This window comes from Oryzias latipes, chromosome 7 (genome assembly GCF_053564925.1).
Source record: "Oryzias latipes strain Hd-rR chromosome 7, Olatipes_Hd-rR_3.1".
NCBI classification, from domain to species: domain Eukaryota; kingdom Metazoa; phylum Chordata; class Actinopteri; order Beloniformes; family Adrianichthyidae; genus Oryzias; species Oryzias latipes.
Window position 1 is genome coordinate 6679123 of NC_136243.1, and position 72089 is coordinate 6751211.

General features: G+C 41.3%; 2 protein-coding genes across 2 annotated transcripts; both read right to left on the reverse strand.

The window, feature by feature from the left end:
- Positions 1–12948: 12948 nt before the first annotated feature.
- Positions 12949–22785, reverse strand: edem2 (ER degradation enhancer, mannosidase alpha-like 2). The gene is made up of 11 exons (XM_004086300.5): positions 22557–22785; positions 20676–20786; positions 20385–20424; positions 20122–20227; positions 19409–19534; positions 15779–15990; positions 15546–15687; positions 15348–15472; positions 15118–15262; positions 14865–14986; positions 12949–13666 (listed from the first exon to the last, which is right to left on the reverse strand). The coding sequence occupies exons 1-11, from the start codon at positions 22646–22648 to the stop codon at positions 13184–13186; spliced, it is 1704 nt and encodes a 567-aa protein (XP_004086348.1). The 5' UTR covers positions 22649–22785; the 3' UTR covers positions 12949–13183.
- Positions 22786–25814: 3029 nt separating this feature from the next.
- On the reverse strand, positions 25815–40778 carry LOC111947629 (macrophage mannose receptor 1-like). The gene is made up of 5 exons (XM_078949796.1): positions 40592–40778; positions 35989–36208; positions 33405–33737; positions 31772–31869; positions 25815–26079 (listed from the first exon to the last, which is right to left on the reverse strand). Exons 1-5 carry the CDS (start codon positions 40727–40729, stop codon positions 25960–25962), a joined length of 909 nt encoding a protein of 302 aa, XP_078805922.1. The 5' UTR covers positions 40730–40778; the 3' UTR covers positions 25815–25959.
- Positions 40779–72089: the final 31311 nt, after the last annotated feature.

Below are 72089 nucleotides of genomic sequence, written 5' to 3' on the forward strand. Positions count from 1 at the left end.
CTAGACCTGAGTGCTGCCTTTGATACTGTTGATCATGGGATCCTTTTGCACAGACTCCAAGACTGGGTTGGCATCTCTGGATCTGCCCTAAGTTGGCTCAAGTCTTATCTGGAAGACAGGAAATATTTTGTTGAAATTGGGAGTTGTGTCTCAGACTACATGGCCTTGACTTGTGGTGTGCCCCAGGGATCGATCCTGGGACCCCTTCTGTTCAACCTCTACATGCTGCCACTAGGGCAGTTAATACGCAGTAATAACATATCTTATCACAACTATGCAGATGATACTCAGATCTATGTGTCACTGACAACAGGTGAATATGGGCCGGTGGATTCACTCAGCCACTGCCTCCAACAGTGCGTGGATGCAGAACAACTTTCTCCAGCTAAACTCAAACAAGACCGAAGTTATTATTTTTGGCCCACAGAAACAAAGAGAAAGTGTCAGCAGCTACCTTCATTCTCTGTCTCTAAAACCCTCAAATAAAGTCAGAAATCTAGGGGTAATCATGGACTCTGACCTGAACTTTAACAGCCATATCAAGTCAGTAACATCAGCGGCATTTTACCATCTGAAAAACATTGCCAAAATCAAAAACATAGTGTCAAAGCCAGACCTGGAGATACTTATTCATGCATTTGTCTCCAGTAGGTTAGACTACTGTAACGGCCTGCTCACCGGCCTCTCCAAACGAGCTGTAAAACAGCTTCAGTACATCCAGAATGCTGCTGCTCGAGTCCTGACCAGAACCAGGAAGTATGATCACATTAGTCCTGTGCTCAGGTCTCTGCAAAGAATAGACTTCAAAGCAGCTCTGCTTGTGTACAAGTCTCTCCATGGCCGAGCACCAAAATACATCTCTGACATGTTAGTGCCATATGAACCATCTCGTACTCTGAGGACCACAGGGGCCAGCCTCCTGTTGATTCCCAGAGTCAGAACTAAACAAGGGGAATCAGCATTTCAATATTCTGCAGCTAAAATCTGGAACAGCCTCCCTGAAGTCGTAAGACAGGCCTCTTCTGTGTTCATGTTCAAATCTAGACTTAAAACATTTCTGTTTAGCCGTGTATATGACTGAAAGGTCCTATCTGCACTTTTCTTTCCTTTCCTTCCTTTATTTTTAAATCAATTTTCAATTATCATTATTTTTTTCTTTTCTTTTCTTTTAAAGTAAATTTTACGTTGATTATTTCTATGATGTATTGTGATTTTAATGCATTTTTCTGTTTTGTGAAGCACCTTGAATTACTTTGTGTACGAATTGTGCTATACAAATAAACTTGCCTTGCCTGCCTTGCCTATTTGTTGGTGTAAGGGTCATTAACCCTTGTGCTATCTTAGATGACCCCGCCCTTGCATTGACGTGTTCTCCCTACCATGACAAAAGTGGATAAAGGTGGATAGATTTCACGTAATCCATGGACACCAGTGAAGATCACAAATCATTGAAGAAAAAAGGTTCAGAGCACTGTCTAGTGGGTCTTGATGACCCAACTCCCAATGGTAAAGTGCCTAGGATAGCACAAGGGTTAATTGTGTGTTTGTGTATGTACGACGGATTTTTAAGATGCACATTCTTATTTTTTTGGTTATTTATCTTTGCTGGCCTGTGATCTACCGTCATGTCCTCGAAGATCGACCGGTCGATCGCGACCAATGTAATGAGTACCCCTGCACTGCACTGCTTGGATCTTAACCGCTACATTCCCCTATAATAGTAAGAAGTCACTGGACAAAATCAAAGAAAGGAGAATTTGCTTTGGAGACAAAATACTTTAACAAGGTGTAGGATCACACTGCTGGTTCTGAAGTGCGTCCACATGCAGGACTTCCCTGCTTTCCACTTAGTGCACTATGTGGGGTGTGAGCAATTTTCACAATTTTCAGCCAGGTGCATGTCCACAGAGATTGGGTTTCATGATCTGTTATCGACAGTGCAACAGAGTTCTTATATACGTGTTCTTTTCACTGACACGCTATGGACACAGAAACAACACGTGTTCCTGATGGGGGTTGGAGTATATTCAGTATGAGTCTTCCTGCCATCAATCCTCTCCTGTTTCCGAGACAGCACAGTCTGCAGCTGGAACCTAAAGTGTTGGGGAGTTCTTCTTTGTGGGAGTGTGGAAGACACATTTTAAAGGAATTACATATAAGCAGGTGAGATAATTCAGCAGGGGTTTCTCTGGAATTCCTTCCCTCCCATCATTGAACTGGACTGGTGGTAAAGCCTCCATGCGTTGCATCTGCTTTTGGACAGAGTGACTCCTTTGAACATGCTGGTCACTGCCCATGTGAGAGCACAGCTACTGGCAAAGAAGAATTAGAGTTAGTTTCATAAATATGACTAACAGAACCACTTGGATGAGTGAAGAAACATTCCAAGAAAGAAAACTAGATGCCATGACCCAACTTACAGGCAACTTCAGCTGATGAATGAGAACCTTATACACATTTTGCTACACAATCTGGGGGAGAAACCCTGATGACGTAATGTAAGAAAACAGCTGGATAACTTTAATAAAGTATTCAAGTATGTGTGCTTGCTGTGTGTATGTGTGTTTTCTTTGCTAATAAAGTTACATTCAGATTTATGGTTAGTTGCTTGGCTTTCTGCTGTGTCTCCAGCTGTGTCTGACAGCAGATTTCAGTTTTCAGTTCACTCTGCTGTTTGTTGTTTCTTAGCCCTGAACAACAGTTGCATTTATTAACCCTTTAGCTTAAGCTAAGCTCGGGTGTTAACATTCACTCAACTATCATAACTCTTCAACCATTTACGCAATTGTATACGTATATCCAATTCAATTCAATTCCCTTCAATTCAATTCAATTTTATTTAACCTGACCAAAAATATAAACGCAACACTTTTGTTATTGCTCCCATTTTTTATGGTATGAACTCAAAGATGTGAAACCTTTTCCACATACACAAAATAACCAGTTCTCTGAAATATTGTTCACAAATCTGTCTAAATCTATGATAGTGAGCACTTCTTCTTTGCCAAGACAATCCATCCCACCTCGCAGGTGTGCCATATCAAGATGCTGATTAGACAGCATGATTATTGCACAGGTGTGCCTTAGACTGGCCACAAGAAAAGGCCCCTCTGAAATCTTCAGTTGTATCACCCAGCACAATGCCACAGATGTCGCAAGTTTTGAGAGAGCGTGCAATTGGCATGCTGATGTCCACCAGAGCTGTTGCTAGGGAATTGAATGTCCATTTCTCCACCATAAGCCGTCTCCAAAGGCGTTTCCGAGAATTTGGCAGCACATCCAACTGGCCTCACAACCGCAGACCAAGACCTCCACATCCAGCATGTCCACTTTCAAGATCATCTGAGACCACAGAATTTCTGCACAAATTGTCAGAAACCGCCTCAGGGAAGCTCATCTGCATGCTCGTCGTCCTCATCGAGGTCTCGACCTCACTCCAGTTCGTCGCCGTAACCGACTTGAGTGGGCAAATGCTCGCATGCGATGGCGTTTGGCACGTTGGAGAGGTGTTCTCTTCACGGATGAATTCCGGTTTACACTGTTCAGGGCAGATGGCAGACAGCGTGTGTGGCGTCGTGTGGGTGAGCGGTTTTCTGATGTCAATGTTGTTGATCGAGTAGCCCATGGTTATGGTATGGGCAGGCATATGTTATGGGCGAAGAACACAGGTACATTTCATTGATGGCATTTTGAATGCACAGAGATACCGTGACAAGATCCTGGGGCCAATTATTGTGCGGTACATCCAACAACATCACCTCATGTTGCAGCATGATAATGCACAGCCCCATGTTGCAAGGATCTGTACACAATTCTTGGAAGCTGAAAACATCCCAGTTCTTGCATGGCCAGCATACTCACGGGACATGTCACCCATTGAGCATGTTTGGGATGCTCTGGATCGGCGTATACGACAGCGTCTTCCAGTTCCTGCCAATTTCCAGCAACTTCGCACAGCCATTGAATAAGAGTGGACCAACATTCCACAGGCCACAATAGACAACCCAACCTGATCAACTCTATGCGAAGGAGATGTGTCGCACTTCATGAGGCAAATGGTGGTCACACCAGATACTGACTGGTTGTCTGAGTCCCCTGACCCCCTCAATAAAACAAAACTGAAGATTTCAGAGTGGCCTTTTCTTGTGGCCAGTCTAAGGCACACCTGTGCAATAATCATGCTGTCTAATCAGCATCTTGATATGGCACACCTGCGAGGTGGGATGGATTTTCTTGGCAAACGAGAAGTGCTCACCATCACAGATTTAGACAGATTTGTGAACAATATTTCAGAGAAATGGTTATTTTGTGTATGTGGAAAATGTTTCACATCTTCGAGTTCATACCATAAAAAATGGGAGCAATAACAAAAGTGTTGCGTTTATATTTTTGGTCAGTGTATATAGTCCGATATTACATCAATAGTCGTCTCAATGGGCTTTAAACTGGTAGTTGTGTAATAAACATGAATCATAAAGAACATAAATTCATAGAATTCAATAGAAGAATACTAAACTTTAACTAAACAGGCTAAACTAAACTGGGCATCTCTGCCCTTAGACCAGGGGTGTCAAACTCATTTTCACCAAGGCCACTTCAGCAAAGTGGCTGTCCTCAAAGGCCCAGATATAACTTATACGTGTAACTAAATGTAATAAAAAATAAATGTAACTACTCCCTAATGTTAAATAACTCATTATTTATGTATTATAACTTTTTTAAGTGACAACTGCAGTTGCATAGAAAACATATGTTTGATTGTTATTCTAGCATAACGCCATTAATGAAGGTTCAAACTGTCCAAGTGGATAAAGAAAAATAACATAAAACTGAGCGAGAAAGAACATGTGTAACGTGTAACATTTTACCAAAAAAGGCTGGACACAGCATTGCATCCAACTAGTGGTTTGATGACAACAATATCTCTGTATACACACATAAGACCTGCAAACATTGAATAATTACAGCTACACATAAATAAAATGTAATCAACTAAAGAAAATTTTTATTTTAAGAAATTAAAAACTTTTATGCTCTCGCGGGCCACATAAAATGACATGGCGGGCCACATTTGGCCCCTGGGCCTTGACTTTGACACATGTGCCTCAGACCCTCCTTCGCTGTAAGGAAAAACTCCTATAAAAAAATGATTCCGGAAAAAAGAAGAAACCTCAGGGGTGCCCACATGAAGGAGGGATCCTCCCCCAGGACAGACAGGCAATGTACCAGAACTCTTAGAGAAGAATTACCCTATCAAACACTACAACTACATGTTTGAAGTCCAGCAGAGGAGCTTCATCCAGATGAAGTTGGGGGACGGCTGGGGTCCCGAGACGATCCACAGCCAAGTGTAGGAAGAGTACGACTTTTACGTCGTAACTTTACGAGAAAGAAAGTCATTACTGTTAAATTACGAGATTTTAAGTCGTAAATTTTACTTAAAATCTCGTAAATTTACGATAATTTACGATAAATTTAATCTAAGACTTTCACTAAAAGTCATAGATTAACGAGGAAAAAACAGCAAAGTTTTCAGTTAATCTGAGCCTAGTTTGAAGATGAAATATGTGGAGCCTTTTGTGAAGCTTTATTTCTGGATAGGTTTAAAAAACAAAGAGATTCTGAACCTTTTTGCGATTCAAAATCAAACTATTGTCAGTGTAGTCGCCTTTCTGGGGTTCAGTGTCAGTAAAGCTGAGTTTCATTTGTAAAATAAGGAGTTCAGATACACGTTTTGGGTGTGGCCTTTATTCTCCTTTTCATTCACACATCCTGAAGTTCATTTGTCACCTTACGACATGAACCTGTCATCGGATCACCATTGCGGAATTAAACAGTGTTACATACGCCCCCTCCTGCAGATGAAATGTCCCATTTCAACATAAAACAATAAAGAGGAATGAAAATAGTCTGTTATATTAGCATTAGAACGTTAATAATCCCAAAAAGTGCTGCTACTCAGACGGAAGCGTCACACAAACGTAAAGATCTGGTGGAGGAAGAAAGGATTCAAGTGGACAGCTGCAGGGACTGATTTCTTCATCAAGGCACTGCAGAGATTTCTGCAAACCACCCATCAATGAATAAAACATTAATAAATCGTAAATCAAAAAAATGAGGGTCCAAACATTTGGAACATTATCAATGAACATTCAGTTCACCTGTTGCACTAAGTTTGGTCGGTCTGCTCTGCTGCTGCGCGGCGTTCACTTGCTGCTGCTCTGTATGCTCACTTCCACCTTAATCTCATAAATTTACAAGATTTTTTCTCGTAAATTTACGACTTAAAATCTCGTAATTTTACTTCTTTTTTTTTTGGTGGCCCTAAAACTCCGTCGTAGTCTGTGGGTATGGCCATAGATGGATTGTAGTGCAGGCGGGATCTGGAGGTCCCTTGAAAATATTTGTATGATCATCCCTTGAAGTGTGTGTAGTGCAAGGGTCAGCTCGGGTCGGGTCATACATGGGTTGGGATGCAGACAGGATCTGGAGCAGCCTACTAGCAAATTATTGTCATAGTTATTGTTATTAGGTTTAATTCAAAGATGTTAATAGTACCGGTAGGTTAAATATTCTCTGATTTGTAGCTAGTCTGGCAATAAGTCTGTCTGTTTTAAGCCTAACTTTGAATGTAGAAACTGTGTCGGCCTGTCTTACATGAGCTGGGAGCTTATTCCATAAAAGTGGGTCTTGATGACTAAAGGCTCTACTTCCAACTGTACTTTTAGAAATTCTGGGAAGGAGGATTTTAACGTAATTCTAGAATCAACTGGGAGCCATTGAAGTGAAACTAACACAGGAGTGATGTGATCTCTTCTGTTAGTTCCTGCTAACAATCTAGCTGCTGTGTTCTGAACAAGCTGGAGACTTCTTAAGGAACCTTTAAGACACGCTGCTAACAAAGAGTTACAGTAATCCAACCTAGACGTAACAAACGCATGGAGGAGTTTTTCGACATCACTTTTAGATAGTACAATTCTGATCTTAGCCATATTGCGCAGGAGAAGAAAATTCTATATGCATAAAGGTCTAAAGCTGATATGAAAAGTTGCTTTTCTCTGCGTCAGAATTACCGGATTCACGTTGACTGTGTTAACAGTTGGAAATTGACGCTATGTCAAAGAGCGTGTATTATTGAGGTGTCACCATCAACAGCTCTGGTGTTAAAAAGCTAACTAAATGTACTTTAGGTACAAATATTTTTCACCAAATTCTTTTAATTAGAACAGAGGGATAATTGCTGCAGTTTTTTAAATCCAAAATAAATAGAAGTAACATAGAAACATATTTTATTTCTAAAAATTGTGTTCCCAAACATAAAAAACCTGATAGGCCAATAGTTTTGTGTTTCACAGCTAAAGACACTGGCAAAAAGTTAGAGTTATGTCAAAACTGGCACAAATTCTTTAAGGTTTTGAAACTTAATATGCATTCCACCGGATTCATTATCCTCATCACTGACAGATTTCTCTGTTTTTACATTTCATTTTTAAGCTCCAATATTGTTCATAAAAATAAAATCACCACATGTAAATATGGAATTTACAATATTTTTCCATGATTTAAACACTTTGAGATTTCTTGGTCCTTTGGGTATGTACTCTTTGAAACAAAAAAAAGCTCGTCTGTACATTAACCAAGACCAGAGTTCAACTGTGTACATTTCACTGAGATTGTTGAAAGGGTTGACCAGAAAAAGTCCCTTTGGCCCAGCTGCTGCAGTTTTTGTGCTTTCTCCACCTCCACTAAGCTGTTCCAGGTCAGACTTCTGGCTTGTTGCCTTTTTCTTTTGTAAAATTTAAATTTTACCTTTCAGTATTTTGTAATATGTATACCAAATTGTTTAGTACATTAGTGTTTGTTTGTTTGTTTGTTTGTTTGTTTGTTTTGCTAAGTCTACCTCAGGTCTTCCATGACAGATCCTTGACTCTTTCTCTGAAAGTTTGAATCTTCAATAATTGTGACAACACTTGATCTAAAAAGATCTACAAAACTAGACAGAAATCTCTCATTTCCAACAACTGGATCGTAGGCTGTTCTCACACAGACAGACAGACACAGATCCATACACCATGTGAATAGTATTTGTACAGAACCCAGCCCATGTGACCCTCCGTCACTGACTGGCTGCTAATGGCTAACAGACCATGGTGTGTCTTTGGGTGGGTGTGGATGTGTGTGTGTGTTAGCGGTGGGTGTGGGCCTGCATATTCCATATGCTTATGATTACTTCGAGAAATCTGAGCCAAATCCCATGCATGCAATATGTGAACTTTTACATGAATGCCATCATCGCCACCATCATCTGTTCATGGAGCTGTCTGCTTTGCACATGCACAGTAGTGTTGTCACAGGAGGTTGACCACTCCTTAGATACAATGTCAAACTCTGAAGTTCACTGGTCTGAACGCCAGACCTCACCCAGAAACCAAATGCTCTGATTTACAACATGGAGTCATGGTTTTGAGAGCTTTCATAGATTAGTTTGGTGTACTTAGCTCAGGAGTGAACAAACTTTTAGTCTCGTGGGCCACAAAGGGTTCTAAAATTTGACAAGAGAGCCGGACCAGGGCCAGATATGTGGAGTGTTTTGGTAGCTCAACTCATAAGAAATAACATGGAATCTAGACAAAAACATGCTTCAATTTTGATTTAAACTTGATATTTGTATATTAGAACATAACATTTTGGGGGGTTTATTTCAAAACTGCAGCTTTTGTTCTCATTTTAGTGCTAACTGCACCAATGAGTTGATGTCCCTAAGGGAAAAACGCAAATTAGAGGAATGCAGCGCTTATGTGATGTTGGAATGCTCAGAAAAATGACTGTCCGACTCAGAAAACACTCATGAACGTCAGAAAGACAACAAATCCTCCAATACCACATGAATGCAGCTTAACTTTCTGCACCTACACAGAGGTCAATTTATTTATCCCTCGTGCTATCTTAGATGACCCCACCCTTACATTGGGTAATGTAATCCATGGACACCAGTGAAGATCACAAATCATTAAAGAAAAAAGGTTCAGAGCACTGTCTAGTGGGTCTAGATGACCCAACTCCCAACGTTAAAGTGCCTAGGATAGCACAAGGGTTACAGAGCAGCATGTATGGGGAGACACCAGAGTCACTGAGAAAAGAAATAATAGTCAAGGATTATTAATATCATTTATTCCAGTTTGACGGGCCACATATGGCCCCTGGACCTTAGTTCCCCCACCACTTACTTAGAAAAAAAAGTCGAGAATTTCTAAAAAGAAAAAGAATAAAATAATATCAGATTGTGTTATTTGTGATTAAATAATGTGATCAAACATTGCCTGAACAACAAACTACATACGACACCTCTAATGGTGCCAGAAGCTTGTGCTAGATTCTCAGAATTATTGGAAGCACAAGCTTATTTTTTTTTAACACTTTATTGGATTTTACCGATACAAAAAAAGTCAGTATATATCAATCAATGTTTTCTCACAATATAACATTAATAGCAGGTTTAAGCTAAGTCCTTACTTTTTTTTCCTGGATTTGAAGGAAACTTGTGATAAATGTTGCAGTTCCTCAAATGACCACTAGAGTTGTGTTAGTTTCATTAGTCATTTCATTATGTGTCTATGCTTTTAACCAAGAAGGGTTGTGCTTTTAGATTTGTTGCAGGATTTTGGGTATTCAGCTCTTCATACTCTTCCTCAACACTTTGGTTTTGTCACTATTACTTTGGGAAAATAAGATCTTATCTCCAATTTACCTGCACAATTAGCAACCTCCTCCTTTCTTTTCAAGTTCAAAAGAAAGCAAATCTGTGTGTGGGTGTGTATGTGTCTGTGTATATATCATTGTTTTACATGAACCTATCATTAGGATAATAGTCTGTCAATTTATTTTAAGCTGGCAAACATAAAACAGGAAAACAATCATAGATTTTGTTTCTCTCCTGCACTTACTTAGTGTGTCCGGAACTTAAGGACACAAACAGAACATTTTTAAACATTTGAGATGCTTTCTAAGGTACTTTGTGACTCCATGTGGATCAGTGCTAGTCAATTGAATTTTCCTTGCACATTTTTATTTACCTTTAGTCGTCATGCACAACTGTTTTCTGTCTGCTAAACATCCCCCAGTCTGGTTTCAGCTCATCTTTAACAGATGATGTCTTTGGCCCCTCCAACCTTGCTTCATGGTTTGGTTTTGTCATGTTTGAGTTTGTGTGAAGTTAATGTTCATTCATTAGAGCCGAGTTCTTGCCACAAGCCCAGGCCCATGCATTTTTGGATCCTCCATTCATGAGAGTCAAAGGTTTTATGATCTTTCCTGAATATCAGCCTGAGTCTTTGGGGTAATTGAAGGAACTTCAGAGGCAGCGTGACTCTCCATGGACATTCCAGAACATGATCCCAGCTGCTAGAAAACCCTTCTTGATGTCAGTGGGTTTGGCTCAGGCGGAACAGCACCAAAGAGCAAAGACAAGAACCGCCAACAGCATGATGGATGAGGTTTACTTATTTTTGATATTCATAAAAATGGAATCCACTTGGTATTTTCTGAAACAAACTGTTGCTGTTGGCATAACAATCCACTTTTTATGAGACAAGAACTAATGGCAGACGACCCATTCTGGTCCCACTGCTGAGAGAGGCGACCTCTGCTGCCAGCAACCTCCTAATGTCTGCACACTTGATTCAAGAAAGACAATAAGAAGTATTATTCTTAGTTTGAACATGTCTGATGCTGTCTGTACAGAATATGGACAGAGTGACATGACTCTGATCTAACATCTAGGAAAAAGCAAAACAGTAAAAATGTCCCGAATGGAGGAGACATGTGTTGGGCCAAACTCAAGAAAGTTGTTGCTGATGAGTCATGTATACCGACAGATCCAGAACCACACCCTGAGTCAAGGGAGGATGGGGAGGGTAGTGATTGAAGAGTGACAGAGAAAACAGGAAACCACTGTCACAGAAAAGACAAGGATTTGAAAAGAATAAATAGAAAGTTGGGGAAGAAGAAGAGAAAAATTCGTCAAAGAGGAAAAACAGCAGGAGGAAAAATCCAACAGGATGTGAAAAGGAGAAAAACTAGAAACACAACAACCAAAGGAGGGAGTGATGGAGGAGACATGGCAGCCAAAGTGAGGCACCCCACCCTTACAGGGAGGGGAGGGAGAAGGGTGATGCAAACACAAAGAGGGGATGAGGAGGAAACAGCAGAAAAGAGGAGGGAGAGGCGCGGCCTAAATGACCAACAGGGGGATTTCTTTAGAGCAGAACCAGAGATGGAGCTGGTTTCAGTCACAACACTTTTTGTTGAGATTTCCCTTTTCTTCAAAAACCCAAATTCTGCTGCTTCACAAGTTGACTGCAAACCTTTTCAGCACAGCACTGCCACCTACTGGTGTGAAAAACCTCTTTCTCTACATTAACAAAAGAAAAGCACACAAAAAAAGAGTAAAAACTGCAGAAAAACAAAACAAAATAGAGAGATCTGAGGGTTTTTGGTTCTCAACTAATCTTAAAACTAGATGTATTTTTAATTATTCAGTACTTGATTAATAATTTTCTTAAGATTCATGCATCAACTATTCATCCATCTATTTGGTTCCGTTACCCAGGGCTGGGACGTGGGGCAGCAGTTTAAGTAAAGATGCCCAGACTTCCCTCTCCCGCCCACTTCCTCCAGCTCCTCCAGGGGGACCAACAGGCGTTCCCAGGCCAGCTGAGAGACGTAGTCTCTCCAGTGTGTCCTGGGTCTTCCCCGGGACCTCTCTCCAGTGGGAAATGCCTGGAACACCTCCCCAGGGTGGCGTCCAGGAGGCATATGGACCAGATGCCCGAGCCACCTCAACCTGCTCCTCTTGATGAGGAGGAGCAGCGGTTCTACTCCGAGGCCTCTCACCCTATCTCTAAGGGAGCGGAATGCCACCCTACAGAGGAAAATCGCAGCCGCTTGTTTTTGGGACCTAGTTCTTTCGGTCATGACCCAGAGCTCAACACCATAAGTGAGAATTGTAACAAAGATCGACCAGTAATTGAGAGCTTTGCTTTTTGGCTCAGCTCTCTCTTCACCATAACGGACCGGAACAGCGACCGCATAACTCAAACGCCGCTCCGATCCGCCTGTCAGTCTCAATCTTCTGTCACTTGTGAACAAGACCCAAAGACGCCTAAAGTCCTCCAGTTGGAGCAGGAGGACTCCACCCACCAAGAGAGGGAAAACCTTTCTCCAGTCAAGAACCATGGCCTCAGAGTTGGCGGTTCTGATCCTCATCCCAGCCGCTTCACACTTGGCCGCAAACCGCCCCAATGCATTATGGAGGTCCCAGCTCGTTGAAGTCAACAGGACATCATCTGCAAAGAGCAGAGAGGAAATCCTGTGGTCTTCAAACCAGACCCCTTCCTGTTCCTAGTTGGAGAAAATCTGTCCATAAAAATAAAAACAGAACCGGTGGTAGAGGGCAGCCCAGCCAGAGTCCAAAATGCACTGGTCATACAGAGATCGGACAGCCCTCAGTGAGACTGGACCCCATACTCCCAGAGCACCCTCCATAGGACACCACGGGGGACGTAGTTGAACGCCTTACTTCATATCACTTAAACACATTTTGTCTGGATGAGCGAACTGCCACGAACCGTCCAGCACCCTAAATAGGGTGTAGAGCTGGTCTACTGTTCCACGACCAGGAAGGAAACCGTTCCTGGATCTGAGGTTCAACTATTTTTGTCAGAATTAGTCAAACTGAAATGTAAATTGATGGTAAAACCAGGGATGAAAATAAAAGATATGGTCCCGCAGACGCAGAGGCAGAGCTCATGATGTTTATGAGGCCCGTCAGCATTTATCCTGGAAACAGACTCCCCTTAAGTAATGCTTACTTTCCTTCAAAGTTTCTTTAACAAAATAATATGGCTGAAAAAAACAGGAAACAGAGCAAGCACAAATAGTCAGAAAATGTTTCATGAATAAAAAATATATTTCAAGTTTAGTTCCAGTTAAAGCAGAAAACAGAAGCTGTGAGTTCTGGCTCTTTGGTCTCAAAAACCAAGTTGATTTTCCATCACCTTTCATTAATCAATGTTTTAGAAAAACAGTGGGACATTACTTTCTTCATGAGGTAATGAAAAAATCCAGTCCAATGCAGCGACTGCCCTGTTTGAGAGGGTGACCCTGTGGCCTCGTTCTTTCAGGATCACGAGTTGTCAGAGAAGACCTGACCCAGAACCGAGAGCCGAGCGCTGAACGGCTGAACGGGGCAGGACAGCGTCGGCAGTGTCTTCTTCTCTCCGGGCTTCAGAGCGATGCTCTCTGATTGGCTCTGGGGGGGCTCCTCTGTCCGTTCATCGGCTGGTTTTGATTGGCTGCCTGCCTTCTTTTTGGGGTGGGATAGGCTGAGCAGGGCGTCCCGCAGCTCCTGCCTCTCCTTGGAGTGCCGGCTGCAGCAGTAGAGAGCCGCCGGGTCCAGAGGATGAGCCTCCGTGTTGAAGATGAACCCTCCTGCTCCCAACACACACTGCCCCCCCTCACCGCCCTCCTCCCAGGACCCGTCTCCCTCCATACCCCCACCATGGAGGAAATGGGTGGGGTCAAAGAGCAGGTAGAGGTACTTGATGGTTTCAGCGAGGAAAAACGACTCCATCCTGTTGTCGAGCTGGTGATCACGAAGATCTTTAACCTGTGAGGGAGGGGGGCGGCTGTGAGACTGTTTAATCATTCAGGTTGACAATTTGGAGCTAAAACAACAGAGAGCCTGGCATTACAGATGTCCGTCCATGGACACGTTTGGATGAAGCAAAACCACAAGGGAAAACTCTGAACCTGTACAAGGCGGTGTAGGTACCAAGAGTATTCGGCCTGCAATAACTGTTCAGGGTCCATCAGGGTCCTGCGACTAATGATGACATCATATTATTTGATTGGCTATATTTTGGTCTGATGATGTTAGTGATTGGTCCGTAAGTTTACACGGTAACACCGTTCTTCTTGAGAGCGAATACAGCTCTTCGTGAGAAACATGGATGACTTGTACTTCGAAATTTCCCACTTTATGTCACAAGGGATTTATTTTAACTTCCCTTCCAGCATATCATCTGTGGCCAGCTGTGGAGACGAGCAGAAAATTGCTTTCAAGACATTCAGCATTTGGTTTAGTGCTAATTCTTTAGTTTTTTGGTTGGTTGTTTGTTTCAATGACTTGAATAATAGACACAAAATTAACACACAACAAAAAGGTGTGTGTGCTGTTTTTTTTGTTGGAAATTAGTACATGAATGCTTTCAACATGTTTTAAAAAATAAATATAAACTATGCAATCATAACTGTTAGAAACTGACATTTGGGCCAATTAAACCAGACTGCACACCTTAAATAAATATTGTTTCTCATACAGTCATTCATTTACTCATGTTGGAAAAATACGTTATATTGCCAATGTGTCTCCCTATTATACATTTGGTGTAACAAACAATTACTCCTTAAAAATTTAAAATGGCGTTATTAGTTATGAGGGGAAAAGAACTTTAGGTTACAAAATGAAACGTGAAATGAAAATATAGAGCCCTAGCTCGACGCTATGTGGCTATAGTAGTTTGTCCAAGCCGTGTTACCGTTGTGTGACGTTATCATTGGTGGCAGGACCACAAACACTTATTGCAGGCTGAATACTTTTGGTGCCTACACCGGCCTCACACTCCGGAGGAAGCTGGGGCTATCTCTGTACCCGTCTCTCCCTTCAGCTTTTGGTTTTTATTGTATTTAGTAGAAAGGAGATTCTCCCAGTAACACTTTTTCTTAATCAAACACGACTTTAGTTGTGTTTGTCAAAGGCAGTGACCTCACTGGTGAGCAGAAGCTCGGCTGGTGGGCAGACTTACGCTGGCGTATCCACAGGGGGTTCTGGAGACCTTCTCTATGGACTCCAAAGCGTCCAGGCCCAGCTGCAGGTAGGTGTGGTCACCTGTGGCTCTGAACAGGTACATGGCGCTCTCAATCAGCTCTAAAACACACAAGTTTACATTCATTTTTAGTATCGGCTGAAGACACCCACACTGAAAGACACCGACGGCTTCAAAGGAAACGTGGCGAAACATTGGACCAGATAACTGGTTCCTGAGAGCGCCACCTCACCTGGTCTTAGGGGGTATCCCTCCCTCTTATCCACAGTGTAACCCTGTGGGATGCTGTAAAACTCCGGCAGACCACCAAATTGCCTCCACACCGAGTAATAGTTCTGAAAGGTTCTTACTGCGCTGTCCAGGTTCCCGAGCAGAGACTGGACACACAACCGCCCCCCAAAAGGTTAATCAGAGAGCCGACAGAAGCTCCTTGGATGAAGGGGGGGTTGTCGTTTTGTTTACCTGCAGGCCAGGCCAGAAGGCCTCCAGACTCTGAAAAATGGGCATGGAGACGGTTCCTTTATGCATCTGCACCCAAAGGTACCAGTCATCAAAGCGGGTGTAGTTCTGAATGGCGGCATCATAAGCTGAGGAAGATCACGCCACAATTAAATGTGTCATCGACACGGCGGAGGGAGGGGGGTAGCTGCAGGGTTTTACCGTGGAACATGTTCAGCAGCTCTTCGTCCTGCAGCAGGATGGCTCCTTTCACCAAATACTCAAAGTAGGAGTCCACTCCAGCTCCGATGCCGGCGTCCTGAGCCACCCACTTCTTGGACAGGACATCGATGTGGTTTCCCACCTGAGCAGATGCAGAGAGGGGAGAAGGGTTCAAACCTTTGTGTGTTTTTACAGGAATGATGCTCCCTGAAACCGAAAACAGGCAGAGATACCAGTCCGATGTCAGATCTGGTCTTCCACAGAGCTGTCAGAGCCCGCCGGGCCACATCCTCGAACGTGGGGTCTCCGGTGAGGCGACTCAACGTGGCGAACTCCAGGATGAAGGTTCCGACGCCGGCGGTGCAGGTGACTGGCGTTTCAGTGGGACTGACACCATGCAGCAGGTTCACCGTCCCGTACGGCATCCCAGTGGGGGTCTGAAAAGCTGGAAAGATCCCTACAGTGATCTCTGACTGGTATGTGAGGTGCAGCCATGACGGAAGAACGTTTCATTCTTTTAATGCCCCCGTTGTGCCCCAAACCCTGTGCGTGGCGCAAGAGGCCAGTTAGTGCTGTTCAGGTAAGATGCGAGAGTTCCTTGACTGCAGTCTAACTTTTAGAAATAAGGAAATGAAACAATCAGTGCGTAGTTGTTGTGGCCATCCAACGAGCACTCACACCTCGTGCTTATAGCCTTAGCATGCGGCCAGAAAGCAGCCAGAACACGCACCTTCCTGACGACTAGAGATCTGAGTAAAGGGCACCTCATGATGCATTCACCCATAGGACATCAGTGCATGCAATTGATATTGTTCTTACAAATACATTACCATACATTTACCACACATATGATGTAGGTGCCATGAATTGAGTGTGGTTTTTATTAGGGTGAATGAATATTGTTTGTGTTTTGATTATAAGTATTATTGGCGGTAATCAGCGGGTGGGTCACATGTTTGTGGGCGGAGACATTGGGTGGTTTTGGCTCACCTGTGGTTTGTCCCCGTGTAAGATGGAATGGGGGGTGAGCTGGGTTACCGCTTTTTCGCTTTAGTGCCTTTTTCTTGATTCTTTGCTTTTTTTGATCACCTTACAATAAGTGGATTTAATGACCCTTTCGCTTATTGAAAAGTTAAAAATACAAACTTGGTTTTGCTTCATGGTTTCTTGAGCGCCATTCAATAACCGCAGCCAGCATCAGCCTCTCAGCGACTTTTTTGTTTTTGAAGTCGCTAAACACGACAATGGTACGTTCCATTTTCATGACGTCCCTCAAGTTAGCTGCACGGCCGTTGGGTGGACTGCGAGACACACCTGTGCTCCTTTATAAGAGTCAGCCCCCCTCTCTACAACCTTTTGCTGGTTTTCAAGACTTTCCAACAAGGTGAATCTTATAAACATGTATTGTTTCTTAAGCATTTGCCCCTTGTTGTACCTATTTTAGTTTCAAAACTAAAATGTCTAGTAAATTACAGAGACATTTTTCTTGATTTAAACATTTTGTTATTTTAAGAACAAACTCCTGCCCCAAATGATGTTCATTTTAAATAAAAACACCTCTGAGCCGTCACGATCTAAACCGCTTACTCAGCAGAATCATGCCTGAAGGGAGAAAGCGTCCACACAGTCCTGAACCATGTCCTCTTTAAAACCCAAATCAGCCATTTAAAGGTTTTAAAACTAAAACACAAACCAAACGTGTTTCATTTCAACTGATGCAATCAATGTGTTTTTTCTGAACTCCGAATACAGTCAGTTGGTTTGGTTTGAAAAAAAAAAAAACAAGTAAAGGGAATTTCGCAAAAAGCAGCAACTCAGTCAAAAAGCTGCAAAATCTCAAACCAGCCGCTGTTCACACTCTTGATTTATTTCTAGTTCCATTCCATATTTGCAGCATGTAAATCAAATGGATCCATATATATTTCAACATTTAGTACTAAGGTGCAGCCAGTGGCGGTTTTTGATATGGGCGATGTGGGCGGTCGCCCAGGGCGGCACTTCGTGGGGGGCGGCATTTGCCGTGCCCGATGCGTGCGTTACGCACATATAGTGTTGTGCTACGATCGCACATATAGTGTTGTGCTACGATTGATGTCAACGATATTCAAAGAGGAAGCTTGCAGCTTTTAATTTGAAATTGCTTCAGCTGCCGGCACTCAACACTTTTATTTTGATACATCAGACTGTTAAGAATGTCTTCATCCTATTTGCTCTTCACACTTATGGTGCAAAAAAAAAAAAAAAAAACAAAAAAAAAAAAGATGAAATAACTCAGAGTGAAACAACGTAAAACAGGCACATGAAAAGGAATTGGGCAGAACAAACACCCATGCTCAACCAAATTTCGACAAAAGCAGGCAATGGGGATTATTTCCCACAATTCCTTGCTCTGACACGGCAGACCCGACACGCACGTGACCACCGCCTTCTGCTGCAAGACATTTGCGGCCACACCTCTTTGCGGCAGTCTTTGGAACATAAGTCAAAAAACTCGAGAGGGGGGCGCAACTCACCGGTGGCTGGCTGAATCACACTAACAGGTGTGAGGGGAGTCTTTTTCTATCTGACAATCAACTCTGAGCCGCAGCTGCGGCTCCCGTCATAGAGACGGAGCCGCGTGTGTCAGAGGGAAGGGGAGGGGGAGGGGGGATGAGCGCAGACCATTTTTTATGGATTGAGGTTTTTTGGAGGATTTCTACTGTTGGTGTTGCACAAAATTAGGGAAATGCCAAATATTTTTTGAATAATCCCACTGATGAGTTCTATGATTTAGTCTTTAATGTTTTATAAGACCTAAACATATCAATCACAATAAGTTTTTTTTTTTAGATCTAATCCCTCTGATATGTTTCACAAAGACACACACAGGACGTCACACATTAAGAAATTATTGCTAAAAATGAAGCAGGAGTCCAGCTCTAAAAATAATGCTCAAAAAAATGATAAAAGAGCAACAAAAAAACGGAATTATTTGATTTGTAATTTCTTATTAATATTTCCAGGCTTTCTTTGTTTTGTTCAGAAGCATGTTCATATTTGTATAATTTTGACAGAATATATTTCTATGGAGAGCAAAATATTACAAGTTATTTAAGGTTTAACTTGTGTTCCTGTTTTTATTCATATTTATGTTCAAAAAGTTCAGTTTAAAAGGTTTAAAAGTTTAGCTTTAGTGTGTTCAGTAAATGTTTATCTTCTTCGGCCCAAAACCTTAAGCGTGTTTTTAACTTAGGCCCCCTGTGTGACTGAGTTTGACCCCCGCTGTAATACGAGGCTAGAAAAGTCATGCATTTTTTTTGTAAAATGGCTAAATAGAATATAAGGAACACAACAGGATGTTGTTGTCAAATTTTGCATGTGTGCGGGGGGGGGGGGGGGGGGGCGCTGGTGGGGTTACTCGCCCAGGGAGTAAGTCAGTGTAGAACCGCCACTGGGTGCAGCTGTTTCGCTTAATAATTAGGAGTTACTTTCACTGGTTTTGAGACCAGTTGTAGGATGAGATCAAATCAGGATCAGCTTAAAGTGAAGCAAAAACCAGATCGTAAAATAGATGTCATCATTTGATAAGAATTTTAAACTTGAAAGTACACATTGTAAAGGTGAGGGAAACAATGAAACTTTGGAAAATAAATTTGTAAGTTTGAACAATATATATATTTTAAATTTTAGGTTGATCTTGATTTGACCCCATATGCTAGGATCCAGTTTTCTTAAAACCACCGCTTTTTTTTCTTTCTAGCCTCATACTGTAAGTATCCTGGAGGTTGTGCTCATGTGTCTGAGAAATTATATTCTTGATCGAATCATTTCCTTTGAGATAATGCAGGTAAAAGGGAATGCAGCTTCTGTGAGCATTTTCTCACCAGGTATCAGTCTCCTGGCAGCTTCCGCCGCCATCCTCAGAAGGGGTCCTGAACAGGGCCATCCGGGCTCCAGCTCCATCCCTGCCCTCCCCGCCAGCAGGTGAGCCGACAGCAGACCCCCCACCACTGCACACAAACACACACACACACACAGGATCAAACTACCTGAGTGTGACTCACACTGAAGAATTGCCCCTTCCTCCTTTCAAAGCAGAGAGGTTTAAACGGAAACAGAAAAAGGAGATCTGAGCTTTTCTAGAATAATTTCAACCTGGAAACAACAAAATAGCAGAGACAGAAACGTTGTCACTGCAAATAAATAAACTACACACGTGCAGAGATGACATATATAAAACATGCTGTCAGCTCCTTCAGTTCTGCAAAATGGCTTTAAAAAAAGAATGGAAGAAATAAGAGTCTGAACGCTTTAATCAGGTATATCAGGTATGGATGCCAAAGTTCATGATGATTCACGGCTTTAATTGTGTTCAATCAACATTCCCTTTGTATTCTTTGCTTTCAGTGTTGTGTACACAAAGAACTGTGGGACTGCATTATCACTCCCCCAGAGTGGACTATCTGGTGTCCCCTCTGCTAACGGACATTCAGACTTTTTTTCCTTTTTAACTTGTTGAAACAAAACTGCTTTAGCAGAGCAGACACATAGTCCAGGGTTCTGTTTGGATTCTTCTTTTTGAAAGGTTCAGACAGACCTCTGATGTTGGTTTCAAAAACGGATGCATTGACATCAATGTCAAAGTCCACGGTGTCCTGGAGGATGGAAGCCACTCGCTGAAACTCGGTGTGATTTCCTAAAACCTTCAGAGGAGAAAACATGGATGTGGGTTTTCTGCTGAAGGGTTGATGAAACACACAGAGGACGGTTCCTGCCAACAATCTGCTGCCATCGAAGACAACTGCAGAGCTTCAGTGTGTGGACGGTTGGTGGTTTGAGTGAGTCTACTCTAAATCTCACCAGCAGCGTGTCGAGGGCGTCGATCAAGGTCAGCGAGAAGCTGTGGGGACAAAACCAAAAGACGTATTGATTATTGACAGATTTAAAAAGGTAAACATCAACAGAAGAAACAAACGTTCAAAATCATCTTTTAAAATCTAATAACATAAATAACCTTAATGGAACGACAAAACAACAAAACATGATCTTGTGACTATACCAAGCTAAGTCCATGAACTGTTTTGTGATTAAATAAATCTTATCTAAAAAGGCATTTTAAACATTTACCAACAATCGCTCAAATCTCCTCACCTGCCCCAGGTGTCTTGTCCATCACAGGTGAGGGGGCGGAGCTCATCGTAGGGGAAAGCGTTGTCTAGGTAACTGTTGTATGCGTGGTAGAACATGGATTTGATGCGCTCCCTGAGACACAGGGCCGGTGAAGACAGACGTCAGGGTGGTGTGTGTTAGCATTCACAGGTGAACCCCAAACAAACCTGCTCTGACATTTGAATCATGCACCTCCAACCGCTGTGACTCCAACCAACAAAAAACACAAACACTTGGCTCTGAAAATGTCTAACATAGAGCTCTGTTTTGAAAAAGGAAGTGACAATTTGCACGTGATTTTCTAAATACCACATTAGACCACATGGACCCGGAGGAAGGGTAAGGGTTATGTTAATATGTGCGACCAACAACATCGAGCCTTGGACACGCTTAGAGTACATGCGGGCAATGGAGCAATGTGCACCGTGGCCGCACAGATTACATGTGAATTTCCATCAGTTGTTTTGCTTGGTCATGCAAATAACACTGGCCTTTGAAAAACAATGATGCGTTAAAAACCCCTCCAGCTGGTTTGTCATGGAGTTACTGACGTCACACGCTTACCTGCAGTGACAAAAAAAACGGATTCTAAGCAAAATCAACAAGAAAGATAAAGTTTCTTATTTATGTGCTATTTTGTTTGTTGCTACTTATCTTTTTTTCGGGGGGGGGGGGGGGGGGGGGGGATAGTAGCAAGATATTGCATATGCAAATACACTCACTGGTCACTTTAGTAGGAAAACTTCTTCAACTACTCGTTTACGTAAACTTCTAATCAGCAAATCACATGACAGCAACTCGATGCATTTAGGCGTGTAGACATGGTCAAGACGATCTGCTGCAGTTCAAACTGAGCATCAGAATGGAGGAGAAAGGTGATTGAAGTAACTCTGAACGTGGTTGTTGGTGCCAGACAGGCTGGTCTGAGCATTTCAGAAACTGCTGATCTGCTGGGATTTTCACCCACAAACATCTCTAAATTTTACAGAAAATGGTCAGAAAAAGAGAAAATATCCAGTGAGTAGCAGTTCTGTGGGCAGAAATGCCTTGTTGATGCCAGAGGTCAGAGGAGAATGGTCAGAATGGTTCCAGCTGATAGAAAGACTACAGGAAGTCAAGGAACCACTGGTTCCAACCAAGGTCTGCAGAAGAGCATCTCTGAACACACATGTCCAACCTTCATGGATTCATCCTGCCTTTTATCAACAGTTCAGACTGGTGGTGGTGGTGTCATGGTGTGGGGGATATTTTCTTGGCACACTTAGTACCAACTGAGCATGGTTCCAACAACACAGAGTATTGTTGCTGACCATGTCCATCCCTTAATGACCACAGTGGACCATCTTCTGATGTCTACTTCCAGCAGGATAAGGCGCCATTTCATAAAGCTGGAATCATCTCAGACTGGTTTCTTGAACATGACAATGAGTTCACTGGACTCAAATGGTCTCCACAGTCACCAGATCTCAACCCATTAGAGAACCTTTGGGATGTAGTGGAACAGGAGATCAGCATCATGGATGTAAAGCCAACAAATCTGCAGCTACTGTGTGATGCTGTCATGTCAATGTGGACCAAACTCTCTGAGGAATATTTCCAGAACCTTGTTAAATCTATAAGACAGTTCTGAAGACAAAAGGAGGTCCAACCTGGTACTACTACTAGTAGTACTACTAACAAGTAAGGTGCAGCTAAGTGGTCGTCTTCTCTAACCACCTTAAAATAAAGATTAACATGACAACAATAAATCTAAGCTGTTTATAACCACCGCACTGGTTATGCAAGAGAGCGATCGGGCACCAAGCATCGATACCGCATCATCTGAATAATGAGAGAACGTGACACTGACAGCTGTTTGTTTACCTGACGGTAGACATCTCCTGCTCGGTGAACTGATGAGCCGCAGCATCGTTCAATAAGTAAACTAACAGCACAGCGCAGACCGGAGCCCGCATGGAGACAGAGGGCAGTTAAACCTAGCAAATGTAAAAATTAAAACAAAAAAAAACCCAATAATCATTGAGTATCTGCGCCTGTGAAGGTATCAGGAAGTTACATATGCAAACAGCGCATGCGCACATCGCCGCGATGCCGTTTGTCTGCGCGACTAATTTCATTGGTTGTTATAAAACACGTGACTAAAATCTCTGACGTCACGAAAGGGCTCAAAAGATGTATGGATTTTTTTTTTATCTTAATGTAGAATGATTCGTGTTATTATTTTGTGTAGATGCCATATTTAGGGCGAATGTACAAAATGATAAGTTGAAAAAAGAAATTAAAGAAAAAAATCCAGAAAAAACGTTTAAAAACAAATTAAGTATCAGATGAATCTTTATAGATATGGCACTTTTCTACGGTGGCCGTAAAGTGCAATTCAAAACTACAGATCACTCAAGACAAAAACATGATAAAGATCACAACAGAAATTTAAAAAAGTGAAGCAAGCAATAAGTTAATTATTTCTTATTATTTACATTTCAGAAATCAAAACAATTTTTTCTAAAACTAAAACACAATCCAAAAATAAGTTAACAAATAATTGAAATAAAAATGAAACATTTCGGACAAAACTTATTTACTGAACTAAAATCAAATTATAAAGAATTTAACAAAAGAAAAGGTAGGTATTTATGGAACATTGCTGATTGGATTATGAAATTTGTCCATCATTTTAACCAAAAGTTGTTTTTTTTTGCCATGAAGAAAAACTAACTATACTGCGTAAGAAACACAAGACATGTATTAGTATGCAGACATCCAAAACGTTTGAAAAACATACACGTCATCATTCAATCAGTGATGTCCAATAGTATCTACTTTTTCCAGTTTCTTATTGTGTTGCATTTTTTTAACATTTCATTCGGATTTCTGGAAATTACTTTTGTTTTCTGAACCATTTAATTTTTATTTAGTTTCATCTTTTTTTTAAATTGTATTTTAGTGACCGGAATATTGTTTTGATTTCCAAAATTGCAGGTCCTACATAACAAGTACAGGCTTTTTAAAACGATATTTTTCCACCTGCTTCTGATTCACAACTATTTAGATTAAAATAATACTCAGAAATGCTGGCTTAATCTTGTTTTTTTAACTATGTTCTCCATCATGGGAAAAAACAAACATGATTTTTATTCACTCATTCATTCAGTCATTCATTCATTCATTCATTCATTCATTCATTCATTCATTCATTCATTCATTCATTCATCTTCTTACCCTGCGACAGACTGGCAACCAGTCCAGGGTATACCTTGCCTATGCCCAAGTGGCCGGGATAGGCTCCAGCAACCCCGTGACCGCGAAAGGGAATAAACGGTTAAGAAGATGAATGAATGAATGAATGATTTTTATTCTGTTCTGTATTAATAATGTATTATAATGTATTTCACATTTGTCTATTGTTTATGTGGTGTCTCACACATTTGAGGAGGTTATGTAGTCAGTTATCTCAAAGCAAGAAATTAAAGCTACTGATGTTGAAATCAAGATATTAAAAAATCCACACAACTCATACAAAAGTAAAGGCAACAGTGGGGGAGCAATAGGATTTATTCTGTTAAAAAGACATTGATAAATACAAAGGAATTTTACAGGAAACGAAAGTTGATTTTAGTTAACTGTTGTTAACTGCTGTTAACCTGTTGCTTGCATATTCTTTACCACAATATTGTGAAAATTTGATACATGAATTGTTGGCTCGATCTGAACAAAACGATATGACATTTGATATTCAACATATTAGCAATGTGGGCGTGGTTAACAGAAGACCTCAGTTACCAAGGCAATCTAAGTTTGTTTTTGCAGATTTTTCTAAAAATTTCATAGACTTGTTTGTCACTGCCATGTGACCAAAAAATAAAATGTTTGGTATGGAAATAAAACCAAAAGACATATGCATGCATTTTTAAAAAATTCCTCGAACCAGTTTTCTAATAAGTCACAGAAAATCAAAAAAAAATAATTAAAAAGGCTATCCAGAATTACATAGAACAGCAGTTTCAAATATTTTCATGAAAGGAAAAAAGGTCACTAAAGCTCCATTCACACTGAACGCGATTCGGATGGCAAATTCAAATCGGCCGCCCCTCCTTTACTGGGCAGTGAATTTGCTGCTGGATGTCTGTCCAAAAATATGTTTATAAGCTTGACACCCGGGTGTTGTGGGAGGAGCTACAACCAGATGTTTGTAGCCTGATCACTACATGGACCGGTGTCTATCCACATATCTTATTTACTATGCATGAAAGACATGGATGATGTATAGAGATCAGTTTTATTTATTGAAAAAGCTCCACAAAGTCATTAATATTCACTTTTCCATGTCTGTGATCATTCAGATACTCTCCCAGCACTGTCCCCTTGCTGCAGTGGCTGTCCTGTCTGCCCGCCAACTCGCCTCCCAGGTATCCGGCATGGTGAGTGTTCTAGCTTCAGCCTCATAGGCGCTGCAAAAGCGTCACCCAACAGTAGCCTGGACGGGCTTTGGCAACACTGTTGCCCCGAAAGGGATACAGCAGGTTAAGAAAATGGATGGACGTTTAGGAGGAGAACTATAAGCCAACGTATTGGATGTGTATTCTACTTGCTGACCAAGTCACTGAAAATGTCACATCCCCAAAGCTGAGACCCTGATTGGTTGATGTGACGACGCGACCTTGCCAAAGTTCAAGTTTTTGAACCCTGGCTGTGCCGCGCCACCCAAATCGCACTCAAAAAGTCGCACTCAAATCAAACCGCAGGACCTCAAATCACGTCTGTGCTATTAACTTAACATTGAAACTGACTTCGGGTTCGGTGTGAACACAGGTTAACGGTGTGCACTTATATCTGTGGAAGACTTAAAAAGAAAAGAAACATTCATCTATGAATGCTATCAAGCTACAGCTAAAAATCTAAAAAGACAAGTAAATTAGGATAAAACTAAGCTTTCTTACTGTATTTAAAATTTATAAATAAATATATATAATCAAGCTCTATTAGATTTTAAGGCTGAAAGTTTATCAAATTAAACATGAAATAAAAGTCCGTAGTGTGGAATGACATTTAGCCAAAGTTGGTTTTGTTTGTTTGTTTTTCCACATATAACTCTTCCTTTTTGGCTTTCATCTTCTTCTTTACCCTGCACTTAGGTTAATATTAGTTTAGCTGCTAGTGTTCTATGTATATCTTTAACAAGAAGTTAACTATTAAAAAAAAGGTAATAGAATTACAGAAAAAAGTTGTTTTTGGCAGAAAAACAGTTTTTTGCTGACATTTGGTGTTTTTAGCCTGCTTTTTCTCCAGTTTCCTTCTTGATCTCGTGGAAGATGAGTCCGTCTGAGTTTCGTCTCCAGTTCAGATTGATTCCTCCTTTTTGTCCGTTTTCTCTCAGCTTCTGTTTTAACTGAAACACAACAAAATATTAAGAGTCCTTAAGATCTCTCAGAGAAAAACCTCCACCTAACTCATATCCTGCTGAGACTGCAGACAGCAGGTAGCTCATTTTTCAGACATAATTGGTTTCTAACATTTACAGCCAGCTAAAAAAAGATTAGCTGCAAAGAGAAGTAGAGAAGATAATGGATGTCATTAAATTTGTTTTATACGTATTTAACGAGTGCATCTGCACCAAAAGCACTACTGTAGACATGTAAAAAAATGTTCAGATGCTTTTTTGTTCCTCATATTACTCACCGTGAGCTGAACAAAATACAACAGTTAGGCAAATATGTTTCAAACAAACTCAAATTAAAACTAAAAATTGAGGTTACAATCGGGATTTTGTTCAAATAAAAGAGATTTAAGCTATATTACCAAAAGTATTGGCTCACTCATCCAAATGGTCACAATCAGGTGTTCTAATCACTTGGTCTGGTCACAGGTGTAAAGTCATCACTCAGGCAAACACTGTTTTTACAAACATTTGTGAAAGAATTTGCCGCTCTCAGGAGCTCAGTGACTTCTAGCGTGGAACTATCTTTGGATGCCAGCTGCGCAACAAATCCAGTGGTGAAGTTTCCTCTGTCCTAAATCTTCCACAGTCAACTGTCAGCTCTATCAGGACAAAATGGAAGAGTTTGTAAACAACAGCAACTCAGCCAGAAAGTGTTACGCCATGTAAACTAATGGGGACGGTTCAGAGGATGCTGAAGCTCATAGTGCAAAGAGGTCAAGTGACCTTCAGATTATCCCAAGAACAACACAGAGAGAGCTTCATGGAATGGGTTTCTATGGCCGAGCAGCTGCATCAAAGCCACACATCACCAAGTGCAATGCAAAGCGTTGGATGCAGTGGTCTAGAGCACACCGCCAATGGGCTCTAGAACAGTGGAAATTCCCTCTCTGGAGTGATGAATCACGCCTTTCCATCTGGTAATCTGATGGACGAGTTTGGGTTTGGAGGTTGCCTATGAAGGTTAAAATGCTCCAAAAAGAACGCACTTGTAGATTTGATGTGAGAACTTCTAAAATAGAATGTGAAAACTTGTGCATCAAAAATCTGCATCTGTGTGTAAAAATCTTCCGCTGTGAACTGACAAATTCTCATTTGCATGTGTTCATTTAGAGTTACAACTTCAAATCTGTGAACACAACTGCTCAAATGTGCTTCTGCGTGTGCTCGAATCTGTTGGCGCAAATCACAAGTGCGCTACAACTGCGCTCTGAATTCTGACACATTCCTTGCGAGAAATTTGTGTCAAAACTGATCTGTGTCCGAAAATGGAACTAGGGGGGAGGGAGGGTTAGAGGAGGCGGAGTCAGCCAATCAGAGTGCAGGACTCGGAGAACTTGATAAAGTTAGAAAGATCTTCACAGATTCGGACTTCCTGCTTCAATAACTCTTCTGATAAACGTTCAAATGTGACAAAGTATCTCAGTCATTTTGTATTGATAATAATAATAATGGATTGGATTTATCTGTGCTTTTCCAGACGCTCAAAGTGCTTACATTTTGTCCATTATTCATTCACTCCTCATTCATACTTGGTGATAGTAAGCTATGGTTGTAGCCACAGCTCTCCTGGGGCAGACTGACAGAGGTGTGGCTGCCAGTTCGCGCCTACGGCCCCTCTGACCATCACCGGGATCATTCATGCACATTCACACACCAGTGGAGCCACACTGGAGAAGTGTCTTGGGCCAGGGCCAGGGCTATTGAGCATCTTTATTATAAATCATGTGTATTAACATTTGAAAAGAAATGTATTAGATTAGATCAATGCATTCCCCGCGGCTGCCGCGGACCCAGTGACACCGCGCTCCGCCGTCGCTCGAAGAAGGAGAGGCGAGAATCCCATTGACCGACGGCAGAGCACGGCTTTCGCGCAGTCCTAGCCATCGCCCAGAGCCTGGGTCCGCGGGGAACGCGTTGATCTAATCTATTTTTTCAAATAGAAATAGAAATGCATCTGTAGTTCACTCTCTGTGTTAAAACAAAATGACTGAGATACTTTGTCACATTTTAACGATTATCAGAAGAGTTATTGAAGCAGGAAGTCCGAATCTGTGAAGATCTTTCTAACTTTACCAAGTTCTCCGAGTCCTGCACTCTGATTGGCTGACTCCGCCTCCTCTAACCCTCCCTCCCCCCTAGTTCCATTTTCGGACACAGATCAGTTTTGACACAAGTTTCCCGCAAGGAATGTGTCAGAATTCAGAGCGCAGTTGTAGTGCACTTTTGGAGCACACGCAGAAGCACATTTGAGCAGTTGTAATCACAGATTTGAAGTTGTAACTCTAAATCAGGGGTCTCAAACTCAGCTTACCTGGGGGCCACTGAAGGCAGGGTCTAGCTGAGGGAGGGCCGCAACTTCAACACACACACACGCACACACACACACGCAACTTGTGAGTGTCTGAGAGCCAATAAATTTGTATGGAACATATACTATTCAATTAACTATACTCTATTATTAACTGTTTTCTGTACAAAGTTTACTTATAAAACTCTCATTGAAATAAAATTAAATACGTAAATAAAGAAATCAATAAGTAAATAAATCAATAATACATTAATGTTTGTTCAGTCTTCTATATCTACTGTTTTCCAATTTAAACGCCCCTATTAACACAGTTCAGTTAACACTGTTGAATTATAACTATTAAACACTAAAGAAGACTTAAACTCTGTAACTTCTACCAATGGTTCTTCAGAACACGGTTTCTCTTGTCTACTTCTCACTGATGGACACTTGGCAGCACTTCCTCCCAAACAGCTGAGACCCTCAGTGTGGATGAAGATGATTGACAGTAAATCTGGACTGGACTTGAACTAATTGAAATTTAAGGTGGAAAGGTCAGAGAGGATGTGCTCCAAATTTTGAGTCAATGTTGAATACATATATATTTTTTTAAGTTTACTTTTTAAACCACAAATCAGTAAAGGAGAAACAAAATTCAGAAACCATTTGGATTTTCTATCTTATGACTTTTTGCACATTTAAACCCCAATCACCAGTTATTGTAGAGCAGCCGGTCATCAACTCCTATATTTTCATAGTTGGATTCAAACCGGGGTTTGTAAAAAAATGGGTGCTGTTCATTGGAGATCAGAACAATCATTACTGATACCTGAGATCAGAGAAAAGTTCAAAAAAGGATGGACATTCATGTTGGCGACACCAAATAAGTGCAGCCAAGATGCACAATAAGCGTGTTTGAGATCACCCAGGTGGACGAAACGCTGCAACTTTTTTGCTCACCTGTCAATCATCAAAAAAGTATCACCAGAAAGGGGCGGAGCAATGACCCCTACCTGAGCAAACACAGCTGGAAATTAAGTACTGCACTGACTGCAAGCCACCAAATGACAACAAAACATTGCATTATGGGAAATGGGTCCTGACGGTTTTTGTAGGTAATGATCAATTCAAATAAATTAAAATACCTATTGATTAAAAATGGGCTACATAGGTTACAAAAAAATCAAATAAATATAAAAGATATATAAACACAGATCATACTAAGGGGGAGAGGCATATTAAAACTAAACTGAATATTAAGGACAACTTCCTGTTCTCCTTCAGTCTGGCTGCAGCTTCGCCTACACCCCCCCCCCCCCCCCCCCCCCTTAACACACACACACCCCCGGCCTGGTCTCGCTAACGATCCAGGCGCGGCGCTGGTTCATCTCAAACACGTCTATTGATGCATTTTTCTCACATGTTTTGAGTGTGTCTTAGATTAAATCTAGTTTTTGCTCGCACGTGTTTAAAGTTCAAGCCCGTTAGTTGTCACACATGTAGGTGAGGGACATTTATTCTCCGCAGCGACTCATCTCCTGCGGGAGCGGTGTGCTGCAGTAACAGCCGCGGACGAGAACCGTTTGGTCGGGGTTGATACGCCGCCACGCGCCTAACTGTAACCATAACCTTAACCCTCCTCAGGGTCTGTGCGGCCCAGAGAAAAGTTCAGCACCGGCTGCATGTATTTAGAAAATTACAAGCGAATAAACACGTTCTAAAAAGGAAAGTAAAGAACTCCTTAATGTGGTCCCGTCTTAAATGTTCTCCTGCTTTCAAGCCCGGTCAATGCCACGCCCCCAAGAGTCATATACTCCACTGTGATTGGATGGTTCGTCAGCTCTACACACAACGCTGAAAAGGTGTCATTCAGACAGGTGCAGATTTTTGATGCACAAGTTTTCACATTCGATATTACAAGTTCTCACATCAAATCTACAAGCTTGTCCATTTAGACACATTTTTACTTTCATAGTTGCCAGGAGAACGGTATGTTTCAGATTGCATTGTGCCTAGTAAAAAGAACTTTGAATGCTTCAGGATAGCAAAACATTTTGGACAATTCCAAAATTGGACAGTTTGTGGACCCCTTCCAACATGACTGTGCACAAAGCAAGGTCCATAAAGACATGGATGACAGAGTCTGGTGTGGATACACTTGCCTCTCCAGAACACAGTCCTGACCTATCTCAGTTAATATGTTAGTCAAGCCAGGTGAGCCTATACTTTTTGGTAATATAGTATATGTCTGTTTTGTGTGCCTGGATGACTGGTGCTGTGAAAACTCCACAAATACATTTACAGCATTCAGGACATTATAAGCCTGGTATCTTTGTGCTGAAGTTTGTGAAAGGAAAAAAGCGTTTTATGGTCAGAGTATGTCTCCAGATATCAATAACAATCATAACCTCTTAAAATGCTTATAGTAATGAAAAGTTTCTTTTAATGTTTACCAAAATGACAGAAAAGGAAATGTAAAGGATCAGGTCTGCGCATTACTTACTGTGCATGTGCAAAATTGAACCGCACGACTGGGTCTAACATACTAAACGTGCAAATGTTTTCTTCTTCTCCTGTTTTCTTTGATGGTGATTGTACAAGGATACCGCCACTTATTAACTCGGTTAACACAGATCCCTCCTTGGTGGTTAATTTGGAGGGTTGCTCTTAGGCGACATTATTTTTTTTACAGAGCTGTACTTCAGTCCGAGGAGGGTGTGGGTGGGGGTACTGTTACCGGGAGCAGATTTTTTTCTTCTTCAATTTTAATTATTTATTAAAGCATTACATGTTTTAGTTTCCTGTTTCTTGGAACAACAAACCTACAAAAAAAGGTTAAATTTACAGCAGCAAATCTAATTTGAATAACTTAACTGTCACAATGTAGGCGATAGAAAGGAAGTGATGTAAAATTTGTGCATGCTGGGACTGATCGGGTAGCAATAAGTACTTCAAATAACATCACCTCACTGTGGGAAGTTTAAATTTACCACGTCTATTATGGGATTCATAATAAAGCTTTTATATAGATACCGGTATATAGATATGTGCATGCGTGTGTGTGTGCGTGTGGTCTGGCTCTTTAAAAAGTGTTAAAAAATAAACCCACAATGAATTATTGAAGAAAACATCAAGCCAAGCAGGCCTTTTTGGAGGCTTTTTTTTGGAATTAGAGGGATTGTTGTTCTGTGTGTCAGATTGTTGTGTTGAGCTCTTTATGCTAAAGAAAATGTATTTGACAACAAGGGACACTGGATGTCCGTCTGCTAGGCGTTCAGTGTAAGCAGCTGAAACCTTTGTGCTCATAATTGAGGAATAAAGCTACTTGAACCGATTCACGAAGACTCACTTTACCTCAGTCACCAGCTGCTCCAGCACCACAGGGTCATTCAGGTTCACAGAGGCGTTTCTTTGCAGTTTCAGTTGGACGACTTGATGGGTATTTCGTACAACTTTAGGAAAAAAACAAAGAAAATCATGAGTCATGCAACTTACAGTCAAGCACATTTTTAACCTCCGATTTTTTTTCATCACATTTGTGGCCCATCGAAATTTTGAGTCTCAAAATTAAAAACACTAAAATATTAAAGAGGAAAAATAAAATTTCAGGGAGTAACATTTTTTTGTTTTTGAATTAAAAGGTTTAAAAAAAATCCGAAAGAAAATTCAAAGATTTAAAAATTCAGAAAGAATATTAAAAGATTGAAAAAATTCAGAATCCGATGGAATAAAAAACTTCCTTATACGATTTGTTGTTTTAAAAACATTTAATTGAAGCACCCTTTTCTCTGTTTGTATGTTTTTTAGAGCGAGAACCCTGACGAAACAAGTGCAGAACTGGAACAGCATGATGGGAATCTATGTGATCAAACATCCAGGTGGAGATGCTGCTCAGTAACCAGAAGACATTGGGATCAACGTTGAAGGTGTTACCATCCTTCATGAACTCAAAGATTGCCAGTGCTCATGCACTGCTCTTTTGCCTCGTGCATGACAATAACCCTTGTGCTATCTTAGATGACCCCCCCTTGCATTGACGTGTTATTCCTATCATGACAAAGGTGGATAAAGGTGGAAAGATTTCATGTAATCCATGGACACCAGTGAAGATCACAAATCATTGAAGAAAAAAGGTTCAGAGCTCTGTCTAGTGGGTCTAGATGACCCAACTCCCAATGTTAAAGTGCCTAGGATAGCACAAGGGATAAAGCTGCTGTTTACAGACAAAACCAGGAGTTTCTCATTATATTATATTATATTATAATATAATATATAAATATAATATATTATATTATATTAAATACAATATATCATTATATTACTCATTATATTGGCTGAACTTAACCATGTAACATAAGTTTATTGTGAATGTTGAACATAAACACAAATAAATCCATCTAAGTAGCACCAACTTAAGAAAGCGCTTTACAACGTACTTAACTGAAATGAGTAAATCGAAAGTAAACGATTGCAGTAAAACCTACTTGACAGACTTACGTGGAAACACTTGACATACATAACATGTTTAAGTAAAGCGAACAGCTTTTTTTTTGTGCTGATTGTCTAAATGCTTTTATAAAGACTCCACAATGTGCACATCCATCATTGTAAAAGTTCAGATGTTTGTTTTTGTGGGTGAAACGCAGACACACTGCTGAGGCCGGCTCCAGGATGACGTCATGAAATGGGCGGCACCCACAAGGAGCAAAAAGGCGGTGCCTTCTGGGTAGGAAATGAGCTTCAAAAATAACTCATTTAATTAATAAAAGGTTCTTTAGTTTGCCAAAGCTGGTTATTATGTATTTGGATATAGTTTACTCTAAAGATCTTAAGAAAAGCATGATACAGGCCCTTTTAAAACACAAGAGCAGTCCAATTAATTTCTTTTTCGTGCTCTCTTTACAAAGGTCTCACCTGCAGAAAATCACGTTAAAATGTTAGAATCTAACATTTTAAAAACTCAGACTTAGAGCAAAACTTTTCTTACTGTGGAAGCAAACGGATGCCCTTCTGTCAGTACAGTTCCAGTCCTCCCATTTTCCTTGGTCTTCAAAGTTTGCCACTGCACAGTCTTCATCGTTGCTACTGGGTTGTCCATCTTTCCAGTACCTTAATGTGGGCAGGCTCCCATTTATCAATCTCCAAGCTCCTCTGTAAAGGCCGATCCAGATGTTTTCTGCTAAAGCTTTCATGTCCCTTATCTGCAGGTTCTCTGCCTCGTTTCTGATACTAGCTAGATCTGTGTAATGATTTCTGCAGTAGGACTGAGCGGCAGGCCAGGACATGTTAGTGTTAATGTAGTGAAATGTTGCACTTGTTCCTGAAAACAAAAGAAAAGAAAGTGTTTCTGAAACTGCTCATTAAAATAGCTGGTTCAGTATTTTCGTTGCAAACCTATTTTGGAAAACTTTGAAGCAAAATTTTTACAAATGTAAAATTTTTCTTTTTAACTTAATAAACTGACACCTCTTGTCAAAGTACAATTTTCTTTTAGCTGTGTTTAAACAAAAAAAACATAAAAAAAGTATATTTGAAACTAAAACAAGCAAAAAAGCATACTTAATCTTATAGCCAGCAGATATCCCCTGGCATCAGTCATAATCAGGATATTTCTTAGTTTGAATGCCAAAAGTAAATTTGTAAAAATGAACATTTATTTTATTCCCAATTACATTTTACATAGTAGAACAATTACCCAGAAATTGGCACCAAAATAAGTTCTGTATTTCTGTTTTCTGTGCAGTGGAGAAATAAAAACCAACAAAGCAGGCTGGGATTGCTGTTTGTATTGTTGCAAAGGTGGATTCCAATCATGAAATTCACCAAGTTCCAGAGAGCTGCTCATTGTTTTTAGAGGCAGTCTGCCAATTCTAAGACCTGAATTTAGTGACCGGTATTTGGAATGGCAAACCAAAGCTTTTTTCAATACGGTAATTAAAGAAAACCTATTGTGTCTGACAAATTTCATCTGATGTATCATTGCCTAGTTGCAGTTATGCAGAGCCTTCTAAACCAAATTTGAACATATTGTTTGGGTGAATTTTATCGTCAAATATAAAGTGTTTCATGCCCTTTCTAAAAGCTTTTGTCACATGCTCCCATACAGGGGTTGACCTGTCCACGTGGTGAAGGATTTTGGTTGTCCGGGCCCATGGGGGGTGGTAGAGAGTCAGTGGCGGAGCGCGCATTACACACCTGGGCTATACGTCTGAATCACTCAACCACTCATTAAACATTTTACGATGCAGAAATGAGCTTTTCATTGCATATTGAAAATTCTTGTAGCCACAATAAATGCTCTAAATAAACTGAATAAACAAAACAGTAAAACAAATCTTGTTTTGGAACTAGAGCTCTGGAAATTGCCGAGTCTGTCCAGTTGTGTTTCTGCGTAGGTTTAATTTGCTTTAGAGCCAAAAATGTCAGCTTGACAGATGCATTGGACACACAAATCTGTACAGCTGCTTCATGATTCACTCAGATTTTTCTCATGAAGGAAATCAAAGATATCAGTGGGAGATTTTCCTGCAAAATCCTCCATGGCCTACATGGCAGTCAGCTCTGTTTTGAACTGAAACAGATCAACAAAGTGCTCTGTGTCAAACTGGACAGGGCTGCATGAGACTTCCTGAAACTTCTGTCCAATCACAAGGTTGGAAAATTGTGGCGTTGCCAAAGCCTGCTGGAAGGCCCTGCTGACACCAACTCAAAATCTGATTGGTTGAAGGAAATGAATGTCGGACTAATATTGAAGGCCTCTTAAGCTCTGAACCTGCCTGGCAACAAAGGATGCGATTGATTAAATACTCCAATGTGAAAATACATCTGTCTAGAAGCATCATAACCATCATAAACATAATAAAATGGCCTATGGTGCCTATGGTAAATATATTGTGAAGTATTCTAAGGCTAATTTAAATTACCGGTACGCACTTATGATGTGTGGGTGATGCTGTTGTGCAGTGCCCTTATGCACATTTTAGTTGTAGGTAATGTAGGAGTAGTTCACCCTTACCTACCCTCGCGTGTTGCTTCATTGTTCAATGTGACCTGACATCCACAGCAAGCCCAAAAAAGTGGCATGGACATTTTTGCTCTACGGGTTTACTGAGCGGTTAATGACTTAGATATTTTGTGTGGGCCGCCTGTGCGCCTCAGGTTTACTCATTTTTCACACACAGACAGCCATTGTTTGCACCGGTGAGCGCAGTTGTAACAAAAGGCTTAAATTTACTCTGCTGCAGGTGTGATTGGAAAGATTTTAATCAAATTATTTTATTGATATTATTGAGATTTGTAAAATCTTCATGGTTATTTTTCTAAACCTGTTACACAGCCCTCATAACCAATGAGCACTTTGATCATCACACACCTGCTTCTATTTACAAACTGTGTCCACTTAGAAAAACTGCTATGAGAATGCAAACCAAGCCACAAAAAAAAAAATTGGCAATCATCCAGACCTAAGACGCAAATTTTCCATGTACAAAAACAATCAAAATGTTTACTGCATGCAGGGAAGCTGATATATGGATCTGAAAATTGCCTTGTTCGTGTTAAATCTGCCTCACCTGTGACTTTGGCGCAGATTGGTTTGCGGGTCCACTCACAAGGTACATCATTCCACTGTCCAGAATCGTACATTTCAACACACTGCACTTTGCCCAGATAAAAGTTTGGTTCTGCCGGAGACCAGTTTTTGTAGTCAGCTTCTCCTTGTTGGTAGAAATTTGTGTCCTGCAGCGACCAACTCCAGCTGCTCCAGTCGTTGTACATACCAATCCAGGCAACCTGAAACCATCAATCCTTTTTTAACCGCATAAAATGTTGTTTACTCCTCATTTTATTAGTTACTTTTTAACCAGTGTTTAATATCAAATCAAATCAACCTTTATTTACATAGCACTTTTACAACAACACATGTCACTCAAAGTGCTGTGCATAAAATACAATAAAATTTAAAAACAAGATGACAAGACAAACAGTGCCGACAACCCCCCCCCCCCCCCCCCCCACCCACCCACACACACACACACACACAGACACACACCATGATAAAAAAGTGATAGAATGATGGAATGTAGATACCTGGCTTCCTCCTGAAGTGGGGAAACGATATTTTGGGGACATGTCCACATCAGTGACCGACCCCCCCACCCAAGTTCGCGGAGAACACTACCACAGGACCCCCAAGATCCGATCAAAAGAGTCAGACCCGTGAGATCCCATTGCAGCGACCCCGTTCACTGAGAAGGTCAGTCACCGATGTGGAGGATCCCTCAGAGGAAAACACTGATAAATAAAATGTAAAAGAAATAAAATCAAAATATATTTAAAACATGAACAAGAATCGAATAATTACATAAACCTTAATAGACATGTGCAATGGTAAGTGTGACTAAAAAATTTAAAATAAATACAAATAAATAAATGTACATACACACATAATACTAGTAAAAAGAGAAAATAAATAATTTAAATATCAAATAAATTCCTAAAATTCAACTAAAAGCTAAATTAAAAAGGTAGGTCTTGAGCCTTCCTTTCAAAACATGAACAGTTTCTGCGGCCCTGAGGCTCTCTGGGAGGCTGTTCCACAGGAGAGGTCCGTAAAAACTGAATGAGGCCTCGCCGTATTTTTTTGTTCTAACTTTTGGAATAACCAAAAGGCCGGTATCAGAGGACCTCAGGGTCCGCGAGGGCTCAGACTTTGAAATCATGTCATATTAATATGAAGGCCCGAGACCATAAAAACATTTATAAACCAAATATGTTGTGAGGCAGAAACAGAGACATACACCTATCATCCCTACTGCTCCACAGTGACCAGTTCCAACCTCTGTTTAATTTAGCAGTTAGGAGAAGCATGCATACCAGCATTTTTTTTTAAATTTACTGCACTTTTACTTGTGGACGAATTGGCTTTTAATGGAAGAAAAACCTTTTCTTTACAATAACTTGAAACTGAATTAATACAAGTTAGTGCCTGATCTTTCAATTTCTCAAGAGCCGTGATGTTGTGAGGTTGTTGCTGGGCAACACAGACTTCCTCCAAAGACTATTGGATTAAGGTCATGAGACTGGCTAGATAAAATCATTGAGAAATAGCTGTTTATTGCTCCAAAGAAGTTTACTTTGGCTTTTTGGAGCCAGCGAGTATTTCCTATTTGGAATGTAAATCAGGAAATACTAGATATTAGCAAAACTTAGATACTTTTATAATTAATTTGAAAAAATAAAAACCCTAAAAAAAGTCTTAAAATTGTTGTGGTCCTTCCTGTGTAGTGATTCTGCTCCATGGCAGGAATGCATTGTGGGAGCTAGGATTATTTTTGATTGTGTTGTTAAACCCTGAGTGAGTTGGTTATTTCCAGGGAAGACATTTGCGATGTTATTCTGTTCTGTTGAATTCTGGAAAGGCCCATTAAATGAGGACATTGAACTCTGCCACCATATTGTGCCTCCTTAACCTCCAGTTGCCTGGGGTCATGTGGTGTATGAGACATGGATTTGGCGACAGGCGCTAGCACCTCACTGGTCAGAATAGTTGTGTTCTGCTCCATCCTGATCTACGTGACAGAGCAGTCGCCACAATATCATGTTTGCAATATGTTTATGTTTAAACTTTCTTTGATCCACATCTGATTTAATAACCCTGAATTGTTTTTTTTTTCTGCATAAAGTTGATCTGAATTTCAGATAAGACCAATCATCCAAATCCTGGTTCCTTTGGGAGGGCAGAGCTCTGTTTGAACTGAAAGTGAACTCTGGTGTGGCTCACTACAGTGTGAAACCAGTTGGACTGGGAGTATTACTTAACGACGGTATTTCAAGCCAAGGGCAGCCGGCCCTCAGGACCATGAGCCCCCAAGCCACAACCCATGCCACAGCAGCCAACCACCCAACACAACCCCTGGCTGCCATTCCTGGCTGGCAGCCACCGCCTGCTCCGCGCCCAGAAGGCGCCAACCCAGGGACCCTTGCCTCAATGCTATCCAAGTGCCCCCCCACCCCCCGAGGAAACCAGAGTTCCCGAACCGGGAGAACACCAGGGCCGACAGACCCCAGACCCCCCAACCCGCCTCAGCCCACCGGACCAGCCAGGACCAGGCTCAACCCATCACCACCCCGCCCCTACGAGATGAAGTGACTGATCAGCTGGGACCAGGGATAGTCTGAAACTGACAGATTATATGCGGAGGAAGCAGACATTATCTCTGAACCAGTGACGTGCGGTCAGGTGAGGCAGAGCCTGTCACAATCATGATAAAATAGAAAAAGGTAAATTTAGTAAATATTATTTTCCACTGATCTGTGTTAAATATACTTTTTCAGTCAACTCAACACATTTTCCACAGTTTCTGAGGTTAAAATCGCAGAATTTGAGTGTTGCGCGATCACAGACGAGGCTGAGTCTCCGGGTGAGGCTCGGGAGCGCTGTGCCTCACTTCTGACAATAGGGCTCAATGTTAACAGAGACGTGCGCTGAAAAAAACTGCTATAGGCCTGCATAATAGGCTTCAGGTGAGGCATACCTCACTAGGGGCCAGACATGAGCTGACAGCTGCTTTGTGGCTACACTGATGCCGTACAAAAAGACTAGGAACGTCTTTCTCCATTGAGAGGGAGAAACTCATATAAACTAAAAGAAAATAACGAATGCTTGGAAACAGATCATAGAGCTTTTTGTGGAGAAGGATCAACACATGGACTCAAAAAGGAGGGCCAAACATGTTTTTCAATGTTTGTTTTTTTAAAATAACTTGGGAGCAAGTGGAAAAAATTTAAGAAAAATCATTTATTTTCTTTTTATGATCATTCTCAGACAACATTTGATAACTGATTAGAATTTGAAGTTGGAAAATTACCAGAAATAATTACTGAGGGTCAGATATGTGCTGAACACATCTGTATACTTTCATTGGTTTACAGTATTTATGAATAATTTACACAAGAGGAGTGTTTTATCCATCTATAAAATAAATATTCTCTGTAGGACAAATATGTTCTTGTGTGTATTTTATAAGCTTTTAGCTGCTGTTGGATGAATGGTGAAATATTTAGTTCTTTCATTGTAAATCTGACTCCAGAGGATTCAGTGCCTCACCAGTCACCGACCTCACCGCACGTCACTGCTCTAAACTAATAGGGTCTGACATGAGATGTCTGTATTGATTAATCCTAAGGATCTAGCACAGTAGGTGGCGGTATTGCACCCTGTCATTAGAGCCTCCCGCCATTTAAACCACAAGAAGTAGTGTAATTTTTGGCCAATTTTGGTAATTTTGTAATTTCTGGGAAAAATGTCCCAATCTATGGTAAGTTTTGCAAAGATACAAATATGCAAATACTTATTGATCACTTGTCTTACTACCACGAAGCAGTAAAGTACTGATGATTCACATTTTTTTTAAAATATTTTACAATTTGGGTTTGGCGCTGCTGCATGCTACAAAGAAAATGCTCTGCCATAAATATGCCGCTGCATTTTAATGGCCCTCGATACTCACACGTATTTTCTTCAGAAACTATTCTAAAGTATTTATATGTATTTTAGAAATATTGTGGTGGAATTAATGTGATTTCTGTCTATTATTTTTCTTTAGATCTGTACTAAAAATAAACAAGGCTTCATTCCATAGAAAGCAGTGCATGGACCATGGCGCAGAGCAAAGCGAGGACAGATGTCTCGTGACTGTGGTAAGAGTGATGAAGAATCCCCTCCTGGACCAGCAGAAAAATTACAACATCATGTTCTGCAGACTTTTAGCTTGTTTGTGCCCACACAAAAACAGCAACTGCATTTCACAGCCGGACTAAAGCAAAATGCACTTTCTTCAATGAACAAACAATGACACTAAGCTTTGTGTTTATTTATTTGTTTATTTGTTTTATTATGTTTTTTTTAATTTCATAGTAGTGGTTTAGTAATTCTGTTTTAAATAGCACCTCAGGTAAAAGAACTGATGTTTTTTTATTAATAACAATAATAAAACAGTTTGAAATACACGTTTTTGATCCTTTCATTTGTAATGGTCTTCCAATCTGCTGTTCTTATTTGCCACCCTTCCAAAGACTTCTGCCCCCATCCCACCACCCCACATAAAATAATCTGACTCTGCTACTGGTTTATACCTCATTGATAAATGATGAAAAAGGTCAAAATGAACTTACAGAGCTGTTGGTCAAGTTCAGTAGTTTGTTGGTGTCGGCCGTGTCCATCAGGATCTTGACATCATCGAGGCTGTCCACCATCATCAGGTCAGTAAAGTTTGCTCTGCAGAAGCTCTGAGCTTCACTCCATGTTTTCATGTCATAAATTAGGTGGTATGTAATTTTAGGGAGTGGATCAGCAGCCCACAGAGCTAAAGGCAAAAACCAAGACAGGATTAGAAGCAAGATTCATCTGATTTGTTTATTTTATTTTGTAGTAGGAAATTACTTAATTGCTGGCCAGGTGTTCATGAGTTATCCTTGCAAAAGAACTGTTCTGCTGCATAGAAATTGTAAATGGTGTAAACGGCGTATACTTGTATAGCGCTTTTTTACCTTCCTTGAGCCACGCACACACACATTCACACACTGATGACGGCCCACTGCCTAACACTGGCGCCAACCTATGACCACCAGGAGCAACGTGTTGTTCAGTGTCTCACCCAAGGAAACTGCAACCCATTATGTACAGAGCAGAAACTGAATGCAATTTTCCGATCAGAGGTCCACTGCTCTACTGTTGCACCACAGTGCCGCCCCGTAGTTCTCATAATAATACACCTTTGTCTATTTTAATAGTGTTTTGCATATAATGTACATATTCCAGTTGGGTTTTGCATGTACTGTCATCTATTTCCTTGTAATGTTTTGGTTATTATGTTTGAAAACACAGTGATAGATATTTGTTTGGACTTATGGTTGGGTATTCTGAAATGATGACTGAATGTAAAATCACTGCATAAATGTACTCTGCTCTGCTTTTTCCTTGGCACTTTTTTACCACACAGGCCACATGCATACAGAAAGTCCTAGAGCTGCTGGTTAGACAATAAATCAAGAAAACCGAGTTCACCTTGCAGCATTTTCTACGAGTTTAGTTGTTCCTCAACAACTTGACTTAATGAACAGAGTCAGGCCTGCATTCGTGGCTGGATAATGGAGTGCAAGTGTCTGATGGACCCAAACAGTCTAAGGCTAACAAGTTTGACCACTGGCGAGCTTGAGCAGGAGGCGACTCCACCGAGGTCCATGGGGAAATCTGAATGAACCGATCCTTTTGGAAGGCTTGTGAGCGCATAACACGTTAAGCCGTTTGGGTCCAAAGAGGTTTGTCTGTCAGAGCCTCAGGTATTAGGGTGATGGTTGAGATTTTAACAACCCCAGGAATAAACAGGTAATTTTGTGGTTTAGCAGCTGTATCAGGAAATGTCAAGGCAAAAGTCCAGAAAAATTCCATCTGTAAAATGGGATGACGTCTGTCTGTAAAACTGACTCTCCAGTTTTCTCCCACAGTCCAAAACATGCTTCCAATGTTCATTAATTATTATAGGTGTAAATGTGAGTTTGTGTGGGTGTCCTGTGATGGACTGGCAACCTGTCCAGGGTGTATCCCTCATCTGCTCAATAGTAGATTTGGCTCCAGCAACCCCATGACCTTGAAGGGGATTGATGTTAAATGTTTTGATTTAATAGAAAGATCTACATTTACATATAAGTTTCGACCCTGTGACAGACTGGCGACCTATCCAGGGTGCCCCTTGCCTTCGCCCACAAGTGGCGGGGATAGGCTCCGGCAGCCTCGTGACCCCGAAAGGGAATAAATGGAAGAAGATGAATGAATAAATGAACATAAATTTTGCTTTTATATTTAGCATTTAGATTTAGGTGTAACATTTATCTTCAACATTTAAATTTTAACATTTAGAGATTTAGCATTTATATTTAACATTAGGATGTATCAATTTAGATTTATATTATCATTTAGATTCAACATTTACGTTTAGTTTATTAAGGTAACAAGACACATTAAAAATAAGAAAAGATGCCTAAATAAATAAAAAGTCAGATAATTGTTTATTTGCGTGACTTTGACGATAGGCACCTCATAGTTAATTGGTCCTTTGAGACTACCCTATGTAAAATACAAATGGAGAGATATTTAAGATTCCAATATATAACAACAACAGGTATGCCCTTAGCTGATGGGTTAAAACAGCAAAGTTTGAACTTGTACAAAAATTGGAATCAGATTTAAAACAAAGATAAGAATGAAAGTAACACTTGCCTGATGCAGAGATGATCAACAGAAGAACTTTCTCCATTGTTTGTTCTCTATTCTGCTCCCTGAGGTTGTGACTGCAGATATTTAACATCTCAGGCTTTTAGTTGAAACATGCAAATATTGGATGTAAACCATTTGCATCTATGACAGCAGATGTTTATTCTGACACGTTCAATAAAAACAAAAAACCTCAATGCGCCTTTAAATGCCCAAATGACTGATTTGACTGTCAGGGTAGATCACCTGACAGCCACCTTCATCCTCGTGTAAGTTTTCCCTGTGAGCCAAAGTAGAGTATGGATCAGCTTAAAGTGAATGAAAAACCAAATAGTAAATTTAAAAAACAGACATTGTAAATTTGAAAATAAAAAAATTACCGTAAATTCCGGACTACAAAGTGCACCCGATTATTAGCCGCACCCACCCAGTTTCACGTGTTTGACTAATTTTATACATACACAAGCCGCGCCGCATGAATTAGCGGATCACTTCCTGACTCAGAGTGTAAGTGTGATTCATTAGCACACAGTGGGTGGAGTCAGTTTTGCCTCAGGCTCATGTCTTTGAGTCTATCTGCATCTGCCAAACAGTATGGACCTCTATTCTGTTCACAAGTTCCTCAGTTATGGTTTTTATTTTATTTTATTTTTTTTAACTTATTGACAATCTAGGTTTCACACATAAAATTACAAACAGTAACCATATAATCAACATTACATCCCTCAGTTATGATGAGGAAATTTACATCCCCGATCCCCCATTTCCCATGAGTCTTAGGGGCTAAAGGCGGGGCCAACGCCCGGCTCGCCATTCTGTTGTACGTGTTTAAGAATGAGCAAGTATCAGCAGTGCATGGAGGGGTGAACGGGTAAAGCTCTCCTTCCGCTTGTGTCGCGGCAGCGTTATGGGAGTAACAGGACTGGTTAAAAAACACACCGGTAAAATACAGCAGCGGCGACTGAAAAGCGCGCGCCTCAGCGCGATACGCGCGCCTCCTCGCGGCGCGTGGGTCAGAAGTTTCCTTCCACAACAAACACTTGCTCCGCGGACGCCTCGAGTAAGCCCTGGCTGCAGCCTGCAGAATGTCTCGACGCCTCCGCGCTCCCGCGCGCTCCTTGTCTCCCCTTCCTATCTACTCCGACAGCTCTGGCCAGCGCGGCTTCAAGGAGGAGCGCTTCGTCCCCATTGCGCCTGTGGACGGAGCAAATCGTGTCTGTGCAGAGCAATCGGACTTAATACTGTACGTTTTGTATATGAGGGGCGGATGCGTTGTTACGTGTGGGAGCCTTCAGACTGCCATCGGCCCCACAGCTCACACGACACGCAGTCTCCAGCTCACACGGAGGCTGTTAGCGTTTCAATGCAAATCTCTGCTCAGTCCTTAGAAACCGTTAAAACGACCACGTCAATTTGTGTTTCCAGTCGTGTCCCGACAAAATAAAGGCTGATATTATTGCCACATATTTACGTGCAGCCAGCCGAGTCACTATGACTCAGAGGTAAATGCACTCCTGAGCATGCGCTGTTCTCTCCGTCACGCAGCTGACCGGCTTTTCCAAACCCGTTGGTGATTTTTTCACGCTGCTTTTAACTATTGCTTTTAACTTGAAAGCTTCATCATATTGTAGCGGCCATCACGTGCACGTTGGGTCTAATGTCACCAAAGGATTCTGGGATGCGGCCGGGCATGCGTGTTTCGTTTTGTTGAACCATGACTGAAGTGTCTAAGACCTGAAGTGAGGTCCATGCTGTTTGGCTGCTTAGAGGTGTGTTGAAAAATAAATGACTTGTGTTTGATGTTAGAAAATTCAAACCATTCACTGTGTCCAAAATTACGTACACGGCGGCCGCCAATAAAATCCAATAATTAGCCGCGTCACTGAATAAGCCGCACGGCTGTAAGCGCAGGAAAAAAGTAGCGGCTTGTAGTCCGGAAATTACGGTAATAATTTTCCCTGACCACGTTAAGAAGATTAATGAATGAAAGAATTGAACGTTTGAAAACTGTTTAAAACTTGTAAGTACACATCGTAAATGTACAGAGCCCGTGTCCTGACATTAAAAAATTAAAGTATGTCTTGTTCCCACAAATTAATATCTTGTTCGCACGACATACTATTCCGTTCCCACAAGATAATATTGCGTTCCCTCGAAATACTATTTCGTTCCCTCGAAATGATTAATTTGTAATAATTAATTTGTGGGAGCGCAATAATTATTGACGTCAAAAGTCATTCATAAACACGGATTTGGTCTCCTTCTGGCTGCAAAAGCCGCTCTCAGCGGTAACTTCCATGTCTCTGTGACCCACATTCGTTCAACAAAGGAAAAAGAAAAACAAGCATGCATGACGTAATATTGCTCACAGCCATGTTTGTAATGCTAGGAGCCAAGTCCGGTAGGCGAAGCAGCCAGCCTAATCTTTAAATATTGTTCTGATTTTCATGGAGACAATAATAGATCGATCATACAATTTTAACCCCTATTGAATGCTCACAGAGACACGGAAGTAGCGACAGAAAGTGGCTTTTGCAGCAAGAAGGACGGAGAGCCTACGTCCAGGATGTGAATGAACATGATTACCGATGCTTTTGTGCTTTTTAAATTAAATAAATCTGATCTCTAAACATCCTCTTTGTCTTTAATGCAATGTAATGAGACACAGACAGACAGAAATGGGAAGATATCAGTAAATCTATTACGTGAATAACAGGATAAATGATCGGCTAGTTAGTTAGTATGTAGCCAACTAGCCTTCGAATGTAAAGCGACTGCTAAAGCATATGTTAATAAAAGACAAGCCCTGAATATTATTATTCCTATTCCACCCTAAACTACAATATCAGCTGGCTGTCTGTCTACCGGCCAGCCAGCTGCCTGAATGCCGGCATGACAAGCAAAAGAGCTGTGCGGCGGAGCAAGGAGCTATGTCTGGTGAATTTAATTTTATGGCAAAGCAGCAAACCTAGGTATCATAAATCTTATGATATTTTTCTTATATTCATTGAGACAGGACACGTGCTCCGTATAAATTTGATGGAAGTATGTTACAAATTAAATTAAATAAGAAAAAAGTGTTTTAAATGTTTTAAACCTTAAATAAATATTAATTTTTTTATTTGTATTTGATACAGGGACGGCGCATATTAACAAACACTCCTGTCAATATCCCAGAGTTAGCCAAAGGGCTATTTTTCATCTGTAGTCCCTTGGTGGATCTTAAAATCACCCTGAGAGCTCAAAATAAGATTACATATTGACAAAACATTACGTACATATATTAAACAATACATTCAGTAAAATTAGCAGTTAACCTAAAAGTAAATTAGCGATAAAACAATTCAGTCTGTTCCACCCAGTAGCAGCTCTGACCAAAAAAGCAGTCTGACCAAGAACACTTTTTCTAAAGGAATGATACAGTCTCCCCTGACTGCACTCTGAGTAATTGTGCTATTTCCTATTTCCTGAAAGTGAGACCCCTCCTGTGTGGACTACTTTGCCTCTCCTTGTAACAATCCGACTTCATTTGTCGAGCCCCAACTGTAGATCCTGGTGGTGTGGATCAGGGAGTCAATGTCACGCTCGCTCTTAGCATATAGCTTGATGTCATCCATGTAGAGGAGGTGACTGATGTTGGCCCCATTTCTGAGTTGGTATCCATAGCCAGTCTTGGTGATTATTTGGCTGAGGGGTTCAGACCTATGCAGAACAGCAGTGGGGACAGAGCATCACGTTGGTATATCCCACATTTGATGGACACTTGAGCAAGTGGCTTCCCATTGGCTTCAAGGGTGGTTTTCCACAGCTTCATTGAGTTTCCTGTGAAGGCTCTTAGAGTCCTGTTGATGTTGTACAGCTCCAAGCATTCAGTGATCCACTTGTGGCATTGAGGCATAAGCTTTCTTGTAATCAAGGTTGTTGTGTCGTGACTTGCAGTCTTAAGCGAGTGTCAACCATGAGTTGGTGTTTGGCTCTCCTGGAGTCTCTACCAATGCCCTTCTGTGTGTAGCTCATGTATTGATCCATGTGCCTTTTTATCTTGGTCGCAGCAATGCATGACGTGAGCTTCCATGTTGTAGAGATGGGTTATTGCCCAGTAGTTAGATGGTATTGCACCCTTTGAGGGATCCTTCTGGCTCAGGATTGTGCGCCCTTCCGTTAGCCATCTCTTTTTTTTTTTTTTTTTTTTACTTGTCCTGTCCAACAGCTGGGCAGGCAGATGAGAGCTGACGACCTCTTGTGTTGGACATATTTTACTTTAACAAGAGGGGTTAATAATCTTCAGACAAACCAAAGGTATGTCTGAATAAACCCCTTTTGTAATTAAGGCCAAACTTTATTAATTTCAATCATGTTTGAAAATCTTCACTGTTGGACCGGACAGAAAAGGAAAGAAAGGAAGAAGAGAGAGGGATGTTAGAGAGAGGGGGGGGGGGGGTAAGAGGGTGATAATAGGAGGGGGGGATAAGACCATGAAGCAGCATAAAGCAACAAGTTTACTGGTTGTTTATCATTACGGTAAGGTTCAAATGTAGTACAAAAAGGGGCGGGGCCTGTCCACACACACACTCAAATGTTATCAACACACCTGCTGGCTGAAAAAAAAAAGTCCACATGTCAACGTGTACACAAAACAGATAGTGTTCACACACGCATACTTATGCCTTTAAACCAACTAGTGTGAAATATTTTAGTCATTCCATCATGCAAAGTGTTAGTGCAAAGGTAAGCTAACACCTGTGCTCAAGTGAGTGTTTCTGTTTTTCTAAAATGGACGGTGGAATGTGAAAAGAAGGAAGGAGAGTGCCCAGCCATCCCCGCACCAAGACCCCCGCCGCATCAGCAGCGGCAGCCAGAACCCCCAACGCCACACGGCAGCAGGCAGGGAACAACCGCCCCCCGGGCGACCCAGCCCGCCACCCAAGCCAGGGCCAACAGGACCGCCGCGAGGCCCCCAGAGCCAGAGAGCAGGGAGGCGCGGAGGGAAAGGGAGTGCCGCCCCAGCCCAGCCAGGAGGGCAGCCCCCCGCCGCACCGGGGGGGCCCTGCCTCTCTCAGCGTATCTGAAGTTACTGGGGCCGTGTTCCCAAGCTTAGGTCGAGAGTGAGCTATAGTCTCCTCTCTGACCTGGTGTTCTGGCTCTCCCGGGGTATTGCATCTGTGTTGTACCGCTTCAATTTCAACTTGTGATAGGAGTCACTGTTTATGAATGTTGGAACATTGAGCTACTAGTTGCTTGGCAGTTAGCCTTTATTGTGGGTTTCGAATAATCCATTCACTCCTCATTTTCTGCATGTAACCTCTCTGAGTAGGATTACTTGAGTAGTAGCATCCCAACAGAACTTCATTCTCACATGTAGTCAATTTCCATCTGGTTCCTGTAGCCCACTTTCCATCAGGGTGCTCTGGTTGCCCTGCACCTGTTGCAGGCCGGGGGATGTCTGAGCCGGCATGACATTAACCGTTATTAACACAGACAAGCTGATAACTGTTGATTTGGCTGCATTAGCAGCAGGAGTAGGCAAATCCTCAGACTAAAATGTTCTCAGTTCTCCTCTTTACCAGTTGCCAACATAGTCTGTAAAAAATAAAATTGATCAAACAAAGAGAAAGACTCTAAGCCGTGTAGCTTTTATTTTATCATGCCTTGTTGAGATTTTAATTGTCTGTAATGACAATAATAATAATAACTCCACGATAATAACTCTACGATGACATGTCATCATGGAGTTATCCGCTGCTGAATTGGCTTAGATAGTATTAAAGAATTTTGGGAAATGCTACCAGAAGCTGATCTTTTTTAAATATATATATTATTTTTTATGAATTAAAATTAAATTACTGAATTAATTTAGGTTTTACAATGTTCAAAAATGTACACATTACAGGAGCTAATCTATTTCAAGTGTCACTCTTTTTCTTTGTGTGCCGTGTTCTTCAGGTGTGGTACCCTGTCCTTTCCAAACAGGCGAGGAAGCCAGGTGGTGTTTTTGTTTCTCTGTTTCTTTCTGTTTGTTTTGATGAGTCCCTCATCTCCAACCACGTCTGTCTCATTTGTAAGTCTCAGCCTGGACTACACTCTTTTCTATTCCTGGCAAATTTGAATTCTACTTTTTTTCCTTCATTTTTATTTTTTTACTTTTTGTAAATGATCAATCTAAAATTACAACAAGATCTTTTGTCTGCATTAGTAATGTAGTGATGTGTAATGTGTACTTCTCTGGGAGTTTAGTTTTTTACATGTCTTTTTCCAGGGTGGAGTTGTTGGCTTTCTGTTTTGCATTGCACGTCTCAGCCCGTCCCTTTTCTCAGTAATGCCTGAATCGAGCAGTCATAGGTAACAAGAAAGAGGTTAGATCGAAGGCCAGCAAAGATTAATAAATAAATAAACTTAAATAGATAAACTTGATTGATATGCAGAAGGGCCAATCCAACATCCTCTGATACATACGTCACTGCACATGCGTGTTTAAATACACTGAGCGCAAATTCTGTCTGTTATCAGAAAGTCGCTACTTGACCCGCAGCCCGTCAAGTCCCCAACAGAAGACCACTCCAGCCCACTGGAGTGTTTATATAGGCCAGGATCGCCATGCTTGCCTCCTCGATCTGGAGTCTCCCCTTCTGACTCAGCTGTCCTGCCACAGCGCCTGCTGCCCCCTCCGCAGTACCAGCCCAATGGAACCGAGGCCACTAAGGCAGCAGTGTTTTCCTGAAGCACGCGCTTCTCGAGCACTGCCCACGTAGCCAGTAGGACTGTAGAAATGCCATGCACCCATATCACGGTTTACAGCAGAGCATGAAATACGATAGTCACTGCTTTCTGTTTTTGTAATAAAACGCCTCATCCGTTAATACAAAAGTATCTCCTCATAAAGATTTGTGTACTCTTAATGTGTAGTTCTTGTAGTTTGTGTCGTTTTGAATATATAGAAATGAAATATAAATGGAATCCCACAGACTTAACTCAACACGGAGTCGTGTATGTGGGTGTTTTTGTGTGTGTGGTGCACGTGTGGTGGAGTGTGGTGGTCGTGGTGCGAGTGTTTGTGTGCATTGGTCATACCCGTAGAAAAAAATTAGCTTGAATAATTTTGGCACTGCGGGCACCGAGTGGTCTATGACTTTGATATTTCATGTTATTTCACGATGGTTTGCCTACAGTGCCGTTTGTACTGTTTAATTAATAAGTGTGCACTCCTTGTTCAGCCTGGCTTTCAGAAATGAGGGAATTCCACAATCAGAGCATAGTTTTTGTTGCATCTAATGGGCACTCATGTATAACCCGTACACTCCATGTTTGCAGTAGTTTTGTGTGATCAGTTAGGAGCCAGTATGCCCAACTTATCAACAACTGGAGTATGGCGTAAGGGCACCAAACCACACTATCACGCTTACGTCATAAATGCGTGTATCTTACATTATCTATATTAATACTTCCCAATACACTTACAATACACATAACTATTGTGCACTGACCAAAAATATAAACGCAACACTTTTGTTATTGCTCCCATTTTTTATGATATGAACTCAAAGATGTGAAACATTTTCCACAGACACAAAGTAACCAGTTCTCAGAAATGTTGTTCAAAAATCTGTCTAAATCTGTGATAGCGAGCACTTCTCCTTTGCCAAGACAATCCATCCCACCTAACAGGTGGGCCATATCAAGATGCTGATTAGACAGCATGATTATTGCACAGGTGTGCCTTAGACTGGCCACAAGAAAAGGCCACTCTGAAATCTTCAGTTGTATCACACAGCACAATGCCACAGATGTCGCAAGTTTTGAGGGAGCGTTGGGAGCAGTTGGCATGCTGATAGCAGGAATGTCCACCAGAGCTGTTGCTAGGGAATTGAATGTCCATTTCTCCATCATAAGCTGTCTCCAAAGGCGTTTCCGAGAATTTGGCAGCACATTCAACCGGCCTCACAACCACAGACCACAGCTGCTGAAACAATCGGTTTGCATGACCACAGAATTTCTGCACAAACTGTCAGAAACCGTCTCAGGGAAGCTCATCTGCATGCTCATCGTCCTCGAGTGGGTCTCGACCTCACTCCAGTTCGTTGTCGTAACCAGTAGCCAGTGAAGGTTCTGAAGGACGGGGGTGATGTGTTCACGGGAGCGGGAGCAGAGTTCTGAATGTATTGCAGTTTATTTATTATTCTGGAGGGTGTGCCATGGAGTATGCTGTTGCAATAATCTAACCGGGAGGTAATAAAAGCATGAAGGAGGGTTTCAGCAGCAGCAAGGAGAGGGATGAACGGAGGCGGGCAATGTATTTCAGGTGGAAACAGGCAGACCGAGTGATTTGGTTAACATGTTGTTCAAGTGATTAGTGTCAAAGAGAAACCCAAGGTTACGGATGACTGGTGACGAAGAAAGCGTGGTGTTATTGAAATTTAACTGAAAATCTGGTGTGGATTTTGTGATGGTTTTGGGGCCAATTATGATTATGTCTGTCTTATCACAGTTGAGTTTGAGAATATTGTGCTCAAGCCATGTTTTTGGGAAAGGATGAACAGGAGTGGGCCAAGCACAGAACCTTGGGGAACACCTTGCAGCAGAGGAGCTGTGGGTGGATGAGCAATTGTTTCCCTTGATAAACTGTTGATGGTTGGTGAGGTAAGACTGAAGCCAGGATAGAGCAGTGCCAGTGATGTTGAGACAGTTCTTGAGACGGGAGAGCAGGATGGAGTGACTGATGGTGTCAAATGCTGCAGTGAGGTCCAGGAGAATGAGGATGGAGAGCTGTCCAGAGTCGGAGGAGAGAAGGATGTCATTGGAGACTTTGAGCAGAGCTGTTTTAGTGCTGTGTTATTGCCGAAAACCAGATTGAAAGGGTTCAAACAGATTATTTGAGTTTAGATGCGATTTGAGCTGTGAGGCAACCACTCGTTCAAGTATTTTGGACAGAAATGGCAGGTTGGAGATGGGACGGAAATTTGCAATATTGTCGGGGTCAAGACCAGGTTTTTTCAGGATGGGGGTTATAGCTGCCAGCTTGAGAGACTGGGGCATGGTACCAGAGGACAGTGAAGAGTTGATTATTGTTGTGATGAGTGGAGAGATGATAGGACAGCAACCTTTAACAAGGGTGGAGGGAATGGGGTCCAGAGTGCAGGTGGAGGCTTTGATAGCTATCAGCTGCTTGCGTATTTCCACAAAGGAGACTGGAGAGAATTCAGAGAGCTGCAGACTGGAGGAAGGGGCCGAAGTATCTGGAGGGGGGTCTTAGGAGTGAGGGAACTGTAGATTGTGTCGATTTTGGATTGAAAATGGGACAGGAAGGAGTTGCACTTTGCCACGGTGAAAGATGAAGAGGAGTTATCATTAGGCTTCAGGATTTTGTTTATGGTGTAAAACAAAGTTTTTGGATTATTGGAGTTGGTATGAATGATGTTGGAAAAATAGGATGACTGGGCAGTATTGAGGGCATTCTTGTACTGGTGAGTGAAATCCATGTACATCTGGAGATGTACAGTTATTCCAGTTTTGTGATGAAGTCTCTCAAGCTGTCGTTTGCGGGATTTCATGGTGCAGAGTTCAGTGGTTAACCAGGGTGTTGTGTGGGTGAAGGAAACATTTTTTGTTTTAGTGGGAGCCAACTGGTCAAGACAGGAGGAGAGGGGGCTATTGTAGAAGTTTACATGTTTGGTAGGATTGTTAGACGGGGGAGGAGGAGAGATGGACAATTTAGCAGCAAGGGAGGCTGACAGTGCATCAGGAGAGACAGATTTGAGGTTACGAAAGGTTATTTTACGCTTGGATTATAGGTGCAGGGAGAGAAAATTCAATGTCCAGACTTATGGCTAGCTGATCGGATATATGAAGATTTTGACTGGAAAGATGGAAAACCGAGATGCCAGTTGTGCAGATGAGATCCAAAATGTGACCATGAATGTGAGTGGGGAAATCGACATGTTGAATGATGTTAAAACACTGCAGTAAATCCGAGAAATCTGAAGCAGGTTTAGATTGTGAGTCATCAATATGAAAATTGAAGTCACCAATAAGGAGGATGGATGGTGATACGGCAGAGAGTTGGGTCAGAAAAAAAGTCAGATCAGAGAGGAAAGTAGCGTTTGGTTTGGGAGGTCGATAGATTACAGCAGTGACAAGGGGGGTGGGGCCAGGTAGTTAAAAGACTGTATGTTCAAAGGAGTCTGTTGTTGGCAAGGAGATGGCAGTGATTTTAATGTCCTTTTTATAAATGACAGCGGTACCCCCACCACGGCCATCCGTTTGGGCATTTTCAATGTAGGTGTATCCTGAAGGAGTGGCTTGGTTGAGGCAGAAGTAATCCAGAGGTTTATGCCAGGTTTCAGTTAAACAGAGAAAATCAAGTTTTTTGTCCATGATAAGTTCATTTAAGATGACAGCCTTTTTGTTGAGGGAGCGGGTGTTGAGAAGACAGAGTAATAGAAATAGAAATACAGAGAAATAGCAGCAACTATTTTTATCTTCTCTATACAAAGCTGTTATAGTTACATAGTATAAATTGTGGTCCGATATTTCCGTGTTATGCAAGGGCACAAATTGTCGCTTTCAAGATTATGATTGGTTGAGGAGTGAAGTGGGCAGGTGCATGCTCAAGCCACCTCCACGCTGTTTAGCAACCTGGCTCAAAACAAGAAGAAGTGGCAGTAAAAGTGAATCTGGTGACAAATGTAGCGTTATGGGCTGGAAATATCAACACCATTTTACTTCATCTGAAACAAAAGAAAAATATGTCAAATGCATGTTGTTTCCCAATACAAAGACATTATCGAAGTCCATCTCAAGCTCCATACATCGAGCCCCCAAAGATTTCTTTTTTTTTAAAGCACAAGCTCCAAAATCGCTGTTGTTGGTGTGTGCTCAGGTGACAAAGCAACACCTTTAACACTTGCTAAACTGGATTTTTTCAGAACAGCCACATGTAATTCGCACAGAGCTGAACACATTTAATGCAGGGTTCGTGGTGAAAACTATTCTTCTGCTGTCCAATGTTGAGTCTGAGTCATTCTGACCGGTGATATCCAACATATTATCTCTGCTATTTCCATGCTCGGGTTTGACCTCCGCCTGGCCAGCCCTACCTAAGCTTCAGCTGAGCTTGACTCCTGTTATTCCTTCTCTTCACAAACCTGCTGCACCAGCCGTCTGCCTGTTTGTAACAGAACACTTCACCACTTATGGACCCAGCAGCAGGAATACCCAGCCCAGTCAACCTTTCCAGGTTTGTCTCCATGTTACTGGAGCAAGGTCGTAAGCTCCAACATCTGACTGCTGTAACCGAAGCCATCATGGCGGGCCTGCAAGATGACCTATCAGACGGTGTACCTAGCCGATCTCAAGCTCTCGCACCAGTACAGAGGATGGCGATCCAGGATAAGTTTAATGGGGATCCCGGGCAATGCATCGGTTTCCTCATGCAATGAGACCTGTTCCTGACCTGGCAGCCTCGTTACCGGCCTCAGTGATTGCCACGCACATCTCGCCGTCTCCTCCTGTGTCCTCCGGTTCCAACCGAGAGCCTATGCAGCTTAGTTCCACTCAGCCTACTCCAGCTGAGAGGGTGAGGCATTTTTTAGGAGAATCTACTGTCTCTACTTCCTTTACATTTTGTGAAACTAAAGTAATTTTCAAAATACAAAATGAAATGTTAGACATCGAAACACAATGAGAAACTGGAAAAAGTAGGGACTGTGGCACATTGCTAATTGAATGATGGTGTTCAGTATCGCTTCATGTCAGATAACTTTCAGTTGACATGATGGACAAACTGGCTGGGTGTAGGAGTCTAGCATGGGGAACCAGGGTTAGTTTTACCGCGGGGCAATAAACTTCATTCCGTGTGAGTCCTTAAGTCAGACCCTTCACACTACTGCCTAACTATACAGCCACAAGAGGGCCCAAGTATGCCCCCCCCCCTGTGCCTGTATCAAGGTCCCAAAGTACATTCCTTTTCTGGTTTCTTGTTGTTTTTTAAGGAAAGTGGAAACGGTAGGTACTATGAGACATTGCTGATTGCAAAAAAACTAGTCACAAAATCCTCTTAATCTTACTAATCCAAAGACATGGAGGTTTTTTCATTTCATCATTCATTCATTCATCTTCTTCCGTTTTATCCCTTTCGGGGTCATGGGGCTGCCGGAGCCTATCCCAGCCACTTATGGGCAAAGGCAGGGGACACCCTGGACAGGTAGCCAGTCTGTCACAGGGTCACACATATCACACACCCATGCACTCTCACGCTCACACCTGTTGACAATTTGGAGTGACCAATTAACCTATGAAGCATGTTTTTAGACAGCATGGAGGTGCTAACAAACAAAATACAAAGAGCCTTCTTTGAGATTTTGGACACCTGTGACTTACTTGCCATGATGGTTTTACCATAGAGGTTACCATTTAAAAAGGAGATAGATGAGTTTCGGTGTGTTGGGTGATTTTGAAAGTGGTGAACTGTCCATTACACACCTGGGTCTTCAGTAGGACTACGTCTGAATCACTCAACCCCTCATTAAGCATTTTTATGCCTCTAAATAAACTGAATAAACAAAACAGTAAAATGTCTGCTGGACAGACGCAGTGAACACGGGGATGGTCAGCACCAAACACACAAATCTGTACAGGTGCTTTATGATTCACTTAGATTTTTCTGATTGTATTATGTATAAAATGTGCTTCTTCTGCAGTTGATGCCCGGATCCGCCCATACGGTCTAGGTGGTTGTGAAGGCAGATTGGATATCTGGGGATCATCAGGGGAACGGTCTGTGATGACCTCTGGGACATAGATGATGAAGCAGTAGTCTGCACACAGCTGGGCTGGGAAGCATCAGCTCCTGGGGGTAGTTGAGGTTCATTGCATATACAAGGCCAAGTAGCATTGCCACTGCAAAAGGTACATTGTCCAACTCATTCATCACTTCAATCCCTTCCAAAACGATGCTAACATTCTCCACATTGTCACCGGGCTCTGCAACTTCGTGTAGAATAACAAAGATTCCAATGACAGTCTCCGCAGAGGACATTTGGAAGTCTTCAGTATCCTGTTACAAGACAAATAATGACATTTTACTAAAGTGCATACAATACAATTTTCACAAACAAAAGGCATTTTATTAAAAAAAAAAAAATCACCTTTGTATTGAGCAATATGAACATAAAACAGTATCCACACAATGCAAATGTTGTAAACTCACTTAAATATTATAACTGGTCGGTTGAAATTATGAGTTCATCATAGTTAATTAGAAGATAGGTTTAGTCCTATGATAAAGTAGTTGTGCTCTTTTAGTTCCAGTTTCTCACAAGAAAATGTCATGTCAGACAAAAATAATTTGAGCAAATGTAAAGAGCAATTGTTGTTTTTTTACCCAGCCTGACCCTATATGAAAAAATAAATCACACATAAGCTGAATCACATTTTCAGAAAAGGCAAGCCTTAATTTAATAGCGCCACCCAGACCCAACTTCTGCCCAAACTGGAGAATACAGAACCTCATTTCAACTGATTTCCAGATTACATGTTACAAACACTAGCTCCGCTTCCGTGTGCAAAATGTCTTGGATCGGATTGGATCTGAACTGTGTAAATGGGCCCAGAAAAACCTGATCCAATTATACAAAAATGTGTACAAACGACAAACTTTTGGTCTGAATAAATCATTTTGACATGCGCAGAAGTCTCTAAAATACTGGAAACAGCCAAAGAACAAGAACAGTGACTTTTGTTGTAAACAAAGCTGCAGCACAGGGCGAGATGATCTAAATGTGCTTTTGTTATTGTTACAAATATTATAAGGTGCCTGTTCGCTCATAATTTTCTAAATCCGTGCGGCAAGTGATTTATACTTTGCCGAATGGAACCGGAAGAGGGGTTAGGGTTAGGCTAATGCGTGCCAACAACATTCTAATAAAAAAATCTGTGTGATCTGTGCCGCAATGTGCATCTTTGTTGAACATAAATATGTGTGGATAAAATTTTCGCTGGACACAACTGATAAAACAAATTCATATAATTGTTTACAAGGTTTGGACTGCCCGAAGCGACATTTCTGAATTGAAAAGCTGCTGCTCTGCTTAGAGACACGGTTCTCCGGCAGCTCATTCACGCAGAGCAGCCCAACGGACTGTGTTCCTAATAGGGATGGGTACCGTGCCCCGGTATTGAACCAGCCGCATTCTTCAAGACCGCAGTATCGTTAAGATCTGACCTGAACGGTTCTGCTATCGGTACTGGAGAAGTTACTTTTTCCTTTTTTTTTTTTTGTGTCCCACAAAATATAAGCGTTATTTGCCATATTTAACTCACCAAGTCAGTCAATTTTCCGTTAATTAATGATTATATTAATTTCGGTATTCTCGTTGAAGCGGAGAGCTCTGTCTGTCTATTTGTGTGCACGGGGGGCGGGGCTGTTGTTCAGACAGCACGCGCTGCGCGCGCATACACACAAGACAAGGCAGCGCACACACAGTCAGTGGCGATCTTGTAGGGGATACGTGAGCGCCCTAGACTAAGAACTAACGTTTCTGCGTAAAAATTATTACGTTTGCCTACCATGCTGTCACCTTGTTACTACGATGACCGTATGTTGCGCTGTTTGTGCAGAACAGGCTGGGGCAGCGGGAGGGGGGGTGGGGCGTTGCACGCGGAGCATACAACAAACAGGTAGAGAGGCGGGGCTTAGACTCACCGCTTATGATTCCAGACCCGCGACAAACTATCAGCTGCTTCCTAATACTTAATAATAATTAATAAATAATGATAGTTGTCATCCGTAAAATTAATATCATTTATTGGGTTTACTGGATTTAAAGAAAAATAAATGGAGTTGGCAAAATAGAAAGGAGTCTGCATCAAAGTGAATTTGTTTCCATCATTTAACTTAACTTAACTCTGGTGTTTGACAGACAGAAAAGTCTATTCAAGGTTGTGGAAAATGGACAAAAGATCAAATGAAACATCACACTCATAAATAATAAAAACAATTAGATTAAATAATTAAATAAATATCCTGTCTGGAACATTTTCATGTATAAAGTAAAATGTTTTGTTAAAAAAAACAATGTTGTTGCATAGTGAGGAAATAAAGCACTTTATGTTCTTAATTTGTTATTTATTTATTTTTTTTCGTCCTCAAAAAGTATCGATAAGAGTACCGATAAGAGTACCGGATCGATAAGCAGTATCGATAAGAGTAGTAGTATCGTTAAAACCTTAACGATACCCATCCCTAGTTCCTAAGCCTCCTGTGGAGCCAAACTGTAACAGAGAACCCTCCGACACGCAAACAAAAATCGAGTCCGTCTGCACTGATCAGAGACACGGTTCTCTCTCGCAGAGCATCCGTCTGGTCCTTTCTGCGCTCAAAGCCTTCCCTGGAGCACCACTCTGTCTACGAATGACGCAAAGCCACCGCAGTAGTGACCCACGATCAGAACAAAGTGTTTACATACACGATCAACAATCGGCATAACCCACCTATCTTGATCGGAAAGAAATTTTGATCCAATCTTACATGTAAACACACGGTTCGCAGTACTCTGCCCTGATCAGGCACATTTAGATCAAAATTTCTTTCCGATCCAGATAGGAAAAAGCAGAAGCTTTGGAACGGTGTGTGATCTGGCAGAGGGGGCTATTAAATGGATAAATGCAGCTCCACACAGTCCTGAAAAACCGTGTAAATATTCATATGAATTTGTGTTGCCAATCCTATCTAGAGAAAATAAAGGCGGATGTTATTACCACATATCTACAAGTAGCCAAGATGCACATTGCAGCATTGCCTGGACTATTTTTTTTAAGTTCATCAATAGTTTAATGTTGTTGGCAAGTATTAACCCAAACCCAACCCTACTTCCGGGTCCGTTCGGCCAATAAAAAAAAAACACTGGCCGGCTGGATTTAGAAAATTATGGGCAAAGAGGTCCTTAATAATAAACACAATAATAAAAGCACGTTTAGAAAATAATCTCGCTCTACGCCGCAGATTTGTTTGTTACAATGGAACTCATCATTTCTTCTTCTTCTGTCATTTCTGGTATTTTAGAAAATTCTGCTCATGTCAAAATGACATTCTAATCGAAAGCGTGGCTTATGCAAACGTTTGATATAAATTGATAGTTCTTCTGGGCCCATGTAGACTGTTCAATTCTAATTCGATCTTTGATCCGATCAAAGATATTTTGCACATGGAACCACAGCTAGTGTCCAGTTTGAAAAAAAAATTAAATTTAAGGTTTAAAATTTCTTATTTAAGAAAAAAATAAATAAAATGAATATTAAAAAAATTGACACACCAAGTATTCCTTGACAAGCTTCTCTGGATCTTCATTCAGGTAGACGCAGAGAGCTTTGAGGATGCACTCTCTTTTAACCTGGATATTGTCAGCCTAAGTACACAGATCACAAAAAAATTCAGCATTATAAAAATATCAAAACAGCAATGAGTTTCACAAAGTGAGACAGCTACGTTTTTGCACAGCAAATTACAATATAAAATTTTAGGTGTGAAAGACTTACTTAAATACAAATTTTGTTTGCAATTCAACTTTTTCAGATAAATGTATATAATATAGCCTAAAAAGACAAGCTCCTAAGATTTATTTCATTGGGTATCATCCCTTGGTTATAGCTGCTATGATGGTCCTGATTTTTCTCCCTTGTTCTCCACCTTTCTTGGAAAAGGCCTTCATCAGGTTTGCCAAGTGATTATCCAGCGCAGAGAAGAACTTTGGCAGCAAAGGAACTGTTGTGATTCTCTTAAATTCTTCACTCACCTACAAAAACAGTGACACAAAAGTCAAGTTAGTTGTAGTTGATGTTACAGTTGTGTAGATATGTCAGTCTTCTGTAAAATGAGGATGTTCTTAGACTCTTGTACTTGCCTCTCGCACAAGAAAGACAGCTGGCCACCTAGTTTTGAACTCCGGAATCATGGGTGCTTCTTGAACTACCTCTTGCCTTCTAAGTGCAAAGGTCATCTCCATCATTTGTGCTACCTTTTGCTCATTGTTTCTTTTCTTGACTTCTGACAGGAGCGCCACTCGCATCTGTTCTACTGTTTCTGCCGTTTCCCCAACTGGATAAGTTGGACAGTAATTCACTTCAGCTTTTTTAGGTCTTTTTACACCATATGCAGGGCTGCACTTCCCATCAGGTTTATGCTTTAAAAAATTCATGGTAACTTCAGGACACCCAATTCGTCTGCGTTTGGTTCGATAGTTAGCAAGTTTATATTTCAGGCTCGTCTTCCATCCACCATAGCCAGTGGTAGAACCTGGTTCCTTCAAACATGGGTGTGTAGTTAAAAGAGCTTCGGCTACTTCGTCAAACCCCCCGTCTGAGAGGTACACTTTGTGTTGGACAATTGCTTCAGTTAACCCATCAAGAATAGCAGATTTGAGTGCACTACTAGGATTTAGTAACGCACCAGTTTCTTTAACAGCTATGTTCGCCCTGTCCAGTTGGAGCTGAGCATCATAAGAAAACCGTGGGATGGAAAATACAACAGGCCAAGCAGTGGACCTTGAGGAGGTGGACCCAGGAGAAGACAATATGTCTGTATCTCATGAGCTCCCAGGTGATGAAAGGGATGAGGATTCATCTTGTGAGGAGGTGGTGGCAGTCGATAAGAATGGACAAACTGAGGAATCATTAGGCGTGGCAGTCGCAACAGAATTAAAGATGACTTTGATAGAACTTTTTTGCTGGATGTCTGATGTTGATACCAAATTGGTAAATTCATTTTCAAACTCAGGATCCATGAATTGAAGGCTGAAGTCCCCATTTACTGCACATTGTCTCTGAATTTCTTGCACAAGTTCACTGACAGATTCTGGCATCCCATTGGAAAGGACCAATCTCTACGATTTCTCCAAAAATGATTCGTAGCATCTCTGGAGTAGCCATTTCACAATGGCCTGAATGAAGAAAGAGACAAAAATCGTAACAGACCTACTCGGTCAAGTCACCAAGTTCAACCAAAACATTTTCCCTTGCTGGACTTGCACTCAATTCAAAGGCTCTGAAATGTTCCCTGTACCACCCAGAAAGTCTTTTACCAAAAAAAACAATCTGTCCTGAACAATACAAATCTGAAGAATCTCTGAAAAGTCAGGCAGCTCGCTAATAGATCCATGAGCAACTATCATCCCTTTTCTGAAGGTAAGACCTTTCCTTGTCACATATTTGGAAAAGTGGATCTCAGTTGTACAAGGGCAAGTCTGTTCAATAAACCTAGCTATTTCATGTTTCAAAACATCCACAGGAACTGTTGAGATGTTGGTGACTTCAAGGGAAGGTTTTTCATAAGTGGATGAACCTAAATGATATGAAATCACAAGTTGGTGCTTAGCAGCAAGTGTGAGGGGTATGTTTTTGAAGCAATTGGTGTGACGTGCAACGTGCTTAAAAAAACTGTGTTTGGCCTCAAAGCGCATTGTCCAGAGGGCCACAAGGGGACCAAACTTCCTTATTAGCTCAGGATAGTGCTCTAAATAATGATGTTTTGGGAGAAGTTGAACATCTGGGAAGAGTTCCTGATACTTTTGTTCAGTAATTTTGCTTTCAAGATAAGCAATGGACTCATCTGTGTGTTCTGAAGCAACCACAAGCTCAGCAGTATCTTTTAAGTCTAACAGTATTTCCCATGCAATCTCCCCTTCTGGCACCAGATGCCCAATTATGAATGGGAGTAATCTTCAGAGAGCCCAATTTTCAGTAGCATTTCCCCCAATTGTTCCTCCGGTTGAAAATGTAGATGGTATCACATGGGGCCTGTTGGTCTTATCTGTCCACTTGTATGGAAAATGCAGGATAGAGTTGTTGAGGATTTCAAGATTGAAATTTCTCTTTGATATCAGAATTGCCAGGCACCGTGCAAGCTCCACAGGCACAATGCCCTCAAAAATATCATGCATAATATCTGGGGGATAGCCTGCGTGTACACTGAAGTGGGCTAACATTTCAGTGTTAAAGCACTGTCTTTTCATACCAAAATGACCGCTACAATTTTTCTTTGCCAATTTCACATGACTGTCATGAAGTTCTGTGGTCCTGACAGTGAACAAACCAGATTTTACCTCTTTCGTTTGGATCTCTGTTCTTGTTGCAGTACAAACACGTCAGATATAGCCACTGGAAAAGGTTTCATTAAAACCAGCTGTACTGTGAGCACCTAAATTGTCTGCGGCAACAACCTGTATTTTACCTTTTAGAGACTTTCCTAGTAATGGAATGAAAATTCCATCTTTTTCCAAAATTTTGACATCATGAAGAAGGGGACGCAAGACATGGTCATAACCACACTTACTAACATCAACAGCTTTGCACAACACTGCCAGGTAAATTGATGGCAGTGACGAATGTGAGCCCGAAGGCAAGTTACTTAAAGTCCAGTAGATTCCACAAAGCTTATGTGTTCTGCGCGAAGTACCTAGAGGATTGCAAATCTCAAACTCGTCTATGTATAACCGCAATAAAATCCTCATCTCATCCCCTGACAAAAAACTATTCTGTTGGAAGTGTGACCCATCCTGATAAGATCTGTAAATACAATGTTCAGCGGATATTTTACTTTGTTGTGCTTGGTGGTTTTCAACTACCCTTTCAACTACCCTTTCCACAAGATCTTTCTTAGCAAAAAGCTGGTGTAAAGTCTTCAGTATTGGCACATATTGAAAGCTTCTGTGTCCCTTGACATAAAGAATGTATTCAACAGGTTCCACTGTGCCAAAGCTCTCTTTATAATACTGGTTACGAAGGTATGTTGAGCTTAGCGAGCCATCTTTCTTTATGGCTTTCAACAATGGGTTAGATTTGCAAAGAACAGCAGTTACTTCTGTTAACACTGACCTATCAATCAAAGGGATATGTTTCTGAAGTACCCCTTCAAAAATTTCAAGGGAAAGGGGCAAGGCTGTTGAGCTTAACAAGTAGTGAAGTTCCTCTAAGAACTCATCAATTTTTGCACCTGGCACATGTGCAAAATGCTCCAGCTTGAGCAACACGGCAGCAAAGTTTCTCTCAATCACTTCAGGAAAGGTCCTCCTTACATCTTCTTCCCTACTTGAAAAGGCACTGCCTGATTCAACTTTTTGTCTGACTGATGGTTCACAGTCTTCTGATGATCCTAGGGAAGATGCAGAGGTGGTAACTACACCTAGCTTGAAATCTTTGACTGTGTGTGGGTTGTGCTTCCTGTTCTTGTGAGAGTGAAATGTTCCATATACATTTGTTTTAAAATGGCAACCCTCAAACATACAAGTAACAGTTTCATTACTCTTCAAATGAGTACCTATATGTAAAAAATAATCCCTCTCTGTAGGAAGATCACTACAAGGACACAAATTGCAACTGTAAGTTAAAAGTTGCTGCTGGTCTTGGGTACTTTGCTTAGGATGGACTCTACTTAAATGATTGTGCAAAGAATTCCACGTTTTAAAATTACATGGGCAACTTGTGTGTGGGCAGGAATAACGTTGCACATTTCTGTGCTGAAGCCTACAGTGTTTTAGTAGCTCATATCTACTGGGGAGAGAGACAGTGCACACCTTACAGCTCCACATATCCCAGTTTAACTTAAAAATATATATATAAAATCAAAAAGGTCCGAGCAAATAAAAAAAAGGAAAAAAAACAAAAGTAAAAGGAATACACAAACTTAAAACACTAACTTACTAACTTGATGATGACCAATGACCCTCTTTATCAGTGAGTTGGATGTCAGACTGGTGTTTTCTAAAAAAGAAAGAAAGCTGTTACTTTTGGTTCATTTAAATGATACTTTTCTAAAAGAATAACCAAGATCTAACAGTATATGTATGCAAAACCAAATATTCGACAGAGCCCTCAAGAACTTGTGAACTTGTGGTTGGAACAGTGTACGGCAAATGCTAAAGACATGGACTTGCCTTATGATTAGTGTAAAATAAATAAAATAAATAAGTTACTAGAATATCCTGCCCTTTATAAGAAGTTTGTTAATTTAGATATAACCACCATTGTAATACACATTACCGTATTTTCATGGCCATAATGCGGACTTAAATGAAATTTTCTCCAAAATGTTGGGGGCGCCCTATGAGGCGGTGCGCCTAAAGAGAACGGCATGCAAACGGGGAGGGAAGTGTGGGTGTGAACAACACAACAACATCACTGAAGCACAGTTTAAACTGCAGCTATCGGCTACACGGAGGAACATGGGAGCAGCTGCCAGAGACAAGTTCATGAATTTTATATACATCTGACATGACTAATTTACGTATGATTTACAAACATATTTTCTTGTTGAATTGAGGAGTTACATTTTTTTGGGTTAAATGGCTGGTAATTTCCTTTTTTGGAGTGAAGTTGGAGCCAGATGACAGTGATTGGTCTGAGTTGGTCTGAGTCAGCGTCAGTGGCTTGGATGTGATGTGAACCCCGGCCCATGGTCTTGCCAGAGGACTCAGGGATCCCTCTGGAGAGAGGGCCGCCGGGCCCAGGAAGCCAGCACCAAAGGGACAAGGCCGCCATTGCCGAGGGCCTGGTACCCCCTCCAGGGACGGGGTAGGGGACAGATTGTCCAAGGTCCCACCTCCCTTGTATAATGCATGTGTTTTTGAGCATGTGTGTTCGTGTGTGTGTTTGTGTTGGAGAGTATATTTTTGTGGGGTAAAGGGTGTGTGTACTAGGGGGATGCAGTAAATATTGGCTGTTGGGGTGTTAAGAGGACATCTGCTGCTTGCTGGCAGTGATGTCCAAGGGTCCTACATGTCTAAGGTGCAATTAAAATAAGGGGGGGGGGGGCGTTTCCATCTCGATATTCATAACCTCTATTGTAACAGTTAAATATGTCCAACACAAGAGGCCTTGCCTTCAGCTCTCATCTGTCTGCTCAACTGTTGGACAGGACAAGTTTAAAAAAAGGGAGAACATACCCCCCAAGGAGGAGCACCCCATAGTTTAAGAACATACAAAGATTTTCTTCTGTTCCCACTTTGAAAACAAAAAACAGAGCTATGCTGAATACTGGGCAGGATTTGAGAGTTGCAGTAACAAACCTGCAACCTATTTTTGAACAGGTGTGTAACACAAAGCAGGCACATTGAAGCCATCAACACAGGTTTGTGTTTCTTTTTGCATATAGGTTCAATCTTATTGTTCTTGCAAAGTGAATGATCCGTTATTCAATTTTTCTAGTTTCTAGCAGAAGTAATCTTTAAGATTTTGATATGCTATTAAACATAAATGTTTTTGGCTTATTTTGTCACGGTTTTTCACGGTATGGGGGGCGGGGGGAATGATCATTTCTCCTCCTCCAAAAGGCTGAACAATAGAAAAAGTTTGAGAACCACTGCCTTAAATAGGAACCTAATGAGGATTGAATACAGCTGCAGCTCTCACAGGAGACCTCAGGAAAGGAGGAGGCCTCCAGGAGAAGCCACAGCCTGCCAGACTAATCAGACGTTGCAGGACAGATCGCCACTCTATTTTTCGTGTCCGCGCTTGGATTCTTCAAAACCCCACCAGTTCCCAACATTAACACCTTCACTCTGTCCTGAGGTTTTCCTCAGCTCAGAGTGTGACCTCAGAATTGTTGAAATTTTGGATTTTATTGAATGACATTATTTTTGGTTCTTTTGTTGTTGTCTTTGAAAAAAGATTTACCGGTCCTCTAAAAAGGAACTTGAAAGGATTTGGGGAGAGACATATTTTTTTATTTTTTTATTTAAATATGAAAAGAATTCCACGGATGTGTCTTTTTATTCAAATTTCATTTCTCATGTGTTTGTAATATCAAGCTTTGGTTGTTCCACATTCTGTGTTTAAGCAAAAGTAAAGTTTCTTTCCATATGAGAAGGTTAAACATTACATATAAATTGAAGTTGTTGTTTTTTCAATATATATTGAATTTGGCCCGTGACTTTATCTCACTGCTTCATTTTGGCCCACTGTGAATTTGAGTTTGACACCCCTTTGTTAGGACATGCATGCTAAAATCTACTCTGATGTCACAAAGACATTTTTGAGCTTATGACATCATCGCTGTCAGATGATGTCAAATGATATCATATGACATATCATTGATGTCATATGATGTCATTTGATGTCCTATGACATCATCATAACCCCCCCAAAAAAATCCCTAAATAGGAGTAGATTTTCTGAAGAACCTTCCAGCTCAGCGTTGGTCCAAGACTGTGTTTTACTGAAGCTCAGCTGTTAAAACAAGCCCCTGATAGCTTTCAGCTGCATTCCTTCACCTAACCGCAGTTTAAACAACCGCTGAGAGTAGTTTCATTCTACTGTTCATTTTCTTTTGGGATTATTTTACACATATTTTCCAAACAAGCAATGGCTCTTTATGGACAACAACATTTCTCCAGGAGAAACAACTACCAGGAGCCCCACCCAAGTGCCATGCCCATCAACCCCCACCAGGGTCATTATGGAACCCAGGTTCTGCCCAGACATGCAGAATCTCATTTCCATGCAGATTATTTCATTGCCCAGTTACATCAAGAACTGGAGGAAACAAAGCTACAACTGGCCAAACAAAAACAACTAAAAGAGAAATTCATTAATGATGGAAAAGAGATCAAGCGGGAACTGGAGAGGCTTCAAAAATACGCCCATCCAGACGTCTTGAGCGCCGCCAAAGTCTCCAACCAAGTTAGAAGCGACATCAAGCAGAGAAAGAAGAAGGACCTCCAGAGAGATTACGAGGAATTAAAAGTGGCTTTCTTAACAAATGAGAAAAAGTTTTCCAAAGACCTGGAGGCAGAACGTGAGAAAAATATGATCCTTCAGCAAGAACTGGAAAGTCTTAGACAGCAGCTGGATTCCAAAAGTCAACAATCCAGAACTGAGACTCTCCTGAAGGAAGAGATTGAACATCTGAAGGCAGCTCACCAAGACCATGACGCCCAGATGTCAACTACCAGAAAGGAAGTGGAAGTCCTGCATCAAGAGCTGGAACATGAGAGATCTGTTTTCTCACAAGAACTTTTGATGAAGCAGCAGATCATCAACAGCCTCAAAGCGGAGCAGGACATTTCATTCCAAACCACGGCCCAACAGATCGCCACCATGACCGTCGCGACCTGCAAAACAGAGCTGAAGTTTCAGGCAGAGCTGCAGAGTCTGAAAGTTCAGCTTCAAGACAAAGACAGCCAAATCCAACAACTGCTGAAAGAAAAAAGTGTCCAGCAACAGCGTCCAGTCCCTGTGGTCACTGTGATCCAGACCCCAGAGGACACTCAGGACGCCCACCCAGTCCAGGAGACCAGCCAGCACTTGGAGGATGGAGGTCTGCAGGTCATCAAAAAGGACTCTAAAGAACTTTCTGAAGCCAATAAAAAGTCTCCATCTTTTTGGAAAAGGGCAAGACATTTTCTGGGTCTGAGAAAATCCAAAAAGAACAAGAATCCAGCCAGTAGAGGTGCCTAAAAGAAGGACTCTGGATAAGAGCAAAGGCCAAAACAAAAACCTTCTACGTTTAATTAGTTATTAAAATAGTTTAGGTAGTTTAAAGATTGTTTCCTATTTTAATGTAGTTTTTCTACTTATATGTTTTTGTTATTATAGCTAATTTAAATGTTTTTAGTTACTTCATTTATATTTATTTAATAATAGTTATAGTAAATTTGTGAATGATGTAACAAATTTAAATTTAAACATGTAAAACAAACAAAGTTTTACATGTTTTTATAGTTGATCACATGTTTGCAGTGGATCACATGGTGTATTTTATTTTATATTTATTTATTTATTTAATATGAATGTCATTTTTGATGTCCTTTTTTGATGTTATTACTGAATGTCGTTGCTGCCACAGATAAATGAATTTCCCCATCATGGGATTAATAAAGTCATCTAATCTAATAATCTAAACTAATCTAATTAAAAAAAGATGTTATCATTAAAAATATGTTAGAAATATTAATACTAAAAATGAGACATGTTAGAAATGATTTTCTGAAAAAGGTTTCAGCTCAGCTTTGGTCCAAGACTTTGTTTTATTGCAGCCCAGCAGTTAAAACAAGCCTCTGACAGTTTTCAGCTGCATTCCTTCACCCCCACTCCCCAAAATAAGAAACAAAGGTGACGGGCAAGCCTACGGATTTAATAATCCAAAGTTTCTTTACCAATTTGGCCACTGACTGCCAGGTCTGGGCCTCCAAACCCAAGAAGAAACTCCTCCTCCCTAAAAGTTTATCTACACTCTGTGGAAAAATCCCCAAAATGAGCTTCAAAAACAGGGGCAGCACGTTGGTCTGTTGGTTAACATCGTTGGCTGGCAGAACCGCGTCTGCGTGGGTTTCCTCCGAGCGCTTCGGTTACCCCCCACTTTTACAAATTTATTAGTAAATATTTAGTTACATTTATAACAAGACTAAATAAATCATAAAAATCAAATCATTCAAATTGATCCAATAAAATAAATGATCAGTCACCAAATTTATAGGGAAATAAGTCAAACAAATCCTGGCAGTCCTGTGGTTTTTCTCCGAGCACTTCGGTTTCCCCACAGTAATTGTTAGTAATTGGCCAGTGACTGATGAATTCCCCTCCCTGAATCGCCACCTTATCGTGGTGGAGGGGTTTGCGTGCCCGAATGACCCCGGGAGTTGTGTTGCTAAAAGCATTTGCCCTGTTAGGCTGTTTCATGGTGAACTGCTCCTGAGGGACGGGCCAGACTAAGAGCGATTCAACCCAAAAAAATCCTTTGATTACAGGATACAATTATTCCTGATTTACCTGGGCCTCAACCTGGAGCCAGAACTGGAGGACTGACTAGTTTGTAATGGCTGTCACTTCCACCATGTTTTCTTTTGGGCTCATGCAAGATGAGCTCCATAGCTTCACCTTTGATTCTGTTTGTAACTTTGATGGACAGAACTGCTTTGGGCAGCCAGACACAGAGGTTTGACTTCAGCAACCTCAGAATGGCACCTAAACTTTTAAGGAGTGAGTGGTGCTCGGAGAGTGGGTCCTTTTCACAGCTGAAATAAACAAAGTAGGAGCTATGCAGCTTTCTATGCGGTTCAGTTTGAATTTTCACCATTTCAGTCTGAACTCAGAAGAGGAAGTGGAGGGGGCCGGAGTCAGTCCAGTAAATTGAAACGTGGTCCAAGCACAAAGCTATCCTAGGTTCCTTTCATGTTTGGTCAAAAAAAAAAGAGACTGATAATGGTATGCCTGCTTTAGCAGGTTAGGGTTTGATTCCCTACGGTGCTCTGCAAAATATTTGGACTTTCATACATGAAAAGATGAGCATTGCAACCATAAAGCTGGATCAATGCTTATGTCCTACTGAGGATCAGAGAAGAGAATTAAGATGGCTTTCAACATTTGATATCTTGGTTCTGCCATTAGGCCTAACTGACACCCCCAGTGTCTTTTGAGTCAAGATGAACAACGTTCTTCATGGCTTTTAGTAACTCCCTTTTTTTGTATAACTTGATCTTGTTTTTTTCCAGGAACCAGCCCGACTACGTTCATCATATCTGATTGGTTTTTGCAGCATTTGCTGGAGAATCTTTGCATATTAAAGCAGAAAAATGTTCAACTGTCCTATTTTTTACTTGTCCTGTCCAATGGCTGAGCAAACAGATTAGAGCTGAAGGCCTCTTGTATTAGACATATTTTACTTTTACAACAGGGGTTATGAGTCTTATGACAAGCCAGAGATATATTTGAATAAACCCTTTTTGGAATTTATACTAAAAAAAATTTATATTAATTATATTTGTAACGTTTTTTTTGGATGGAAAAGAAAAGGAGGGAACAAGAGAGAGGGATTTTAGAGGGGGGGGTGATTATAGAAGGGGTGGTAAAATCATAAAGCATCATAAAGCAACAACTTGCTGGATGTTTATGATCATTACGGTCAGGTTCAGATGTAATGTAGTCTAAAAGGCGTGGCCTGTCCACACACACACACTCAAATGTTACATACCTGTTGGCTCCAATAATGTTCACATACAAACAGCTAAACATGGACATGAAACAAGTAATGTTCACACATGCATACTTGTGCATTCAGACTAACACACGTGAATCATTTCATTCAGTCACGCAAACTATTTGTGTTAAGACTAATGAGAACCCCAGCAAAGGTGCTATCTCACCTTTGCTGGGGTTCTCATTAGTCTTAACACATTTTTCTTTGCTAAAACACAAGTTGCAAAAGAACTCTGCTCATATTCTCAAATGAAAGCTTGTGTGTTGCAAAATGCTTGCCACAGTCAGCAATATTTGAACACAATGAACACACCTGGCTTCATTCATTACACACAACGACTCAAAATTGAAGACACTTGTCGCTAATTCTGTGACCACATGTTAAAAGCAAGTTCAGAGTGCACAGTTTGATGAAGATTGTAAACAAACACAATGGTTGAAGGCAGAGTCAGGGGAAGAGGAGTTGGACTCAGAGGAGGAAGAGGATAAGGTCCAGGAGGGAAAGCAAGACAACCTCGCACCATCATTAGGGGCTTGTCCACCGGCATGCTGTCCTTGGGTCTTACAACACCCAACCAACGTCTCCTCACCCTTCCAGAGGAGCCAAAAGACATCCTCCTGGACCAACAACAACACCATCCTGGGCCCCCACATCACATTTATGTGATCATTTGGGACAAAGTAAGCTTCCACAGAACAAACCAAATAAGAGAGTGGTTCACCACCAACAGTAACCACTTTTTAAACGTCTGACTGCTTTCCTGAACCCTAGGAGTTCTTCTCATTGTGGAGATGGAAGGTTTATGACAGACACCCATACCGTAAAATCAGTCCTTTCTCAGGGCGATGCGATGCCAGGACAGCAGTAGCGGTTTTAGGCACAGGCAATTGCCCGTATTGCTTGTGGCGCAAATGTAACGAGGGGGGGTTGGGGGCGGTGGTGGCTCAGTGCTTGGAAAAAGAATTTGGGCCACCATTGGTTTTCTATTATCTGTCATATCCCAGAGTTTTTACCAGCTTGAAACTGTGAATTGGCGCCCCTCAGCTGCTCCCATCTTTGGGAAGGAGCCGCATATGTGTGTGAAGGAAAAAGAGGAGGGGTAGTGGGCTCAGGCAACGAGGTGAATCGTCGCACGCAGCGCAGCCTCTATGGCGCCAATAATGTCATTCTTTATTAACTAATGCAGACATTTTTATTAAATGTCTTTATTTTCCATCTTTATAAATCCATCGATTTATACTCTTCATATGAAACTCCATTCCTGTAAAGTTTCTAAAAACATGCATTGGCAGTTGTGAAACAAAGAACCTTCTTACAAATTGAACATTGTGTTTTCAATTGTTTTGCTATAGTGTGTAATGATGTGTATAGTGTTTACATTTTTGAAAGCTTCCAGCTGCTCTTTTGCTGTGAAAGTTTGAGTTTGAAGTGAGAAGGTGTGGTTGTGTTTATGTAGCTTTAGAAAAGGGTGTTGTGTTTAGACATTGGGGAACAAGGAGGACACGTTTGTGAAATGTGCTTTAGCATTTGAGAAAACTGTCTTCGGCGCGGCCTTCGCCCACAAATGGGCTCCCCGTGACCCCGAAAGGGACTAAACGGAATAGAAAATGAAGGAATAAATAAACTGAATAAACAAAACAGTAAAATGTCTGCTGGACAGACGCAGTGAACACGGGGATGGTCAGCACCAAACACACAAATCTGTACAGGTGCTTCATGATTCACTCAGATTTTTCTGATGAAGGAAGTCAAGGAGATCCTGCACAATTCTCCATGGCGTACATTACAGTCAGCTTTGTTTTAATCTGAGACGGATCCACAAGTGCTCTGTGTCAAACTGGACAAGGCTGCATGTTACCACCTGATTTTGCCCAGGCCTGCCAGAGGGCCCTGCTGACACCACCTCAAAATCTGATTGGTTGAAGGAAATGAATGACCGACATTGGTTTCGCATCACAGGACCTTCACAATTCATGCCTTTCACCTGCCTGGCAACAAAGGACAGCTGAAATGTGATTGGTTAAATGTTCCAATATGAAAATACGTCTGTCTGGAAGCAGCATAACCATCATAAACACTATAAAGTGGAATGGACAGACAATTTGGAATGATTTATTGCATTGACAAAATATAATTAACCCATGATTCTGACATTTTTTAGGCCTTCAGAAAAGGCCTTGAAGGCCCTGACAGGCCACCACTGGGTGACGTGGAAATAAAATGGGAATCATATCAAAAAGTATACAACCATATATAAGTTCAAGAAAAAAGTATTTTATTTGTAGGACTAAATACAATATTAGATATAACGTAATTTGAATTGCCCTCAAGAAAGTTCATAAAATGGTCTCTTTTTGGTATCCTTGTTCTCCGTGGCGTTTCCTTTTGTTTTTTCTCCTCTCTATCTCTGCAGGATCTGGGTGGAGAGATTTTTGTTCTGCGGT

Bases quoted from the DNA above. Each gene is read 5' to 3' on its own strand.
- LOC111947629 (XM_078949796.1), bottom strand. From the start codon at position 40,729: ATGAAAACATGGAGTGAAGCTCAGAGCTTCTGCAGAGCAAACTTTACT. The intron at 31,870-33,404 runs GTAAGAAAAGTT...TTTTTCCTAAAG, and splicing joins GGCATCCGTTTGCTTCCACA to TTGTACGAAATACCCATCAA. The intron at 26,080-31,771 runs GTAAAGTGAGTC...GTTGTGTTTCAG, and splicing joins TGGAGCAGCTGGTGACTGAG to TTAAAACAGAAGCTGAGAGA.
- edem2 (XM_004086300.5), bottom strand. From the start codon at position 22,648: ATGCGGGCTCCGGTCTGCGCTGTGCTGTTAGTTTACTTATTGAACGAT. The intron at 20,228-20,384 runs GTGAGATTTAGA...TCTCCTCTGAAG, and splicing joins ACGCCCTCGACACGCTGCTG to GTTTTAGGAAATCACACCGA. The intron at 14,987-15,117 runs GTGAGGTGGCGC...TGTGTGTTTTAG, and splicing joins GGGATACCCCCTAAGACCAG to AGCTGATTGAGAGCGCCATG.